This window comes from Drosophila willistoni, unplaced genomic scaffold, assembly GCF_018902025.1.
Source record: "Drosophila willistoni isolate 14030-0811.24 unplaced genomic scaffold, UCI_dwil_1.1 Seg485, whole genome shotgun sequence".
Lineage (NCBI taxonomy): Eukaryota > Metazoa > Arthropoda > Insecta > Diptera > Drosophilidae > Drosophila > Drosophila willistoni.
The window spans coordinates 805,773-877,861 of record NW_025814416.1 but is presented as its reverse complement, the minus strand read 5'-3'; the positions used below and the strand labels follow the sequence as shown (position 1 = coordinate 877,861).

At 40.0% G+C, this 72,089-nt stretch overlaps 2 protein-coding genes across 2 annotated transcripts; one reads left to right on the top strand and one right to left on the bottom strand.

Moving 5' to 3' along the window:
- Positions 1-50,699: 50,699 nt before the first annotated feature.
- On the top strand, positions 50,700-52,180 carry LOC124461435 (protein ALP1-like). The gene is made up of 2 exons (XM_047012952.1): positions 50,700-50,819; positions 51,286-52,180. Exons 1-2 carry the CDS (start codon positions 50,701-50,703, stop codon positions 52,163-52,165), a joined length of 999 nt encoding a protein of 332 aa, XP_046868908.1. The 5' UTR covers position 50,700; the 3' UTR covers positions 52,166-52,180.
- Positions 52,181-53,158: 978 nt separating this feature from the next.
- Positions 53,159-54,037, bottom strand: LOC6649968. The gene is made up of 2 exons (XM_047012950.1): positions 53,831-54,037; positions 53,159-53,754 (listed from the first exon to the last, which is right to left on the bottom strand). The coding sequence occupies exons 1-2, from the start codon at positions 53,949-53,951 to the stop codon at positions 53,276-53,278; spliced, it is 600 nt and encodes a 199-aa protein (XP_046868906.1). The 5' UTR covers positions 53,952-54,037; the 3' UTR covers positions 53,159-53,275.
- Between the last annotated feature and the right edge of the window lie 18,052 nt (positions 54,038-72,089).

Genomic DNA, 72,089 nt, shown 5'->3' with positions numbered 1-72,089 from the left:
AAACCTATAGCTGTTCACGCAGCGTGCTTACTAAAGCTCTTGGGCCAACGTGACAATTCGATAAATGGAGATGACGGACATAGCTTCGAACAAAGTGCGAGCGTTTTGATAAAATGAGCGAAAATTTCGCATCGTATGCAATAGGAGCGTTTACAAGTCGCCCCCCAACTCCCAACAACGAAAATGAGCACCACGAACCAGTGTACTCGTATACAGTGTACAAAGGGAGTCAAACCTTGAAGTTTCTGACACACTTTGGGGCTCTTACGAACCCTTTCAATATCTTCTCGAAATCTTTAGAGTTACTAAGAAACTATGGGTCTTTTAACTAAATTGCGTCAACTAATTCATTAACATCAAAACCTCGTGATACTACGTCGGCTGGGTTTTGTTTTGTTGGCACATGACGCCAAACTACGTTCTCTGAACACTCTTGAATTTCAGCCACCCTGTTCGAAACGAACGTTGCCAGTGTCGATAGATGTGACTGTCCCTAATGTAGAGTTATCTCCGAATCCGACCAAAGGAATGCCCGCTTAATTGGTACCTTCATGATATTACTGATTCGGTGACAGAGATCTGCGAGAAGGTGAGCGGCACACAGCTCAAGTCTAGGCAATGTTTTTGACTTGAGGGGCGGTACTTTAGATTTTGACGTTAGCAATGAAGTGCTGAAACCTTCCGTTTTGACTCGAACGTAGATATTACATCCATATGCTCTCATTGAGGCATTAGCAAATTCATGAATCTTTATCGGTGATTGAGGTTCTGTATGGACGAATCGTGGAATTTTTATTTTCTTTATATTTACTATGGATGATTTTAATTCGTTCCATGCTGTCTCTAAATTCATTGGAATTGATTTTATGATTATGATTTTATACCATACACCCATAGGGTGAAATGGTATATTAAAGTCGCCAAAAATTGATCAGGATCAACAACCGAGTCGATCTAGCCATGTCCGTCTGTCCGTCCGCCCGTCTGTATGAACACGCAGATCTCGGACACTATAAGAGCTAGAGCCACCAAATTTGGTATGTAGACTCGTGTTGTATGTAAATATATAGAGTTAATTGGAATTTTGGCCACGCCCCCTTACGCCCCCAGAATTTACATAAAACTGTTTTTCTTAAAAAGTATAGCAGATAGAGCCATCAAATTTGGTTTATATACTCGTTTAGTTAGCGCGCAGAAAATAATTGTTCCAACTTTTTGCCACGCCCCCTTCGCCCACGGAATTTACTAAAAACAGATTTTGTATTTCCGCCCACGAAAATTAAACAAATCTGATTTGTAGTGATAAAGGGACGTTGACGATACTATGCAAGTTAACAAACAATCTAGCGAACTGCCCCTGCTCTAAGTCTTAGAAGAATCTGTGCAGCTGCAACGTCGATGTGACGAATTCCACATAAGCATAAATACGCTGACACAGCGTCTGAGCAAGAGCTCATAGCATGACCATACGCCTTACATATTTACTTCTTTTGTATTTAGCTTTAGATTCATATTCCCACTTATGTATTTAGCTTTAGATTCATATTCCAATTTATGTACTTAGGTTTAGTTCTCTTTTATTTCCTTCAATATATTCAGTTTTTGTATAACCCTTTAACAATAAAGAAGCATAACTCCGGCACTTAGCCGAAACGTAATTTATCATATCTAATATATTGCTGATCCACAAGGACGGTGATTCAGATACATAATCGTATCTCATCCTAATCAACATAAATCAATCCATAAACTGGACCCCACCAACGGCAACCCCTAACAGGAACCAGTGGACATATTCAACATTATAACTGGCGCCCAACCGCAGTTGGATTACCATCTAAAAATCCACACCCCACCAACATGTAAGTGACTGTTCGGAAAAAATAAAAACAAATTATAATGTATAAATTTGAAACCAAACAAATATAAAAACAATAATAAAAAAAATAATAATAAAAGTGGCAGCATAAAGTGATCTTGTGAATAATTTGCATTAGATTTGTAACTAATTTGCTTTGAATTTATTTGCATTGAATTTAATTGTGAGTTTGAATGTGTGCGGTCATATTGTTAGATTGAATTCGCTAGGACACTGTGTTAAACAACTGCCAATGAGTTGGTCCTATAGGAACATTAAAAAAGAATCTGATAGCGACGAAGATATTATAGTACAATCTAGGCCTCAGGCACTCGATCAAACAGAAGTGGATCCACAAACGTTAAAAGTTATAATAGAGAGCGCAGTCAGCACCGCGCTTAACGCACAAGAACAACGCATAAGAGGCGAGATACACGCCGAACTCGAACATCTGAGAAACCAAGTGAACTCATTTAGAATTGAAGCGCCCCAAGTACAGGTGCACGAAAGCGTAACAATTGACCCCACCATTAGATGTGAGGTTAGACTCGACGCTGCGAAATCAGTGCCGAATTTTAATGGTGACCATGAAGAATATGTGTCTTGGAGACAATCAGCCATAGAGGCATATCAAGCCTACAAGGGATACTATGGGAGTGAAACACATTACCAGGCAGTGATCATTTTAAAAAATAAAGTTTGTGGTGCCGCACGCGCGGTGCTTACCTCACATAACACTGTGCTAAATTTCGATGCAATCATTGCTAGACTTGATTGCACATACGCCGATAAAACGTCTCTGCGCGTTCTTAGACATCAATTAGAAATGGTCAGACAAGGAGACCTAGAATTAATGCAGTACTATGATGAGGTTGAGAAAAAACTCACTCTTATTACCAATAAAATTGCCATGACGCATGAGGAGCAAGCAGCCGTCATTCTTAATACAGAAATTAGGAGCGATGCTCTGCACGCCTTCATGGCAGGCCTGAGGAGGCCTTTTAAGCCACTATTTATACCAGCACAGCCCAAAGATTTGTCTTCGGCTTTAGCACTGGCTCGCGAGGCTGAGAATAGCATAGAAAGGAGCATGTTCGCTGCTACGTTTGCTAAAGCAATTCAAGATAGGAGCCACCCAGGGGAAAATAACAAGCAAGGGAATCGCTCAATGCCCAGACAGGGAAAACATTTTGAGAAAAACCCCCATTTTACAGGAAAAGAAGTCCAAAACAGACCCCAACAGGGTGAGCAGAGACCAACATCAAACAGTAAACAACTTCGAGCACAAGACCAAGCATAACCGATGGATGTTGATCCATCAGTTTCCAAACTGAGACAGCAGACTGCTTGGGGTAATACCCGCGGTAGCGCCACTTACGGCGATTCTCAAAAGAGACAGAACGCATCAGAGCGTATGACTGCACAGAGTCGCCAGAATGTTAACAACATTTCTCAAAAAGACTCGGCCCAAGACCAACAATACGCGCGTATAGCAGAGGACGCCGTCGCAGAGGCTAGCGATGAGAACGACTCCATACCGGACAATGATTTGCTAAATTTTTTAGAGAACGCTCCCAACTGCCGTTCGTCGCGCGACAGTTGGCTGGTAGAACACCAAAAATTCTAATCGACACTGGGGCGGCAAAGAATTATGTAAAACCCGTAAAGGAGTTAAGAAACATAACACTTGTCGACACCCCATTTACTGTGAACTCCATACATGGGTCCAGAAAAATTAAAGAAAAATGCTTCATGAGAATTTTCGGAAAGAATGCCCCGTTTTTCATTTTAGATACCCTTGATACTTTTGATGCCATAATAGGCTTCGATTTGCTAACGCAAGCAGGGGTAACCCTAAACTTACACAGCGGTACTATTACATATGGCAGTACGGCGGAAGCACTGCAACACCATACTTGCAATAGCGTTAATTTCACACGCATTGATGACATAATAGTTCCTGATAGCGTAAGAGAGGAATTTAAAAGGTAATACTGAACAGGATCGGCGCATTTTCGACCTCTAACGAGGCATTGCCATATAACATTTCAGTTATTGCCACAATTCACACAATAGACAACCAAGAAGTGTACTCCAAGTTTTACCCATACCCTATGGGTGTAGCCGATTTTGTTAATAACGAAATCGCTCAATTGTTAAAAAACGGCATTATAAGACCATCTCGGTCTGCGTACAACAGTCCTGCATGGGTTGTTGACAAAAAAAAGCTTGGACTTAAACGGTAACAAAAACAAACGACTCGTTATTGACTTTCGAAAGTTAAACGAGCGAACCATTGCCGACCAGTACCCAATGCCAAGCATTCGAATGATTCTAGCGAATCTTGGAAAGGCAAAATTTTTCACGACTCTGGACTTAAAATCTGGATACCATCAAATCTATCTAGCTGAAAAGGATCGCGCGAAAACGGCGTTCTCAGTAAACGGAGGGAAATACGAATTCTGTCGCTTACCTTTTGGTTTGAAAAATGCCGGAAGCATATTTCAGAGAGCAATCGATGATGTTGTAAGGGAACAAATCGGGAAAATATGCTACGTCTACGTAGATGACGTGTTAATATTTTCTGAAAATGAAGCCGAGCATGTCAAACACATTGACACTGTGCTCCAGCTGCTCTGCAACGCTAACATGAGAGTTTCGAAAGAAAAGACAAAATTTTTTAAAGAAAGCGTCGAATATTTGGGTTTTATCGTCTCTAGTGACGGAACAAAAACTGACCCCGAAAAGGTCAAGGCAATTCAGGAGTACCCCGAGCCAAAGAGCCTCTATGCACTAAGATCGTTTTTGGGCCTTGCTAGTTATTACAGGGTGTTTATTAAGGATTTTGCATCAATCGCAAGACCTTTAACCGACATACTGAAAGGCGAAAATTGAAAAGCAGGCAAGCACATGTCCAAAAAGGTCCCAATCGACTTTGATGAATTGCAACGTCACACTTTTGACCGCTTAAGAAACATTCTGGCATCCGAGGATGTCATACTCATGTACCCGAACTTTCAAAAACCTTTCGCCCTCACAACCGACGCTTCTGCCGACCTGATTGGAGTAGTGTTGTCCCAGGGCGGGAGGCCAATAACAATGATATCCCGAATATTAAAGCAAAGTGAATCACTTTACGCCACTAATGAAAGGCAATTGTTGGCAATCGTGTGGGCTCTTGGAAAACTACAGAACTACCTGTATGGAACCAGAGAGTTGCACATTTTTACAGATCACCAACCGCTCACATTTTCCGTGTCACAAAAAAACACAAATGCGAGAATTAAAAAGTGGATTGATTGAAGAACGTAACGCTCAAATTCATTACAAGCCAGGGAAAGAAAACCTAGTTGCAGATGCCTTATCAAGGCAAAATGTAAATGCCCTACAAGATGAAATTCAATCATGTGCTGCCACCGTCCACAATGAGCTTTCCTTGACCTACACAATCGAGACAACAGACAAGCCTGATAATCTCTTTAGAAACCAAGTAATCCTAGAAGAAGCGCGCTACAACTTGCATCGGAGACTAATTCTGTTCGGCAGCAAAACTCGCCATGTGATACAATTCACAGACAAGAACGATCTCCTTGAATCCTTAAAGCTTGTAGTGAACCGTGATGTTGTAAATGCATTCCATTGCGATCTTCCTACATTAGCCGCCTTTCAACATGAATTAGTGCGACTTTTCCCCACAACAAAGTTTTGGCATTGCAAGAACATGGTTACTGATATAACCAACAAAGATGATCAGATTCAGATAGTTAATACCGAACATAATCGCGCACATAGAGCAGCGCAAGAAAATATCAAACAAATACTCCGGGACTATTACTTTCCAAAAATGGCCAAAAAAACAACAAACAACAAAAAAACAAGAACTTGGGCAAACACCTATTCCGTCTTATACCGGCGAAATGCTGCATATCGATATATTCTCCACTGACCACAAGCTATTCTTGACCTGCGTGGACAAGTTTTCCAAATTTGCTGTTGTACAACCATTATTATCCCGAACAATAACGGATATTACTATCCCCATATTGCAATTCCTCAATATTTTTCCAAAAATAAAGACAATTTATTGTGATAACGAAGCATCGAAGCATAGACGTAGTAAACGCATCTCCATTGCATAGCTGGTCGAATTGACAAGTGGAACGATTCCACAGTACATTGCTAGAGATAGCCAGATGCATGAAAATTGATAAACAACTTAATGATACGACACAGATTATAGTAAGAGTAGCAAAAGAATATAATAAAACAATTCATTCGGTTACGGAAGAAAAGCCAATAGACGTTATCCATGCACAACACACTGTTTTGGGGGAAAATATTAAAGACAGAATAAACAAAGCACAACAAGATCAACTCAACAGATGCAACCCAGATTGGCAAAATAGGGTATTTGACGTAGGCGACAAAGTATTTATTAAGAACAATAAAAGGTTGGGAAACAAATTATCCCCGTTGTGTTCTGAGGGACGCGTACAAGCAGACCTGGGAACTTCTGTACTTATTAAGGGGAGGGTGGTCCATAAGGACAATTTGAAGTAATTTTGATCAAGTTCTTTATTTGCTATATCAAACCACAAAGTCACTATAGTCATTGTTCACATTCCCCACAGGTTAATCACCATAATACTGTCAGTCCTAGCCGCAGCAGGGGCACGCATTACCGACTACTCCAATGCAAATTACATTCCCATGCTAGACGGCAATGTTTTAATATGGGAGCAACGCAGCTACCTAAGACATTCGACGAACCTGACTGAATTCACGAAAATCATAGACGATACGATAAAACTGGCTGAATTATTTCCCTTGACGAACATGCGAAAATTTATAGAAGTAGACATAAAACATGTTAAAAATCTTTTGTCCGCGTTAATGATACACCACAGGATAGCAAGAAGTCTAGATATTTTGGGCACAGCGCTAAAGGTTGTGGCAGAACACCTGATGCGGCAGATTTGGAAAGATAACAATAGACAAATAATTGACACAGAAACTCAAAGGCAAATTAATATACTTACAAATACTGTTAATAAAATAATACAGTCCAGAAGTGGTGAAATTACCGATATCCCACACTTATACGAAACTTTACTAGCAAGAAATAGAATGCTAATTACAGAAATTACAAGACCTTATGCTTACTGTCACACTTGCCAAATCTAATATAATAAACCCAGCCATTTTTGATCAAGAAAATTTAAAATCTATTTTTACCGAACAGTTCACAACAGTCTCCATAGTTAATTTAATGGCTGTGTCCAACATTAAAATATTTCAGTCCGATACATATAACCACCATACATATAATTATAGATTACGATAGAATTAAACTTTTATGTAAGAAGGTCATTATTTTCCCTGTGATACATGGGGACACCATACTACAGATACACGACAACATAGTGGCAGAATGCGCCGACAGAGTGAAGGCGGTCACAAAATGCGTTACCAACAATCACGCAACATTTTGCAAACTGGCTAAGCATGACACATGCGCTCGCGGACTACATTCAGGCAATCTGATATATGTCGCACGCAGCCCAGTCACCTGGAGCCCATTGCAAGGGTTGACGAGGGGATAATTATTGTCAACACGCGTGCGAGTATCAGCGTAGATGATGGCCCTACGTTACACGTCAACGGAACCCATCTTATAACGTTTGAGAAAAGCGCTACGATAAACGGGACCATGTACCTCAACCACAACAAGGTCGTAAGCAAGGTTCCTGGCATCCCAGCTTCCCCTTTACTATATATAACGGGACACGATCATGTGTTAAGTCTACCTCTGCTACAGCGAATGAATGAACTTAACCTAAACGCCATCCAGGAGTTGAATGATGATATGATATCCAACGGATCGCCCAAGGTTTGGTTCGCGATCGGAGTACTTGTAAGCTTCTTGCTCTGTAGCCTCGTCGTAGCTGGTTACTGCAGGTACCAGAGGAAGTCAGCTGCTAAACTGCAAAAATTCGTCCAAGAGTCATGCATCACCGAGGACGGCAATGAACTTAGAAGGGGAGAAGTTCACAAACAATCTAGCGAACTGCCCCTGCACTAAGCCTTAGAAGAATCTGTGCAGCTGAAACGTCGATGTGACGAATTCCACATAAGCATTCCACATAAGCATAAATACGCTGACACAGCGTCTGGCCAAGAGCTCATAGCATGACCATACGCCTTACATATTTACTTCTTATGTATTTAGCTTTAGATTCATATTCCCACTTATGTATTTAGCTTTAGATTCATATTCCAATTTATGTACTTAGGTTAAGTTCTCTTTTATTTCCTTCAATATATTCAGTTTTTGTATAACCCTTTAAAAATAAAGAAGCATAACTCCGGCACTTAGCCGAAACATAATTTATCATATCTAATATATTGCTGATCCACAAGGACGGTGATTCAGATACCTAATCGTATCTCATCGTAATCAACATAAATCAATCCATAAGTTGGATCCCACCAACGGCAACACCTAACAGGAACCACATTCAATATTATAACTTGCACAGTACGTTCAAGTGGCCCCTACGACACCAGGACAAAGCCTGTTACGCGCGAGCCCAAGCAGATAACTGCCCACCCCCCACCCGACCGACCGAGGGGTGCAGCCGTATAACGCACGGCACGAATCACGTGGACAAATACACAATAGAAAAAACAGACAAGCAAATAATACTATAGCTACTATATCTATTAACTAAATGGGATAGGATAGATGTTTTAATCATATTAATAGAAAACTCTGAGCCGATTACAGGGAATAGAAGGTTGTAATCAGAGCAGAGGACCCTAAAAGGTTCATGCATGGCATAAATAGAAGAACAACGACTAAGGGATAAAGGTATCAAAGGATGTCTACTCCGTCTACATGGTACCGACAGATTTACCTGAGCAAATAACTCAGGCGAGTCGATATCACCAATTAGTAGCTTGTGCATAAAAATAACACCAAGCATAATTCTACGGCTAGTAAGGGAAGGGAGGTTAATCAAGAGAAGTCTACTAGAATACGAAAGCAAATTGACATTGGGATCCCAGCTTAAGCCACGAAGAGCAAATAGCAAGAACTGCTTTTGAACGGATTCAAGTCTAATCTGGTGCGACTCATATTGAGGTGACCAATACAAGATCCATACTCTAAAATAGGACGGACAAGCGAAGTAAAAAGAACTTTAGTTGTATAGGGGTCATCAAATTCTTTGACCATCTTTCAAGGAAACCCAGGACACTCGTGGCCTTTGCGACCGTGGTGGAAATATGGGTGTTAAAATTTAACTTATGGTCCATAAGTATGCCCAAATTATTCATATTATTTAGACGTTCTAAAGGACAATTGTTTAGAAAATAAGTGACCAGTTGAGGAGAGTTACGAAAAAAAAGTTATTACCTTGCATTTGGTAGTGTTAAGACTTAGTAGATTAAACTTAAATGAATCTTTATCTTTAAAAGTAGGAAAAAGCTTGACGTCGTCAGCATACAGAGGCACACACGAATGAACAATGACTAATGCAACATCGTTAATAAATAATGTGAAAAGCAGAGGGCCAAGATGACTACCTTGAGGTACCCCAGAAGTCACAGGAATGGAATCGGAAAAAGGAGACTTAAAAAGTACCTTCTGTTTTCTATTTGTTAAATATTCTCGAACCCAAGAAAGGAAAACGGGTGAAAACCCAATGTCGTTTTGTTTAAAAAGTAATAGGGTATAATTAACAGAATCATAAGGTTTGCTGAAGTCAGTGTATATGCCATCAGTTTGTTTACCATTTTTGAACCCCTTGATAATTATTGATGTAAATTCTCAAAGGGTATTGGTTGTAGATATATTTTTCACAAAACCTATGTTAGGATGACGAAATAATAGAGCTGCGAAAATGTTCCAATTGAGAATTTATAATTTTCTCTGTTCGCGCCACCGGGTGAACAGCAGAGAGTGAGGGGTAGGGTTTTTTCCAAAACCGAATTCGGTCATACTGAGGAGGGTGACGAAGGGTTCTCCTGTAAATCGCCATATTCAATCCAGTACGAACATCTAACCCGAACACCCGTTCTTTCATTGCTTTCGATAATATACCTGTTTTCAACCCGAAACATTCTCGTGTGTGTCGGGACATCTAACATGTAACATAAATAGAAATAAACCAGAATTAATCTTAAACGAAGTTCTCGCGCGTTTTAATTGCATTACTCACTCACCAGACCCCTGCAGAAATTGGCACCCGCCAATCACTTCAGGCTTATTCGGGTCCTTCCGCCCCTCCACAAACATTGGTCCTTCGAGCCGGATATCCTTCCGCTATTCCAGCTTGCATCGGCGGAATTCCTGATAAGTACAACATTTCTTATTATATCCCATTACAAACTTACAAAAGTGTGAGGTTTCCCGCTCTTCCATAGCGACCTACACACTTCTGTATACTTGTATGTACATACCTGACCTGTTCCAAGGGTTACATGGTATTTCCCGATCATTTTTGTGTTTAGGAAGTGCATTTTTTTTTTCATTCTTCGAAATTCTGATTGTCCAAAAGTCCAATTGCATAGCAATACATATGTATGTATATACACACATATACATACATACATACATACATGTAAAAACAGCTGTTTTCTAACCTGCAAGTAAAGGTGTTTAATAATCGAGAATGAATTTATAAAGTACCACTTACCTTTACTTAAAGTGTAAAGTACACTTCACGGGCTGATCATTAGTCCATCGGCATAAATTATTTATGTCAAATAATTTTTACATCCATACATACATACATATGTACATACAATTTAATTTTTGCCGCGGTAACCACTCTCATATGTACATACATACATACATATGTCCACATACAATTTGAATTCACCCACACAAAATTAATTGCAGCCACTCCGATTGGCTTTCCGCAATTTAATAATTCGAAACCTACATAATTAAAGCAGGAAATCGTGATTTTCGTTAAACAATTTACAATTAATTAAATTCACAAAACATAAAATACGGCAGAACAGCTGACTCCCGATCAGTGCTGACACTCAAGTCTCATCAGTGCTGACACTTGAGCCAAGCCGTGACTCGGTCACGACATCCATATTTTCCTTCGTGATTTTCGTATTGTGCAAAAATATTTCAATCGACTGATTGAATTTAATTCGCAAACTATTTTCTAAAGAAAAATAAAAACCTTTTATTTATATGGAATTAATATTTTTGCTTGGCTTGGTGCATTTTGATCTTTTCCTCACAGATCCATGAAATTGATCTTGTCCGTTTAATGAATTAATTCCAAGTTTTTTTTTCCCTTCGTTGAAAAGTTATCGGCACTCCCAATCCTACTGATCTCAATTTTTCCATATTTTTAAATACTCTTATAAATTTTAACATTTTTCCACATTGTATAAATTTTAATATCCAAGTGATTATATATCCTTATAATTATTCCCACAACTGCGAGGAAAATTATAAATCCTTCTAATTTCATTTATGCGATCTTTGCTTATTCACTGTGGTCATTAAAAAGAGGAGACATTTCTCCTTCCCACTCCTCCTCTATCCTTAAATTATACAGTCCACTTACAGCTTCGTTTCGATCTCCTCGCTTGAGAGCTCTAAGTCCACGTTTGTTGCCATTCGATTCGTAATAGCCCAGAGGACACTCTACGATGTCTCTTTCCGACTTTGTTGCCGTGTGCGAGGCATTAACGGCGTTCGAGACTCGCGAGACCCAGGCTTTAGCTGACGATGTGCCACTCGTCTCTATTAAAATACACTTAGACCAGCTTAAGTCACTTTGGGCAAAAGTCGAGGCAGAGTTTTCACGATGCTATAAAGCCTTGACGGCTCAAAAGAACGACGATAGTCCGAAGCACATAGCTACAATTAAAGCTAAACATGATTATTGTTATATGGTATATGTGCGAGGCGGGACTTTGTTTGGAGAGCGAATCGAGCAGTTGTCCACAAAAATGGCTCCCCCACCAGTCAGGCTCTCCGTCGATTCCACCCATCAAAGCCACACAGTTCCCCCGTGCGAAGTCGAAATCTTTAACGGAGACAGCCTGGCTTGGCCTACATTCCGTGATTTGTTTACCGCGATTTTTATCCATAATCCAAGCCTAACACAAGTGGAGAAACTTTACCACTTAAGTTGCAAAACTCGCGGTGAAGCCAGAGCCATTGTTTCTAGGTCACCCTTGACCAATGAAGGGTTCCAGTCCGCGTGGGATAACCTCACTGCGCGATACGAAAATAATCGATTATTGATTATGAGCCAAGCCAAGCAGCTTCTACAGATCCCAGCTGTAACACAAGAGTCTGGCAAAGCGTTGAGAGAATTGCAGACCTCAATTCAAGGTTGCTTAACCGGTCTTGAGCTTTCCGGAGCTCGTACAGACAATTGGGATATCCTTCTCATAGCAATCTGTACGAGCAAAATGCCCAAATCCACCCTTCTGTTGTGGGAACAGTCCGTTCCAAATAAGACCGCCGTCTCATCCTGGGACGACCTTAATCGATTCCTAACTGAACGCCACCGTGTACTAGAGGCCACAGATGTCCTTCAACCAAGCTCTAGCGGTCAGACCTTTCCATCCGTAAGCCGAAAACCTACGGCACGAGCTCAGGCCTTTTCCGCTCAAGTACAAGAGAGCTCAGCACCTGATGCTTGTATAATTTCGAATCCTGCGTCCTCCGATTCTTCCAGCAGCCCTCATGTAAACGTGGGAAGTTACTTCGCCTCCACTCGCAACACTGGCCTCCTGGGTACTGCAAGGGTAACTATTCATCATCGTGGCCAGCAGTTTGAAATCCGCGCTTTGATTGATATGGGATCCGAAGCGTCCTTTATTTCCCAAAGAATGTTTGAATTGATTAATCCTCCAAGCTGCAAAGTATCAACTAGCATTCGCGGCATTGGGCAATGCGATGCTGGTAGCGGCGACAAAGTGTGCCGCTTACAGATTTCTCCTCCTGACGAACCGCTGCGACGGTTCCAAGCAGTCGCCGTGGTGCTGCCTAGTGTAGCTGAAGCACTTCCGTCCCGCGCCGTCCCGAATAAGGTGAAGCAGGATTCGCTTGACCTTCCGCTCGCTGATCCGCAATTTCACCAAAGAGCTCCTGTGGATTTGGTGCTTGGAGCCGAGCTCCTTCCCACTATCCTTGGGGAACGAATCATCAAGAATGTTGGTGATTCCTTCGTGGGGATCGAGACGATGTTCGGATGGGTTCTCTGTGGATCCGTTACTGGAAAATCCAGAAGGTCTCGGTCCACCTCCTCCAGCAGGCCGAAGATGTCTCTAAGGACAGCAGCACCATCCGATTTAGAACGCAGTTCTAATTGCTTCAGGTGCCGCGTTTGTCAAGGGGCACACGCGCTCCGTCAGTGCCGACAGTTTCGAGGACTACGAGCTGACGACAGGCTACGGGTAGTCTTGAGCAACGGATACTGCCCGAACTGTTTGGCTCATGAGCATTCCAATGGTTCCTGCAGGAGCACAGCAGGATGCCATCGATGTGGCAAGCAACACCACACGCTCTTGCACATCGACAGCTCTGTCGCCTACATCCAACCCAAAGAGCAAAGACCCGAAAGGCACCCGCCTTTCATTCAGACTTCTATCCAGAGGTCATCAGCCATCGTGCCGCCTACTCCATCTGCATCCAAAGTTCCCCCTCCATCTCCACCCGTGTCTTGGCGATCCAGAACGCTGCCATCCCCCATCCTTAGACATGTCCAGCGAGGCAATTGCAACTTGTTGCAAGGGGGGCGGTATGTTCACGCCACCGGGTGAACAGCAGAGAGTGAGGGGTAGGGTTTTTTCCAAAACCGAATTCGGTCATACTGAGGAGGGTGACGAAGGGTTCTCCTGTAAATCGCCATATTCAATCCAGTACGAACATCTAACCCGAACACCCGTTCTTTCATTGCTTTCGATAATATACCTGTTTTCAACCCGAAACATTCTCGTGTGTGTCGGGACATCTAACATGTAACATAAATAGAAATAAACCAGAATTAATCTTAAACGAAGTTCTCGCGCGTTTTAATTGCATTACTCACTCACCAGACCCCTGCAGAAATTGGCACCCGCCAATCACTTCAGGCTTATTCGGGTCCTTCCGCCCCTCCACAAACATTGGTCCTTCGAGCCGGATATCCTTCCGCTATTCCAGCTTGCATCGGCGGAATTCCTGATAAGTACAACATTTCTTATTATATCCCATTACAAACTTACAAAAGTGTGAGGTTTCCCGCTCTTCCATAGCGACCTACACACTTCTGTATACTTGTATGTACATACCTGACCTGTTCCAAGGGTTACATGGTATTTCCCGATCATTTTTGTGTTTAGGAAGTGCATTTTTTTTTTCATTCTTCGAAATTCTGATTGTCCAAAAGTCCAATTGCATAGCAATACATATGTATGTATATACACACATATACATACATACATACATACATGTAAAAACAGCTGTTTTCTAACCTGCAAGTAAAGGTGTTTAATAATCGAGAATGAATTTATAAAGTACCACTTACCTTTACTTAAAGTGTAAAGTACACTTCACGGGCTGATCATTAGTCCATCGGCATAAATTATTTATGTCAAATAATTTTTACATCCATACATACATACATATGTACATACAATTTAATTTTTGCCGCGGTAACCACTCTCATATGTACATACATACATACATATGTCCACATACAATTTGAATTCACCCACACAAAATTAATTGCAGCCACTCCGATTGGCTTTCCGCAATTTAATAATTCGAAACCTACATAATTAAAGCAGGAAATCGTGATTTTCGTTAAACAATTTACAATTAATTAAATTCACAAAACATAAAATACGGCAGAACAGCTGACTCCCGATCAGTGCTGACACTCAAGTCTCATCAGTGCTGACACTTGAGCCAAGCCGTGACTCGGTCACGACATCCATATTTTCCTTCGTGATTTTCGTATTGTGCAAAAATATTTCAATCGACTGATTGAATTTAATTCGCAAACTATTTTCTAAAGAAAAATAAAAACCTTTTATTTATATGGAATTAATATTTTTGCTTGGCTTGGTGCATTTTGATCTTTTCCTCACAGATCCATGAAATTGATCTTGTCCGTTTAATGAATTAATTCCAAGTTTTTTTTTCCCTTCGTTGAAAAGTTATCGGCACTCCCAATCCTACTGATCTCAATTTTTCCATATTTTTAAATACTCTTATAAATTTTAACATTTTTCCACATTGTATAAATTTTAATATCCAAGTGATTATATATCCTTATAATTATTCCCACAACTGCGAGGAAAATTATAAATCCTTCTAATTTCATTTATGCGATCTTTGCTTATTCACTGTGGTCATTAAAAAGAGGAGACATTTCTCCTTCCCACTCCTCCTCTATCCTTAAATTATACAGTCCACTTACAGCTTCGTTTCGATCTCCTCGCTTGAGAGCTCTAAGTCCACGTTTGTTGCCATTCGATTCGTAATAGCCCAGAGGACACTCTACGATGTCTCTTTCCGACTTTGTTGCCGTGTGCGAGGCATTAACGGCGTTCGAGACTCGCGAGACCCAGGCTTTAGCTGACGATGTGCCACTCGTCTCTATTAAAATACACTTAGACCAGCTTAAGTCACTTTGGGCAAAAGTCGAGGCAGAGTTTTCACGATGCTATAAAGCCTTGACGGCTCAAAAGAACGACGATAGTCCGAAGCACATAGCTACAATTAAAGCTAAACATGATTATTGTTATATGGTATATGTGCGAGGCGGGACTTTGTTTGGAGAGCGAATCGAGCAGTTGTCCACAAAAATGGCTCCCCCACCAGTCAGGCTCTCCGTCGATTCCACCCATCAAAGCCACACAGTTCCCCCGTGCGAAGTCGAAATCTTTAACGGAGACAGCCTGGCTTGGCCTACATTCCGTGATTTGTTTACCGCGATTTTTATCCATAATCCAAGCCTAACACAAGTGGAGAAACTTTACCACTTAAGTTGCAAAACTCGCGGTGAAGCCAGAGCCATTGTTTCTAGGTCACCCTTGACCAATGAAGGGTTCCAGTCCGCGTGGGATAACCTCACTGCGCGATACGAAAATAATCGATTATTGATTATGAGCCAAGCCAAGCAGCTTCTACAGATCCCAGCTGTAACACAAGAGTCTGGCAAAGCGTTGAGAGAATTGCAGACCTCAATTCAAGGTTGCTTAACCGGTCTTGAGCTTTCCGGAGCTCGTACAGACAATTGGGATATCCTTCTCATAGCAATCTGTACGAGCAAAATGCCCAAATCCACCCTTCTGTTGTGGGAACAGTCCGTTCCAAATAAGACCGCCGTCTCATCCTGGGACGACCTTAATCGATTCCTAACTGAACGCCACCGTGTACTAGAGGCCACAGATGTCCTTCAACCAAGCTCTAGCGGTCAGACCTTTCCATCCGTAAGCCGAAAACCTACGGCACGAGCTCAGGCCTTTTCCGCTCAAGTACAAGAGAGCTCAGCACCTGATGCTTGTATAATTTCGAATCCTGCGTCCTCCGATTCTTCCAGCAGCCCTCATGTAAACGTGGGAAGTTACTTCGCCTCCACTCGCAACACTGGCCTCCTGGGTACTGCAAGGGTAACTATTCATCATCGTGGCCAGCAGTTTGAAATCCGCGCTTTGATTGATATGGGATCCGAAGCGTCCTTTATTTCCCAAAGAATGTTTGAATTGATTAATCCTCCAAGCTGCAAAGTATCAACTAGCATTCGCGGCATTGGGCAATGCGATGCTGGTAGCGGCGACAAAGTGTGCCGCTTACAGATTTCTCCTCCTGACGAACCGCTGCGACGGTTCCAAGCAGTCGCCGTGGTGCTGCCTAGTGTAGCTGAAGCACTTCCGTCCCGCGCCGTCCCGAATAAGGTGAAGCAGGATTCGCTTGACCTTCCGCTCGCTGATCCGCAATTTCACCAAAGAGCTCCTGTGGATTTGGTGCTTGGAGCCGAGCTCCTTCCCACTATCCTTGGGGAACGAATCATCAAGAATGTTGGTGATTCCTTCGTGGGGATCGAGACGATGTTCGGATGGGTTCTCTGTGGATCCGTTACTGGAAAATCCAGAAGGTCTCGGTCCACCTCCTCCAGCAGGCCGAAGATGTCTCTAAGGACAGCAGCACCATCCGATTTAGAACGCAGTTCTAATTGCTTCAGGTGCCGCGTTTGTCAAGGGGCACACGCGCTCCGTCAGTGCCGACAGTTTCGAGGACTACGAGCTGACGACAGGCTACGGGTAGTCTTGAGCAACGGATACTGCCCGAACTGTTTGGCTCATGAGCATTCCAATGGTTCCTGCAGGAGCACAGCAGGATGCCATCGATGTGGCAAGCAACACCACACGCTCTTGCACATCGACAGCTCTGTCGCCTACATCCAACCCAAAGAGCAAAGACCCGAAAGGCACCCGCCTTTCATTCAGACTTCTATCCAGAGGTCATCAGCCATCGTGCCGCCTACTCCATCTGCATCCAAAGTTCCCCCTCCATCTCCACCCGTGTCTTGGCGATCCAGAACGCTGCCATCCCCCATCCTTAGACATGTCCAGCGAGGCAATTGCAACTTGTTGCAAGGGGGGCGGTATGTTCACGCCACCGGGTGAACAGCAGAGAGTGAGGGGTAGGGTTTTTTCCAAAACCGAATTCGGTCATACTGAGGAGGGTGACGAAGGGTTCTCCTGTAAATCGCCATATTCAATCCAGTACGAACATCTAACCCGAACACCCGTTCTTTCATTGCTTTCGATAATATACCTGTTTTCAACCCGAAACATTCTCGTGTGTGTCGGGACATCTAACATGTAACATAAATAGAAATAAACCAGAATTAATCTTAAACGAAGTTCTCGCGCGTTTTAATTGCATTACTCACTCACAAGACCCCTGCAGAAATTGGCACCCGCCAATCACTTCAGGCTTATTCGGGTCCTTCCGCCCCTCCACAAACATTCTCAAAAGCTTTCGGAATAGCGGACAATTTTGAGATACCCCTATAGTTAGAGGCTTCGGACTTTTTGCCATTTTTATACAGAGGAATAATATACGACTCCTTCCAAATAGATGGAAAAGAGGAAGATTCGACAGACAATAGAAACAATTTTAAAATGGGTTTACATAATGCGTTTGCACAGAACCTGAGTACACATCCAGGAAGACCGTCTGGCCCCGGAGAATAAACAGGTTTAACTAATTTAAGTTCGCTAAGAATAGAACTTTCATCAATCACTGGATTGAAAATGCAATTAGTTTTTTTTAAATGATAAGGATACGGACTTGCTCGATATTCCGTTGAGGAATAAGTTGTTTTGAAAAAACTCGCAAACATATCGGCAATTGCCTGATCAGTGCTCGCTTTTTTATTTTGAAAAGACAAAAAAGATGGGTGCACAGAGGTCTTACGTTTAAAATTAACAAAATTATAAAATTGTTTAGGGTCAGAAGAAAACTGAAGCTTTCACCGCTGAAGATAATTCTTATAGCATTGTGTATTAAGCATCATGAATTTTGAACGAGCGACTGTATACAGAGCATAATCTGATGAACGACGTGTTTTTTGAAACTTCTTATAATATCGTGTCTTCACATTTTTCAAATTGGATAGCTCGCGAGAGAACCATGAAGGTTTGTTAAGCCGCTCCAGCCTACCAAGAGGCACACAAATATCAAAGAGTGAATTCGGAGTATCATAGAAAAAACGAACAGCTGAGTTCATATCTCTACAATCGTACAGATAAGACCAATCGGTAGTAATAATGTTTTCATTAAGGGTGGCAAAGTCAGTCTTACGAAAGCACCTAGTTAGAGGTAACTCATTTGAACCAAGTAATGGTGAAAGCAGTTCAATTTCTAAATTTAATGTAGGATGAAATTTGTCTTCGGGAAGAGCAAATAGTTTGATCCTAGAAACATCACAATAAGAAGAATCCAATACAAAAATAAAATCTAACGATTTTCTATTAGAATTTAAGACAGGATTGACTTGGGATAAAGATAAGCCTAGAAGGCCATCAATAAAGTCATGTGACAAAGAGGGCAACAACGTGGTAGATTCATCTGTTAGTGACCATGCTAAAGCGGGTAAATTAAAATCACCTACAACTATGAGCATGTCTTGACTCGAAACTAAAGAGGAGACAAACTGAATTGCCTCTAAATGATTTAAATATACCACCATGTCTGACAATGGTGGAATATAGGAACAAGTAATGAAAGCATTAAAAGATTTAAAATTTACTTTAACACCGACAAACTCAATCTCCTGGGCACTAGAAAATTGAATCATTTCAGATGATAAAGCAGCATCAACAGCTATCAGAACGCCACCACCTATGCGAGAAATCCGGTCACGTCTGAAAATAGAAAAGTTTGTGGAAAAAACCGATGCATCAGCAATATCAGGTTTTAGCCACGTCTCTGTGAAAGCTAGAATGTTATGCTTAAAAGAAAGACTATCTACATAGAGATTAGGAAGTTTAGATTTCAGTCCTCTAACGTTCTGGTAACCCAGGTTAAGGGACGAAGCTAGTTTTTTGACACACCAGCAGATGCTGATGTGGCAGGAATAGTATTAGTTGTTGTTGTAGGCAAGCGAATCGGTTGCCGATTTTCTTTTTTACAGTATATTTCTTAACTATTATATGTTTAGGCCAGAAATCTTCTCGACATATAGTGTCGAAGATATTGGCAGAAACACTAATTTTAAAGGACGAAATGTCCCGAGAATAAGAAAATTTAAACTTCTCCACCGCAATATTCGAGACGTTAACTTTCTTCCGAATATAGGCTATTACATCATCAGATGTGACAACAGGGTCTAGCCTAGAAACAAATATATGTTTCTTTGGTGGTATGCCAACGAGAGGCCGCGGTCCCGAAGCGTCAGCCGCAGCAGTAACGTTGGACAAGTCACCCACTGCAGCAGTCAACTTGTTTACGGTGCCCTCGATGCTTTTAGAACTATCGGTAATTTCCATTGGAATGGGTAATTAATTATCTGTATTTTAGCTTAAGCGTCTTCGTCGACTACTGGTTAGTTGACGTTAATAAATAAATAAATAAATAATCGAGCTCTTCCCACTTACGCTTTGTTTGTGAATCCAGCTTGATCATAACTAAGTGAATTAAAATTTGCATTTAAAATCACTTTTTCGTCTCAAATCGACAAAAGACAGCCATATTTGACAGAGACAGTGTCAACTAGACCCCTCAACGCTGCAGCTGATGGATGTACCATCTTTAGGAAGGCTGAACAGCGCGGAAATATTTTCCATGAAAATGAAGCAGTAATAACCTTGAGAATTAACCTGTCATTATGAACAATGGTTTCGAACAACGTGATACAATTTTTAAACTCTGAGTACTTCCCACTGAACTACGGCAGTTGTAAATTCGGTAGACGAGATCGTACGACGAGACGTACGTTCCTCATGGAACACATTTGGTATCTGTTGATAATTTGGGATTATTATCGTATCTAATAATTTGGCAACAATATGTACTTGTAGTCTGGCCACACTAATTTTTCAGTTCAGTTAGTTGTTCTCTTTCATCGTACCATTCGGTTCACCATATAATAGTCTCAATATTTTTTTGTATTTCCTTTTGTAATTAAATTAAACTTTTTGATAAAATGGTTGTCTGCTCAAAAAATAATTGCATAGTTGCCACTAATGCGGTTGACTCCCATGATTATATTCTTTGTTGGTTGTGTGACAATGCGGTTCACTTTAAGGATTCATGATAGTTTTGACACTTTAAGGGCAGGTTTTAATAAACTCCAAGCGGAGTTTACTGTGGTGGAGACTCAGTTCAGAAGTTTATCGCCTATGAATGAGTCTCCGAAAATTAAAAGGACCAGTCCTTGGGGTGTTTCTGTATCTGTAGATCCGCCAGCGTCTCTTATCGTCCCCGACCACTCCTAATGTACAGCAATTGATATCGTTTAAGAGCCCGGTTGTGAATGCTATTAGTAATGAATTACCGGTATCACCTGGGAATGATCTCTTAAAAACGATGCCTATTGTAGTGTTTGATGTGTCTGGGCAATTACCCATTCCAATGGAAATTGCCGATAGTTCTAAAAGTATCGAGGGCACCGTAAACAAGTTGACTGCTGCAGTGGGTGACTTGTCCAATGTTACTGCTGCGGCTGACGTTTCGGGACCGCGGCCTCTCGTTGGCATACCACCAAAGAAACATATATTTGTTTCTAGGCTAGACCCTGTTGTCACATCTGATGATGTAATAGCCTATATTCGGAAGAAAGTTAACGTCTCGAATATTGCGGTGGAGAAGTTTAAATTTTCTTATTCTCGGGACATTTCGTCCTTTAAAATTAGTGTTTCTGCTAATATCTTCGACACTATATGTCGAGAAGATTTTTGGCCGAAACATATAATAGTTAAGGAATGTACTGTAAAAAAGAAAAATCGGCAACCGATTCGCTTGCCTACAACAACAACTAATACTATTCCTGCCACATCAGCATCTGCTGGTGTGTCAAAAAACTAGCTTCGTCCCTTAACCTGGGTTACCAGAACGTTAGAGGACTGAAATCTAAACTTCCTAATCTCTATGTAGATAGTCTTTCTTTTGAGCATAACATTCTAGCTTTCACAGAGACGTGGCTAAAACCTGATATTGCTGATGCATCGGTTTTTTCCACAAACTTTTCTATTTTCAGACGTGACCGGATTTCTCGCATAGGTGGTGGCGTTCTGATAGCTGTTGATGCTGCTTTATCATCTGAAATGATTCAATTTTCTAGTACCCAGGAGATTGAGTTTGTCGGTGTTAAAGTAAATTTTAAATCTTTGAATGCTTTCATTACTTGTTCCTATATTTCACCATTGTCAGACATGGTGGTATATTTAAATCATTTAGAGGCAATTCAGTTTGTCTCCTCTTTAGTTTCGAGTCAAGACATGCTCATAGTTGTAGGTGATTTTAATTTACCCGCTTTAGCATGGTCACTAACAGATGAATCTACCAGATTGCTGCCCTCTTTGTCACATGACTTTATTGATGGCCTTCTAGGCTTATCTTTATCCCAAGTCAATCCTGTCTTAAATTCTAATGGAAAATCGTCAGATCTTATTTTTGTATTGGATTCTTCTTATTGTGAGGTTTCTAGTATCGAACCATTTGTTCTTCCAGAAGACAAATTTCATCCTACATTAAATTTAAAATTAATTTGCCCTTGCTTTCACCATTACTTGGTTCAAATGAGTTATCTCTAACTAGGTGCTTTCGTAAGACTGACTTTGCCAGCCTTAATGAAAACATTGCTACTACCGATTGGTCTTATCTGTACAATTGTAGTGATATGAACTCGGCTGTTCGTTTTTTCTATGATACTCTGAATTCACTCTTTGATATTTGTGTGCCTCTTGGTAGGCTGGAGCGGCTTAACAACCATGGTTCTCTCGCGAGCTATCCAATTTGAAAAATGTGAAGACACGACTCTGTACACAAATATCAAAATTCATGATGCTTAATAATTATCTTCAATGCTATAAGAATTATCTTCAGCGGTGAAAGCTTCAGTTTTCTTCTGACCCTAAACAATTTTATAATTTTGTTAATTTTAAACGTAAGACCTCTGTGCACCCATCTTTTTTGTCTTTTCAAAATAAAAAAGCGAGCACTGATCAGGCAATTGCCGATATGTTTGCGAGTTTTTTCAAAACAACTTATTCCTCAACGGAATATCGAGCAAGTCCGTATCCTTATCATTTAAAAAAGACTAATTGCATTTTCAATCCAGTGATTGATGAAAGTTCTATTCTTAGCGAACTTAAATTAGTTAAACCTGTTTATTCTCCGGGGCCAGACGGTCTTCCTGGATGTGTACTCAGGTTCTGTGCAAACGCATTATGTAAACCCATTTTAAAATTGTTTCTATTGTCTGTCGAATCTTCCTCTTTTCCATCTATTTGGAAGGAGTCGTATATTATTCCTCTGTATAAAAATGGCAAAAAGTCCGAAGCCTCTAACTATAGGGGTATCTCAAAATTGTCCGCTATTCCGAAAGCTTTTGAGAAAATTATAACTTCTCAATTGCAACATTTTTGCAGCTCTATTATTTCGCCATCCTAACATGGGTTTGTGAAACGTAGATCTACAACCACTAACCTTTTACAATTTACATCAATAATTATCAAGGGGTTCAAAAATGGTAAACAAACTGATGTCATATACACTGACTTCAGCAAAGCCTTTGATTCCGTTAATCATACCCTATTACTTTGAGCTGAGCGACATTGGGTTTCCACCCGATCCATCAGTCCTTTAGAACGTCTAAATAATATGAATAATTTGGGCGTACTTATGGACAATAAGTTAAATTTTAACACCCATATTTCCACCACGGTCGCAAAGGCCGTGAGTGTCCTGGGTTTCATTAAAAGATGGTCAAAGAAATTTGATGACCCCTATACAACTAAAGTTCTTTTTGCTTCGTTTGTCCGTCCTATTTTAGAGTATGGATCTTGCATTTGGTCACCTCAATATGAGTCGCACCAGATTAGACTTGAATCCGTTCAAAAGCAGTTCTTGCTATTTGCTCTTCGTGGCTTAAGCTGGGATCGCAATGTCAATTTGCCTTCGTATTCTAGTAGACTTCTCTTGATTAACCTTCCGTCCCTAACTAACCGTAGAATTATGCTTGGTGTCATTTTTATGCACAAGCTCCTAATTGGTGATATCGACTCGCCTGAGTTATTAGCTCAGATGAATCTGTCGGTACCATGTAGACGGAGTAGACATCCTTTGATACCTTTATCCCTTAGTCGTTGTTCTTCTAACTATGCTATGCATGAACCTGTTAGGGTCCTCTGCTCTGATTACAACCTTCTATTCCCTGTAATCGGCTCAGAGTTTTCTATTAATATGCTTAAAACATCTATCCTATCCCATTCAGTTAATAGATACCTATAGTATTATTTGTTTGTCTGTCTTTTCTATGGTGTATTTTGTCCACGCGATTCGTGCCGTGCGTTATACGGCTGCACCCCTCGGTCGGTCGGGTGGGAGGTGGGCAGTTATCTGCTTGGGCTCGCGCGTAACAAAAAAAAAAAAAAAAAATAAATAAATATATATATTTTTTTTTTTTTTTTGATATTAAGTTACTTCTGAACAGAAGATTTCTTTGGCCTCCCTGTGTATAACAGGTTAACGCCACAGCGTATTCGTGATGATGAGTTTCGTATTTTGGTTTTTGTTATAAATAAATTAGCTATTTAATTTAATTTATTTATGTGTGGATTAGATTGTTAGAGTTCTATGTTGGCAGCCTTAGTAAATTGTGTTATCGATTTGTAGTTGGCGATAGGCTCTTGCGCGAGTAATTGATATATATAAATAAATATATATAAGTTAACAATTAACACTTAATATAGGATATTTTATAAGTTTATAATCTACCCTCGCTATCGCGTGCTCTATAAGTTAAGTAGCAGCCCTCGCAATTGCGACATTGCATAAATTGTATCAGCGCGCTATAGCTGCAATGGTCAGCGACGGTAAACGGACACTTTTGTTTTGCTGCAAGAGTTTCCGTTATCGCCGAAGATTTGCTGAGTCGGCTTGCCGACCATGACATTGTGGCGTGATGCGAATTTTGGCTTAGCTTAAGTGGAATATTCCATGTTTTAAGAAATCAAGTTTGAATACAGCGCTCTTCCAGTAAGTCGCTTAAATAAATATTCACTCCGGCACTTAGCCGTAAAATAATTTGTTTTATTGTCTGAGCCCAAGGCCAGCAATAAGAGGCTCAGTTTGCCTCTCAACCTAATCTTCACTTTTAACAGGACTGGAGTCTTGTAATTGGCGCCCAACTAGTGGTCGGACTCCACAACCACTAACAACCAAACAGCAGCACAGGAGCTGCAACAAGCAACAACAATTAAGACAGCAGCGAGGGAGCTGCGAGTGACCAACCTAATAAAGAAATTTTTTTTTTGTGTTAGTTGAATCCTGTAAGTGGATACTCTAGCCAAAATTTTTTCTTATACAAAAGTCTTAATTTTTTGTAAAAATTAGTTTAGTACTTGTGAGTGTTTAATATTGCAACAGATCATAATTAATAACAATAATCTGAACCAGGTTTCTGAAACTCGTGAGAGTGACTGCCTTGAGAATTCCAGTTAAAACAATTTATCATCCAGATCGTTAATAAAATTACTTTGTGTTACTTTCTATGTGTCTAAAATTGTGCTATATCAATACATACAGTTCTCGTGGTTCAGAGCTACGACGTAATTCGACCCGTTTTGCTTTTCGCGGCCACTGGCCTGCGAATGTTCAGCCAATATAGAACACCTCGCAAGCACTTTAGCGACTCAGATTCCGACTGTGACATTCGCATCGAAGCCTCGGCTACAAGACCTCTCCCTGCAGTTTCTCCCCATTAGGTAAAATGGATCCAGATCAGCTTAGGGAAATAATAAGGTCGGCTGTCAGCGATGCTTTAGCTGAACAGGCCGCTGCAAACGAGCAGAGGGAGCGAGCATTGACTCAAAGAATTAATGAGTTGGCTCAACAAATAGCAGCAGCAAACGCTGCCGCCCCACAAATAGCAGCAGCTAACGTTGCCGCCCCACAAGTAGTAGCATATGCTACTATAGAATTTAGAAACGACATTCGCTGTGACGAGCCACTAGAACAGGAAAATATTAAGCAGGTACTCTGGGAGTACTACTTTCCAAAGATGGCAAGAATGGCCAATGAAATAGTACAAAATTGCAAAACATGTGCTAGGGCTAAATATGATAGACACCCCAAAAAACAAGAAAAGATCAGAAACGCTCAGACGATGCTCAGAGCTAGGGAGAACGCAAAGCGGCAGAATAGGGTCTTCGACGTTGGTGATAGAGTTTTGGTCAAGTCCAACCGACGGCTCGGAGACAAACTCACCCCTTTATGTGATGAGAAGGCAGTGGAAGCAGACCTGGGGACCGAGGTCCTCATTAGAGGGAGGGTGGTCCACAAGGACAACCTAAAGTGACTTGTTTTTCTTTTACACCTTTTTTTAAGCCACTAGGCAAACTCATATAAGTTAGATATAGTTATTCAACTTACCTCTAGCCACTTGGCATAGTTTAGAGCAGGCTAGGTTTACTGAAATGCAATTAATAAATGCCAATAATAAACAAGTAGAAATAAACACTAGAGTTCAGGACCAGCTTAACCAATTAACAATCACTGTCAACAGAATTCTCAGGATAGCCAAAAACTCATGAGTTGACACTAGCCATTTATTTGAAACACTACTGTCTAGAAACAGGATGCTAATGATGGAGTTGCAAAATTTAATGCTTGCTATTACTCTGGCAAAGGCCAACATTGTTAGCCCAAACATTTTGGACCACACAGATTTGAAATCAATTTGGCTAGAGGAACCCACCAACACTCCCATAGGAAATCTTATGTCCGTTGCGTCCGTAAAAGTTCTTCAATCCATTAACACCATACACTTTATAATTGAATTCCCCAAGATTAAAAGAGCTTGCAGAAAGATCACGATTTATCCTGTTATCCACAAGAACTTCATAGTGCGATTGTTTGACAACGTCATAGCCGAATGCGATGGAGAAACCCACACACTGAAGAGTTGCGCCGCTTAACCTGGAGCCACATTTTGTCGTCTGGCTTTGGAAAGTTCATGTGCCAAAGAGCTCCATGCAGGTGGCACGGCACACTGCGAAATCCAGCCGAGCGGTTGCTCTCCAGGTTTTGAGATAATCACCCATGTAGATGAAGGATGACATCATCCTCAATAATGGGTCCGCAAGGATTCAGGTGGACAACGGCACTGAGATCCAGGTACGAGGCACGCATCGCATCACGTTCGGAGACCGAGTCGCAATTAACGGGACTCTGTTTTACAATCACAACAACGTGCGCAATAGAGTCCTGAGTATTGCCAATTCTCCCTTGCTGAACATCACTGCCACACGCCGAATGAACGTAATCTGGAGGTGGTACAGCAATTCGAAAAAAACGCCGGAACTGATCAGGCCTATCGTGTGGCATTCATCATTGGAGCCATATGCTGTGCTTTGATCTGCATTGGCCTCACTATTTGTCGACTCATCGGTGCAAAGAAGTCTGCAATGCAGTTACGAGAAGTCGTCGCCGGGATTGGGTCGGCCGAGGACGGCCTTATACTTGAAGGGAGAGTAGTTAACAATTAACACTTAATATAGGATATTTTATAAGTTTATAATCTACCCTCGCTATCGCGTGCTCTATAAGTTAAGTAGCAGCCCTCGCAATTGCGACATTGCATAAATTGTATCAGCGCGCTATAGCTGCAATGGTCAGCGACGGTAAACGGACACTTTTGTTTTGCTGCAAGAGTTTCCGTTATCGCCGAAGATTTGCTGAGTCGGCTTGCCGACCATGACATTGTGGCGTGATGCGAATTTTGGCTTAGCTTAAGTGGAATATTCTATGTTTTAAGAAATCAAGTTTGAATACAGCGCTCTTCCAGTAAGTCGCTTAAATAAATATTCACTCCGGCACTTAGCCGTAAAATAATTTGTTTTATTGTCTGAGCCCAAGGCCAGCAATAAGAGGCTCAGTTTGCCTCTCAACCTAATGTTCACCCTTAACAGGACTGGAGTATTGTAATTTATATATACTCTACTGCGAAACTTTGTTCTGGAATTATTTGGAGTGGGTCATTTCGCATTTCTTTATAATTTTAATAGGTTATGGGCCCAGAACATTGTTAAGAGTAATATTGATATTTGAATTTAATTTGGATTACTGTGTGTGATCGGGCAACAAATTAAAGTGACAATGAGTGTTCAAGGTTATTCTGCCATCGAAAAGTTGGACGAAAAGTTTCGGTACAAATGAAAAGCATATTGGTGCAAAGTGAATCGTGTGTGGAAGAATCGTGAATAGAGAAAGTGACACTCAAGAACAAAAGAGTCATTTTGATGCGCTAGATGAAAAAGCATTAGCGAGCATTTTGCTTGGTGTGAAACCGTCGCAAATTAGCTTTATCAAGAATTGTGTTTCTGGTAAAGAAGCTTGGAACAAGCTAGCTAGTTTATATCAACCACGTGGGCCGACAAGAAAAATTAGCTTGTTTAAACAGTTACTTCGGTTACGGGCATCAGAATGTGTAGATATACAAGAGTACATAAAAGAATTCTCAGACCTAACGGAAAAGTTAAACGAAATAGACATGCACATTCCCGAAGATATATGTACTAACAATTGTGTTGCTGTCGGGGTAGAACAGTTCGTACGAAAACTTCGTCGTCGCGATCAAAACGCGAGAAGTATTGTCATCTCTCTCTGATTTAAAAATCAAACTTCTTGGTGAAAGAGAGAGACAGCGAATGAATTTCGATGAAAGCGAAAACGGTGCAAATCATGTGTATGTGTCGAAAACGAATAGAAAAGAGCAGAAGAAGTCATACGTGAAGAATGATGCAAAGAAAAACAAAAAATGTTTTAAGTGTGGACAGTTGGACCACTTTATTGCTGATTGCAAAGTTATTACTTTATTGCTGATTGCAAAGAAAATGACAAAGGAAAACGAAATTTTGCGATTTTGTCCAGTGTACAGTGTAAACAAAAGTTTCAAGATTCGACTTGGTGTGTGGACAGTGGTGCAACTGTTCACATGTGTAGTGACAAAAATTTGTTTACAGATTTTAAAGAACACAGAGAAAAGGTTCTACTCGCGGGAGAGAACTCGTCGCATTCAGAAGGTATTGGTACTGTGTGTATCAACATAGGAAAATTCAGTGTTGACCTATTGAACGTTTTGTACGTGAAAGAATTGCAGACAAATTTCATCTCTGTGTCAAAAGCAACTGAGAAAGGCTTTGAAGTGACATTTAAAAATGGTTGGACAATAATAAAAGATAAACAAAAGATTGAGATATTTGGTTTGTTTGGCGATGGTTTGTTTATTATTGAATTTAAAGTGAAAGAAAGTCTGTACTTTGGTGTGCATAATAGTGATGTTTTGAAATGGCACAGTCGATTTGGCCATTTGAACTTTGCAAGTATGCAAAAAATGCCGAAAAATGAAATGGTGCATGGCGTAAAGATCAAAGAAAATAATCTAGCAGGAAAAATTGAAGCCTGCACTACGTGCGCGAAATGTAAAATATCTGTAAAGAAATTTCCCAAAGTATCGGAAAATAGATCGAATGTGTTGTTGGGCTTAGTGCATACGCATATATGCGGTCCTATGGAAACTATATCGGCCGGTGGTGAGCGATATTTTGTGACATTTTTTGACGATTGTTCGCGATTTGTTTTTGTATATTGCCCGAAGACGCGTGACCAATTGTTAGATTGCTTTAAAGACTTTGTTAGATTCGCGGAGAGGCAAACAGGCCAAAAGTAAAAAGAAATTCGTAGCGACAACGGGCGCGAATATTTAAGTCGTAACTTCAAATATTTCTACATACACCCCACAGCAGAACGGGGTAGCTGAGCGCATGAATCGGACATTGCACTATGGGAAAAAATTACGATATCTTGGCATTAATCAAATTTTTTTGTTGTCTCAAATCGCCCAACAAATATTTTTTCCCAATTCTAAATTCATTATGTTGAAATAAGTCTCTCTCAACTCAATGCATGCATGATCACACACATACGAATATATATATGTAACTTTGTATACTCTCTCTCGAGATGCGTTAAAGAGAACAATGACTCGATGAGAGACAAATCGAAGTTAGTCGCGAATAAACTGCACAACCAACCACACGCATTCTGTTTTATTATAACAATAGGTTATGGACCCAGGCAACGTGCCTATGTGGTTGCTGTGGTAATTTCTAGAAGAAATTAGATTTCGCGCTGTGTTCTAGACGGTTTTTTCACAAAGTATATATAAACGAGTATAATGTCGGCGTTATATCAGATTGATAAACTCGAGGACAGTAATTATGACTCGTGGTGCATCCAGATGAAAAGTGTGCTGGTGCATGCGGATTTGTGGAATGTGGCGTCAGGCGTATTGGCAAGGCCAACTACGGGGGAGAACACCGGATGGACGACGCTGGATCAGAAGGCATTGGCAATGATCACCTTGAGCGTCAAGACTTCACAGTTGGGACATGTGAAGCACTGTGCAAGTGCACATGAGGCTTGGAAGAAGCTTCAGGAAGCTCATCAACCCAGAGGACCCGTTAGAAAAGTAGCTCTTTTCAAGAAATTGCTAAGTAAACGCATACAGGAGGGTCAAAGCATATCAAGTTATTTGTCGGATTTCAGGGAAATCTTGGACAAGCTTGCTGGCGTTGGAATTGAAATATTGGACGAGCTTGTAACGATTATTTTGCTATCCAGTCTTCCAGACGAATTCGACAATTTCGTTGTCGCCATAGAGACGCGCGACAGTTTGCCGAGTTTCGACATGTTATGCATAAAGCTGAGAGAAGAAGGAGAACGCAAAAGAGAGAGCGAAAAACCGATCGAGAGCGCAAAAGCGTTTACAGTGGTGGAAAAGCAATCGATGCAGAGAGACAATTGGAAGAAAAAGCAAAAAGTTTTGAACTGTTTTGCGTGTGGCGGCAAAGGCCATTTTAAAGCGAATTGTCCCAGTGTTAACGGTCGGAAGGTTGCATCGAACCCGAACAAGGCAGTACAGTCATCGTTAGGTTTGCTGAACGCGTTGGACGCGAAATGTGTTGAACGATCGAACTGGTGTCTGGACAGTGGCGCCACCAGCCATATGTGTTGTAACAGAGATTTGTTTTCAACATTTGTGAAACATTCGGAGAAAATTGTTTTGGCTGATAATAACTTTCTTCAGGCTGAAGGAAAGGGCGAGATAAAGCTCAACATGGTTTCACGTATACTTACATTAAAGAATGTATTGTATGTACCCAAAATGAGAGGTAATTTCGTGTCGGTGAGCAAAGCAGTTGAACATGGAAGCATCGTTGAATTTGGACAAAAGTATGCACGAGTGATCCAAAAAGGTGAATGCATTCTGAAAGCGGACAAAGTTGGCCGTTTGTATATTTTTGGAACAGCACCGAGCGAATGCTATGCCATTGAACAGTCTTACGAAGATTTGTGGCATAAAAGGTACGGACATCTCAACTATGGCAGTTTGGCTGAAATTGCACGAAAGGATTTGGCCCGTGGCATGGGAACGTTTGACTCAACGTCGTTGGAACCCTGCAAGATCTGCATGGTAAGCAAGATCACAGTACAGCCATTTCCAGATTCGACCAAGAACAGAGCTAAGGAAATCTTGGAGCTGGTGCATTCAGATGTTTGCGGTCCGTTTGATACAAAAAGCCTTGGAGGCAGCAGATACTTTTTGACATTTATCGATGACAGGTCACGTCGCATATTTGTATATTTCCTGAAGGGAAAGGATGAAGTATTTGGAAAGTTTGTCGAGTTTAAAAACATGGCAGAGCGGCAAACTGGAAAGAAGCTAAAGTGCATTCGGAGCGACAATGGTCGCGAGTACGTCAATAAATCGTTTGACGAGTTTCTCAAGGGCAATGGAATATTGCGGCAGCTCACGGTACCATACACGCCGCAGCAGAACGGTGTAGCAGAGAGAGTTAACAGAACTCTTGTGGAGATGTCAAGATGCTTGCTCATCCAGTCTGGTCTACATCAATCTCTTTGGGCTGAGGCAGTTTATACAGCTGCTTATCTGCGGAATAGGTCACCAACTCGAGCCCTGGTTAACATGACTCCAATGGAAGCATGGAATGGTAAGAAACCATCAATAAGTCATTTAAAAGTTTTTGGGTCTATTGCAGTGGCACTGGACAAAGGACATCATAAGGGCAAGTTTGATCCAAAGGGCAAAGAATACCGAATGGTTGGTTATTCTCGAAATGCGAAAGGGTATCGGTTGTACGACGCCGAAACCAGGCAAGTTGTTGAGAAGCGAGACGTTTTGTTCGACGAGCGTTTCGGCAATGGCGATTCGAATGGTGATATCGTCAAGTTTGATTTTCCATATGCGGATGATCAGGATTCAGGATCTGTTGATGCAGCAGATGACTTGAGCAGTACAGACGACTCTGATGCAGAGGTCAGCGAGAAGGGCAGCAGTAGCGAAGATTTCGACATGGCAGTTGAACGAGAAGTGGCAGAACCTGTGGTTGAACAAAGTGTTGGACCCGGCAGGCCGAAGCTGATTCGAACTGGAAGGCCTGGCAGACCAAAGAAGCAGTTCAACATTTTAAGCGCATTGATTACAAGTGAGGTGATCATACCAGAGACCTATGAGGAGGCGCTTAGTAGTCCGTTTGCTTCGCATTGGCGTGAGGCTATGCAAAAGGAGTATGATTCCTTGATGTCAAATCACACTTGGCAGCTTAGTACGCTACCGGAAGGGTATAAACCTGTTGGCTGCAAGTGGGTCTACAGTGTAAAGCGTGATGCAAAGGGAGAAGTCGAGCGTTTTAAGGCGAGACTAGTAGCAAAAGGATGTTCACAGCGCTATGGAGTGAACTACAATGAAACATACTCGCCTGTATGTCGCTTGGAGAGTGTTCGATTCATCTTGGCCCTAGCAGCGCAGTTAAAATTGTATCTACACCAGATGGATGTATGCACGGCTTACTTAAACAGTGATTTGGGCGATACCGTATACATGAGGCAGCCCGAAGGATACGCAACTGAAGACAAAAGTAAGGTACTTCTGTTGAAAAAGGCGTTATATGGACTCAAACAGTCTGGACGGGAGTGGAACTCCAAACTCGATAGTGTTTTGCGAGCTAATGGGTTCATACCTTGCGACAATGAACCATGTCTATACAAACAGCAAGCAAAAGGTAATCTATCACTAATCCTTGTCTATGTAGACGATCTTCTTATAGGATGCCAGGAGAAATCGGATCTTGACAGGATTAAGTCAGCTATAATGGCAGCGTTTGAATGTGTTGACAAGGGACCTGTGCGTTTGTTCCTTGGCATGGAGGTTCACCGTGAAGGCGAATTGGGCGAAATATCATTGGGTCATTCACAGTACATCAAGGATCTACTGGAGCGATATGGCTATGCTCAGTGCAGACCAGCTGCAACACCGTTAGAAGCAGGGTATCAGGTAGCCTGCGATAAAATGGAGTGTAAAAGGGTTGATGCAACTCTTTATCAGTCAATGATAGGCGAGCTAATGTGGCTTGCGTTGACTACTAGACCAGATATACTTCACTCAGTATCGAAGTTGGCTCAACGTAACAAGGACCCCCATAATGAACACCTTGCAGCCATAAAGCATGTTTTACGATATTTGGCTTCGACAGTTGGCTTCAAGATTCATTACAAGCAGTCGGATGCGGCGTTTACTGGTTTCGTGGACGCAGATTGGGCAGGCGATAGGATTGATCGCAAGTCTTATACAGGATATGTATATTTTCTGGCTGGCGGACCGATATCATGGAAATCGGAGAAGCAGCGAAGTGTTGCTCTTAGCAGCACCGAAGCAGAGTACATGGCGTTATCAACAGCGTGCAAAGAAGCCATTGTATTGCGTCGATTAATCATCGAGATTGGTTGCGGAGAGGAAGATACATCTACCGTTTTGTATGGCGATAACCTCAGCGCGCAGCAATTGGCTAAGAACCCGGTACATCATTCAAGGACGAAGCACGTGGACATTAGATATCATTTTGTTAGACAAGTAGTTAATGATGGTCAGGTTGTTTTAAAGTATAAGTCTACTAATGAAATGATAGCTGATATCCTAACCAAGAATCTTGCGAAGAAGAAGCATGTAGAGTTTACGAATTTGTTAAGTATAAGATAGATTTGTGGACATACTTGCATTGAGGAAGGGTGTTGAAATAAGTCTCTCTCAACTCAATGCATGCATGATCACACACATACGAATATATATATGTAACTTTGTATACTCTCTCTCGAGATGCGTTAAAGAGAACAATGACTCGATGAGAGACAAATCGAAGTTAGTCGCGAATAAACTGCACAACCAACCACACGCATTCTGTTTTATTATAACAATACATTAAATAGAATCAAAATATTTTTTTTTAATTTTTGTTGACTACCCCTATTATTTGATAATTTTACAAAGTCAGCTGATTTAGAGTTGCATTGCAGCGTGAAAAAGCGCGCCAAATAGATCGCAACTTTTCAGCTGTATTAAATTTGTTTGTTAATCGCATAAATTAAAAGTTACTATGGAAAAAGTTAATAAAGGTATGTATAATAAGTGTCCGAAGTGATTTTGTATACTTCTGTGTTTTTGTGTAACTGTGCAATGTGTTGTTCATTCGTATTTTTAGCTTAACCCTAACAAATATGTTTGTGTTCTGTGGAGTATTACTTTCACAGTCCTCGCTAGGCCTCGGCAGTTTTACTTAAGGGTAATTAACTAAACCTTATACTATAAGGTCCAATTAATAACTTTTCCCCGTTTTTGCGCCTTTTCCTGAAAATTGACATGTTGTAGGTGCGCTTAAGTTTAGACGCTCAGTGCTGCTCGAAATTTGGAGCTGCAACAACCGCCAAGAAGACGCTGTAATATCGTTTATTGCCGAATCTTTTAACAACAATGTGAATGAAGATCTTCAAAAAATTATCCAAAAAGAAGTCGAGAAATTTATTCACTACATAAAAAAATGTTTGTTGAAATGCAATCGAATATTAGATCGATTTAAAGTTAAACATTCTACTTGGCTTGATGGCAATGTTGTAATTACTTTTGGTGAGCACGAGACGTCTCCAAATAAAGCTGGACGTAAATGTTTAAATTATGAAAATGCAGGATGTCGTTTAAAAAGAAAGTTAGCATCAGAGGTTGCGTCAAAGGAAAATTACGAAACTCCACTCTTAATACACGCTGCTTCGATTTCGGCAAGGAAATCGAATAAAAAAGATGTTGCTTTCTTATTAAACAAAACTACGGGTGATGAAGGACTTAACATTAGCGATGTTAGAAAAAAACTTGAAGCAAATCCGCTGAACCCAATCAGCCCGGAAAGAGCGTTGGCGTTCCTCATAGAAAATGGGTTGACGAAACAGCAATACATAAACATCAAATTGTTGAATAAACAGCATGGATCTGATATTTATCCTCCGTATCCAGAAGTTGCGAAAGCCAAGCTAAAATGCGGACCATCCGGAATCCGTATTTCCGAAACAAAAGCGGAAGTTTCTTTACAACACTTACTGGATCATACTACGGACCGTATTTTTACTATGCAAGAGGAGGTTCTCGAGACTTTATCGGACATATCGTATTGTAAATTAATAGTTAGCTATGGATTTGATGGTTCAACAGGCCAAAGCTGCTACAAACAAAAATTCAAATTGGAGAACCTACTTCTCTGGACCATTCTTTGTTTGTAACAACAATCATTCCGTTGAAACTCATTGATGAATTGAAAGGAGTAATATGGATTAATAGGACACCCCAGTCTGTTAGATTCTGTCGGCCATTAAAACTGGAATTTGCCAAGGAAAGCTCGGAAAGCTTATTCTTAATGAAAAATCCAATTTGGTCAATCAGATTACAAATCTTGAAGATCACTTGTATATTTACAAAAACAAAATAGTGCATACCAAATACGATATGCATTGCACGCTTATTGATGGCAAAGTCTTAAACATTTTGACTGGCACCAACTCATGCCAGTCCTGTTCTTTGTGTGGAGCCAAGCCGACTCAATTATTGCATACAAAAAATATTAATTCGTCAATATTTAATCTTAAAAGCGAGAATTTACAATATGGAATTAGCCCACTTCATGCGTGGATTAGATTTTTTGAATTTGTTTTAAATGTATCCTATAGAATTCATATAAAAAAGTGGCACGTCAAAGGTATGGACAAAGAGCTTGTACAGTTACGCAAGCATCACATTCAAGAAAACTTGTGGTCAGAATTAGGTCTTAATGTAAGTAAGCCAAAACAGAACGGCAGTGGCAGTAGCAATGATGGCAATACTGCTAGGAGGACTTTTTGTAATACCAAACTGTTTTCAGGTATTTTAAAAATTAATTATGAAATTATAAAGAATTTTTATATAATATTAATTGCAATATCTTCCGAATTTAAGATTAATGTCGAAAAATTCAAAGACTTCTGCGCCCACACTTTCGAGCTTTACATGAAATTGTATGATTGGTACCGAATGTCACCGACAGTACACAAAGTATTGGTACACGGACACCAAATAATGAATAAATGCATAGTTCCTGTCGGAGTGCTTGGAGAGAACGCATCTGAGGCCAGAAATAAAATATACAAGAATGACAGAAGATCTCATGCAAGAAAATGCAGTAGATTGGATAACATAACCGATGTTTTTAACAGAGCATTAGACTCGTCGGATCCTCTATTATCCAGCCTCTGCCTAAATGAACGCCAAAAATTAAATAAAAAATGAATATTCCGAATGAAGTTGTTGCGCTACTTGAATCTCCCGATCATATTTTGAAAAATCATGAAGGTGATTCAAGTGACGAATGGACAGAAGATAAGGATATTGCATATGATATTGAATTAGAAGAAGAATGTGACTAATTTTAGTTATAAATAAAAAACATGTTACTAAAATATTTTTGTTGTAATATTAATATAAGAAACATAATATAAAAACAACAAAAAATTAAAAGAAGTGTCAAATTCTTACTAACGGCAAAAAATATCAAGTGCAATTCTTCATATTTAGATTTATTTATTGATTAGATTTTGCTTACACACTTGGTAAAGGAAAAAAATTATAGGGGTCAAATCAGGGTCATATTGAAAAAACAAAAAAAATCCGAAATTAAATTAAAGTCTGACGAACATCCAAAAAAAATTCATGTCTCTAGCTCATTATTTTGAATTAATGCCAAAAAAATTGGATTTTTTCCCATAGTGCATTGGTTGAAATGGCCAGAAGTATGTTGGTACATTCTGGAGTCAATAAGATACTGTGGGCTGAAGCGGTGAAAACAGCGGCGTATTTACGAAACAGGTCCGACACGCAATCCTTGGTAAATATGACGCCTTATGAAGCTTGGTTTGGTAGAAGACCAAAAGTTTCCCACCTCAGAATCTTTGGAGCTAAGGCTACCGCTCTGAAGAAGACTCACAATAAGAAGTTCGCTGCTAAAGGGGAGGAATATTTAATGATTGGGTATTCATTGACAGCAAAAGCTTATCGTTTATATAGCCCGGAGAAGAAAATGCTGATTGAGAGCAGAGATGTAATCTTCTTTATTTATTTATTTATTTATTTATTTACGTCAACTAACACAGCAGTCGACGAAAAAGCTTAAGCTAAAGACAGATAGTAATTAAATGAAGAAGGTAGCTTAGCTTTATACACAACTAAACATCCCCGGCCCGGTGGAGGTGTTTTATTTGCACAAGGTGCCAGCTATGCCCCGATTCACAGCCAATGTGGCCAGGGATGAGTTGCAGCCAATCCAAGTCCAGAATATTTTCATTGGTTTCGCTGTAGATGATTAAAAAGTATAGCGCGAAGAGAAGTGACAGAAAGATGAGGAGAGATAAGGTGAGAAAGGTTGTTAAAAGATTGGCAAAGAACACGAAGAGGTTCGTGAAGAGAGTAGTTAGTCAGACATCTACTAAGGTGAATAGGAAAAAAGTTTCTGGTCCGACGTGAGGGAACACAAAAATACAGCGTATCTAGTAAATTGGTAGAAATGACTTCGCCGTTGACTAGTTTATGGAGAAAGAGAATGCCAAAAACTAGCCTACGGTTATAAAGTGAAGGAAGATTAATAAGAAGAAGTCTGTCAGAATAAGAAGGTAGGCGAAGACCCGGGTCCCAATTTAGACCGCGTAGCGCAAACTTAAGGAATTGCTTCTGTACCGATTCAATACCACGCTGGTGAACATCATATTGCGGGTTCCACACTGGCGAGCAATATTCTAGAGTAGGGCGAACTAACGAAGTGTATAAAACCTTTGTTACATAGGGATCATCAAATTCTTTGGCCCAACGTTTAATGAAGCCGAGAAGGCTGCTTGCTCTGTTGACAATTGAAGAAATATGAACATTAAATGAAAGTTTAGGGTCAAACATAACGCCTAAGTCTTTGAATGATGGAACACAATCTAACAGAACAGACTTAATAGAGTAATGAGCTAGGAGCGGAGACAAACGACTGAAAGTCATAAAAGAACACTTAGAGGCATTAAGGTGTAATTTATTAACGTGGCACCAATCACAGAACGCATCGAGATCTGATTGCAAGTACTGTTGGAAAGAAGGATCATTATAGGAATAACAAATCTTGACGTCATCCGCAAACATGAGCACGCGTGAATGCGCCAAGGCCAAAGGCAAATCATTTATAAACAATGTAAATAATAGTGGGCCCAGATGACTGCCTTGGGGTACACCTGACGTAACTCGAACAGTTTTAGATATCGAGGAACGAAAAGACACCTTTTGGGTTCTGCCAATAAGATACGACTTTAACCAACCCAATAATTTTGGTGAAAAACCCATGATGTTAAGTTTCGCGAGAAGCAAAGAATGATCAACCGTATCAAAAGCCTTACTGAAGTCAGTATAAATAACATCAGTTTGACACTTTTTACGGAAGCCATGGTGTACAAGGGTAGTCAATTCTAAAAGGTTGGTAAGCGACGAACGACCTTTCATGAAACCATGCTGACAAGGAGAAATAGTGGATCTGGATAGATGTTGAAGAGAAGACGTAATAATTTTCTCAAACAGTTTAGGTATTGCCGAAAGTTTGGCAATGCCACGGTAGTTGGAAACATCCGATTTGCTACCCTTTTTAAAAAGCGGAATAATAAATGACTCCTTCCAAATATCAGGAAATCTACAAGTCTCACTCGATATAAAGAATAACCGAGCTAAAGGCTTAGATAGGGAAATAGAACACATTTTAAGGATGCAACTAGGTATATCATCAGGCCCGGGAACGAAGGAAGACTTCATAGATGACAAGCTAGAGAGAATACAGTCTTCAGTAATACTGGGAAAAAACATACAATTTAAATGTGGGATTGAAAAGGGATAGGGTGTGGGATCCGAAACAGTAGTAGAATATGTCGACTGAAAAAATTTAGCAAACAGATCTGCAATATCTAAATCATTATTAGCAGACTGGTCGTTAAGTCTGAAGGTGGAAGGTAGGACACTAGAGCGTCTTTTGGAATTGACAAAGTTGTAAAATCTTTTGGGGTTATTATAAAATTCAGCCTTACAGCGAACGAGATAATTGTTGTAGCATTGAGTATTTAAGAGACAAAATTGAGATTTGGATATACAATAATTTGCATAGTCAAGTCGCGAACCAGTTTTTTTAAATCTTTTAAAATATCTCGATTTAATGTTACGAAGATTAGAGAGCCTACGTGTGAACCAGACTGGCGAGCTGGAGACGGTAGAGACATTCAAATAAGGAACGCATTTATCAATTAGAGAATTAAGAGCAGAATAGAAAAACTTCACTGCACAATCTATATCGCAGCACTTAAATAGAAACGACCAATCAAAAGAGAAAATAAGGCTGTTAAGAAGATTGAAATTTGTTTTACGAAAACATCTACGACGAGAATTTGAGATGTTTTTAAATAAATTAGTAACGGAATTGTAAGAAATAGTAACTTCAATGGTAGGATGATAAGGATCTTCAGGTTTCACTAGTGGCTGTGTTTGCGATACAGCACTAACAGTGGGATCAGAGACAAAAACAAGATCAAGGATTCTTTTAGAACAGTTAAGGAAAGAATTAAACTGATATAGTGGACATTCAAGTAGGCTATCAAGAAAAACATGTTGAGATGAAGGAATTAAGAAAGATAGATTATCATCAACAAGCCAAGAAATATTAGGCAAGTTAAAATCACCTAAAACTATAAGAACATCACGATCTTTAAGACGACCAAAAATAGTTCGTAAAGCATCAGCATGGTGCACGTAGATCATGATATCAGAAGCTGGAGGAATATAAGAACAAGAGATATATAGGCTAAAGTTAGAACATGTAACTTCGACGCAAATAAACTCAACACCTAAGGGGAGATCAATCGGCACCACACTTGAAGACAGATTCGAGTTTACAGCAATGAGTACTCCACCGCCACGACGACCATTATGTCATTCTTGGAGAATGACATAACTGGATCTAGCAGTGAAGAGGGAGACATGGAGTTGTTTAAATACTATTTGCCGAGTAACCTAACGCCGATCGGTTCTGAAGACTGTGACCAAGAGGGTAACAGAGTAAATGAACTGAATCCAAATGAGCAAGAAAGAGATAACGATGCGAGCGACAACTATGAGAGCGCGGCCAGCGATCAGTTTGAAGCTGATGAAGAAAACGAGATTGGTCAACAGCCCCAAGGAGATGAAGACGAAATCAACGAGAAGTCTGAAGGGGACTCAGAAGCTGAAATTGGTGGAAGACGAGGACCAGGGCGTTCAAAAGTTATAAGAACGGGTAAACCAGGTAGACCTCGAAAGCAGTATAATATGTTGAATATGCTAAATGTAGAAAAGGTAAAAGTTCCATTAGGAGTTAACGAAGCCATTAATGGCGAAATGGGCAGCGAATGGATAGCATCAATGCAAAAGGAGATAGATGCACTGAAGGCAAACAATACTTGGGAATTGGTAGAATTACCTGAGGGTAAGAAAGCTATTGGCTGTAAGTGGGTTTTTGCGATTAAAGCAGACAAAAATGGTTTTGTCGAAAATTTTAAGTCCAGGTTAGTCGCTAAGGGTTGTGCGCAACAGTATGGTATTGATTATTTTGAAACTTTTTCACAAGTAGTAAGGTACTCATCAATAAGATTGATACTAGCTCTAGCAGTAGAGTATAAACTTTATCTCCATTAACTAGACGTATCGTCGGCATATTTGAATAGTGACTTGTCAGAGGAAGTTTATATGAAGCAGCCTAATCGATTTGTTAGCGAAGCCTATCCAGAGAGAGTTTTAAAATTGAAGAAATCGCTTTATGGCTTGAAGGAGAGTGGTAGAGAATGGAATACCAGACTAGATGAAGTGCTCAGAGAGATAAATTTTAGACCATGCATTAGTGAACCATGTGTTTATGTACGTAATGAGAGAGGTAGGCTTAATATCATTGCAGTTTACGTCGATGACCTGCTGGTGGCCAGTTCCAGTAAAGATGACTTAATGGACATCAAACGATCGGTCGGGAATAAATTCGACATATTAGATGGCGGTCAATTGAATCACTTCTTAGGCATAGAAGTCGAGCGAGAGACGGAGACTGGTAATATTGCTATTGGACATCAACAATACATTGAAGAAATGTTACGCACGTGGGGAATGTCTGATTGCAAGGCGATGTCTACACCTCTGGAAGCAGGATATCAAGTCAAATGTGAAGACGCTTCCTGCATACCTACTGACGAGAAGAAATGCCAGTCGCTTGTGGGGTCATTGATGTCTTTGGCCGTAACAACCAGGCCAGATATTTTACATTCAGTTGTAAAGTTAGCGCAGATGAATTTGAGACCTCATACAGAACACGAAGTGGCGGCAAAAAGAGTGCTGCGCTACCTAAAGGGCACAGCTGGCATGAAGCTTCACTATGAGCTGACTGGAACCCAAATCAACGGGTACGTGGATGCTGATTGGGCAAACGACACCATAGACCGAAAGTCATATACTGGATATGTTTTTATGTATGCTGGCAGCGCAATATCATGGGAGTCCAAAAAGCAAAGTCTGGTGGCTTTAAGTAGTACTGAAGCGGAGTACATTGCGTTATCCACGGCGGCAAGAGAAGCGGTGTACTTGAAGTCGTTTTTGAACGAGATGGGTTTTAACGATGTTCAAACTGTTTTATTGTATTGCGATAATCAAGGTGCCCAATGTTTAACTAAAAATTCAACTCTGCATAATAGAAGCAAACACATTAAAATAAAGTATCATCATGTCAGAGAGCTTTATAAGAAAAAAGAAATAGATGTTAAGTATATCTCTAGTAACGACATGATCTCTGACGGATTGACTAAGAATTTGCAAAAATGTGAACATATGAAATGTATCAATGATATGAATTGTCATTGGTACTTAAGCGTACAAGTAATTTGTTGGTAATTTGGGATTATTATCGTATCTAATAATTTGGCAACAATATGTACTTGTAGTCTGGACACACAAATTTTTCAGTTCAGTTAGTTGTTCTCTTTCATCGTACCATTCGGTTCACCATATAATAGTCTCAATAAATATATATATATACTCTACTGCAAAACTTTGTTCTAGAATTATTTGGAGTGGGTCATTTCTCATTTCTTTATAATTTTAATAGGGTTAATTCATTAATTTAATTATTCTGAAATATAATATTATTGGATTAATTGGCTAAACTATTTTTAAAAACAATTGACGCCTCCTAGATTCCATGATTTCCTTTATATACGAAATACTTTTGTAAATAAAATCAGCTCATATTTTAAATTCAAAAAACGAAGATTGTGTGATTTTCCCTTTCTCTCGAGTCCTTATTTACTAACTAAAGGGGTATTTAAAAATTGTCTGAAGTCCGAAAGCTTTTGAGAAAATCATAACTTCGCAATTGCAACATTTTTGCAGCTCTATTATTTCGCCATCCTAACATGGGTTTGTGAAACGTAGATCTACAACCACTAACCTATTAGAATTTATCTCTATAATTTACCTCAAGGGGTTCAAAAATGCTAAACAAACTGATGTCATATACACTGAATTCAGCAAAGCCTTTGATTCTGTTAATCATACCATATTACTTTCTAAAATGAAGGACATTGGGTTTCCACCTCTTTTCCTTTCTTTGGTTCAAGAATATTTAACAACCACATATTAAAGATCTTCCATCAGTCATTATTTATTCGCACCCGATCATTGAGTTTGACTTTGTTCGATGCGGTCCTATGTATTGAGTGAATGAGCTGTATCGGTTTGAATTGAACCCTCACGAACGCTCACAAAAGTATTGCTAGTAGTTCATTATGTATGACCGCATATTTTCCTTCAACTTGATTGAGCGGAACGAATCTTTTGCTCACGCAAATGGGAGTTACCGAAGATTTTTGTTTTGTTCGAAGGATTTATCGTCTGATTGCTCTCAATCACACTTTTCGACTGTGTGTGATTGACTGAGTATACGAATTATTTATCGAATTTTTGTCATCGCCAACACAAAAAATATAAGTTCTTGGAAAAAATGGAGGAAATTTATTTCCAAGTTCGTAACAGAGCAAATCGCAAAATGGAATTTTACTCCGTCCACCAAACGCAAACGACGCAGTGCGATTTGGTCGATATTGTCGGAAATAATAAGGTCTGCCGCACTTGCTGTGCTGTTCTGAAATTCACGGCGAATCAGACATCCAATTTGGCTAGGCATGGCTGTTGCATAGTTAAACTTGTTCCTTATAACTGTAATAGTTATAATTATTAAATAATACAACTTTTAAACACATTGTTTTTTAATTCAATGCATGTAAACATGTTGTAACATAGGTGTTGAGCGGAATGATTTGATTTTTTGAAGTTTGATTGATCATTCTCAATCATACTCGTTGCAGTTCTCTGATTATCGTTGTAGCGTTGTTTTCAGTTCGAGTGCTTAACTTTTTTTTTCTAAATCAGCCATTGTGGTAACGCCAATTTTTGGCATTAGGGCTCTGCGAGTATAATTACCAAAAAGAAAACTATCAGCTTGGAGACAAATTTAGATAGTCTGCGTCGGATTCAAAGCTCGAGCAAATCTGCACAGCATCGCCATTAAAGGCGAAGCAGCTAGCGCTGATATAACTGCTGCAGAACAACACCGGACAGACTTAAAAAAATAATTTCATAAATGTGGCTATGATCCGAAACAAGTTTTTAATGTTGACGAGGCTGGTTTATTTTGGCAAGCAAGGATAGACTGACCCTTCTTCTTGGTGGTAATGCAAATGGTGATTTCAAATTCAAACTTTTACTCATTTACCAGTCAGAAAATCCAAGAGCTCTGAAAGGGTGTTCTAAGTATCTGCTTCCTGTCCACTGGCGCGCAAACAAAAATGCATGGATAACAGCAGCACTATTTCAAAACTGGGTTTCGACATGTGCCATTCCAGAAATTAAAGCTTATTGCGAAAAGGAAAACCTAAACTTTAAGGCTTTGGTCATAATAGACAACGCTCCTGGTCACCCAGTTTATGTTGATGAGTGAAATTTGTATTTGCCGCCTAATACCACAGCAGTTATTCAGCCAATGAATCAGGGAGTAATATCGACATTTAAAAGTTATTACCTTCAACGAACATTTAATCTTCTTTTAAGTGAGACTGATGGAAGATGGTACACAGAAGTTGATGGTACACCAGCTGTCTGCCGTGAAATTTCTAGTTTGGCTCGAGAGGCTAGTTTTGAAGGTATGCAGGAGACTGACATAAAAGAATTGCTAACCTCGCACAATCAAGAATTCTCCAATGAAGAACTTCTGAAACTGGATCTACCAGTTGTTAATGAAGAGGACGACAGTGACGGTACTTACTTAACCTCTAAACAAATTTCAAAAGCAATGAAGATTTTTATAAAAAACGATCCTGACAATGACAGAAGTTTTAAGGTATCCCAGGCGGTAGCTGCAAACATCAATTGCTACCAAGAAATTTATTTAAATTTTAAAACAAAAGCTGTTCAGCAAACTCTGGACAAATTTTTGGTGAACGAAGCCACCAAAAACTCATAAAGATAAACTAATTGAATAGGCTATTTTAATTTAATGGACAGAGTTTTTTCTTTTTAATGAATGAATGCAATAACATTTCTGTTCTTAAATGTTAATTTTTTTCAATTTTCTTTTTAAAAATTAGTATTTTCATAGCCTTGGAACCTATCTTTGATCTTTCCATGATTAATTAACTTTGCGTCGTTTCAGTTTGCGTCGTGTTTTTTTGAAACGTAACCCCGATGACAAGCCAGGTTTTGGTGTAAATGTTTCCAACCTAACTATTTAAATTTTGACACGCCCACTTCAACCCCCGTAAATTAAATAAAACTGCTTTTCTCGGAAACTAACAAAGCTAAAGTCACCAAATTTAGTATGTATACTGGCTTAGTATGCGCGCAGAATATACAAATTTAGTATGTATATTGGCTTAGTATGCGCGCAGAATATATATATTTGAATGTGTTGCCACGCCCACTTCCGTCTTCATAATTTAGAAAAAAACGATTGGTTCTTGCAATTTTTTGAGCATCGCATGGATCATGGATGGATTAAATTTGGCAGACTAATTAATCTTATCTATTTCTACCGAACTTCTGAATTTTTTTTTAAATCGGGCCAGGAACTTGCAAAATATGCGTATGAACGTATTTTGTTCAACCATTTCTGCCTATGCTGGGTTGTAGTTTAATTTTTAATTTAATTTTTACTGATGTAGAGGTGTTAAACAAATGCAAACTGTGCCAAATTGAGAAATAATGGTCTAAAAGTCGAACATTTTATTGAGGCAAATAATATTCAAAACATTTATCCCTGCAATTTTACTGTACATATTTTCAAAGTCATCTTATTTTTATATTTAGTTTGTCCGCTTGGCAATTTCACAAGGTGTGATAAATAAATGTTTTACAACATGGATAATAAAAACAGGCAGAATAAATCAAAAATAATCATTTTGAAATAAAGTTTGCTTTATGACGCATATGTATACCATTATGTATCCTGCAAAAACAGAGAAATCTAATTCATCTACATATTGTCACTCATCGAAGTCGGTGGTGTTTTTTTTGCGCTCTCGCTTAATTTTTGTCTTTCAATCTTTCGTGAAGCTAATTTATAATATTCAATTTAAATTCATTGCCTTACTAATTCTTAATAAATCGCTATACTCATCGCGAAGTTTGCGTTAAATTTACAAACATTTATATAAATTTATTATCAAAACTTTAACAAACGCAAATATAATTTTGTTGTTGCGCTGCTTAGTTTTTGATTTCGTTCTATTTTTTGCTCCCACCCGCGCTCTCAATTTACAGTTCATAGTTTGTTTTTGTTTGTGTTGGTGTTGGTGCTCTCTATTCTTTTGTTCTCTTTTGATCGCGCTCGCGGCCGTTAACTTCGCGCTGGTGACAAGTTTTTGTTGTTGTGTGTTTTATTACAGATAAGCACAAATATTCTCTCTTTTTGTTTTCTCTTTCTAATTTGCATATTGCAGTTAGCTTTTGCCTTGCTTTGTATACGTCTCTATTAACATATATATACATTTTTCCCATTTTATTTACATATTGATTTATAATTTGTTTTTGTATAAATCAATTATTTAATAATGTCTGTCTGTTGCAAATATAATTGCAATAATCCCAGCAAGACCAGTGAAGACTTTCTTTACTGTTGGCTGTGTGACAATGTAATGCACTTTAAATGTGCTGGTTACACAGTCAAGGTGCGGGATAGTATTGCACAGGGAGGCGGCCTTAAAGGGGCTGTGATTCGTTTTATGAAACGCACTGGGGATGCATTTAAAACCCTGTCAGCTGGCGTTCATAAGCTCCAAGAAGAGCTTTTGGCGATGGAGGTTCGATTCAGAAGTTCTAAACTTTTGATTGAATCTCCGACGCGAAAGAGGGCCATGTTTCAGGGCGCGTCCCTCAGTCCGTCGGCACATTCGCCTCTACCAGTTCCATCTTTCGACATTGACTCTATGTCACCAAATGCACAGCAGCTGATATCGTTTAGGAGTCCGGCTTTGGCAGGTGTGGAGTCTCTTCCCATTTCCCCTGGAGACAGTATCCCACCTACTAACACGATATCGGTTGTAGTTTCCGAACCGTCCGGGCAAACATCCGTTTCCAGGAATATTGCCAATAAAGTAGTTACAAGAGGAGCTTGTAAAGTGCTGGCTGCTTCAGCTGCTGCTGCGTCTGCTGTAGCCGCTACTGCTGTGCTTAGTATTCCTAGTTCCCTTGTTGTAGTTCCACCCAAAAAGCAAATTTTTATTTCGAGGCTTGATCCCAATACTACTTCTGAAGAAGTCATAGCCTACACCCAGGGCAAAGTTCAAGCGCCAAACATTGCTGTGGAAAAGTTCCGTTTTTCATATACTCGGGACATTTCGTCCTTTAAATTAGGTGTCTCCCCAGATCTTTTTGGCCAAATATGTCATAAAGATTTTTGGCCGGAACACCTTGTTGTAAAAGAGTATACAATAAAAAAGAAGAATCGGCCTCCGATTAGCTTGCTACCTGCCTCTATGAATAACGTTCCTTCCGGCTCTGCACCTGTTGGCGAGTCAAAAAACTAATTTCGTCCCTAACTCTGGCCTATCAGAAGGTACGGGGACTAAAGACTAAACTGTCTAAACTCTATGTAGATAGTCTAGCTTTTGACTTTCATATTCTTGCCTTTACTGAGACTTGGCTGAAGCCTGATATTGCCAATGCTTCAATTTTCCCCTCAAAATATTTAATTTATAGACATGATCGGACTATCCGTAATGGTGGTGGCGTTTTGATTGCTGTTGACTCGGCGTTCTTGTCTGAAATTGTCCAGTCCTCCAATCAGGAGACTGAATTTGTTTGTGTTAAAATTTCGTTTAATTCTTTTTCTGCCTTTATTACTTGTTCGTATATTCCACCACAGTCCGACTTGGCAGTATACACTCACCATTTGGAAGCTATTCAACTTATTTCCTCATATCTCTCTGACAAAGACTTGCTCGTTGTTCTGGGAGATTTTAATTTACCTGAGATTGCCTGAACCCTTTCATTTGACTCTTTATTACTGTTGCCCTCCTTGTCACATTGTTTCATAGATGGTCTGCTTGAGTTGTCCCTAACTCAAATAAATCCTGTCCGGAATAGTCGTAACATATCACTAGATCTGGTATTTGTGTTGGATTCTTCCAACTGCGATGTTTCCAGGACTGATCCCTTAGTTATCCCCGAAGACAACTTTCATCCAACTCTGGATATAACCATTGACCTTCCTTTTGGTGTTATGTCTCGACATAATAACTCGATGCCTCCAACCCGATGTTCTCGCAAGACAAACTTTACTAAACTTAAAAAACTCTTGTTAACTAATGATTGGACATATCTGTATACTTGCACGGATATGGACTCTGCCATTTCTGTCTTCTATAAAACTCTTGAGTCGTTCTTTGATGTTTGTGTCCCGCGTGTGACTCTAGGATGGTCTGATAGACCTCCTTGGTTCTCACGTGAGTTATGTAACTTGAAGAACGTAAAATCGAGATGTTGTAAAAGATTTAAAAAATCCGGTAAAGCATCGGATTTTTCCCTATATGTAGTTGCTCGATCAAATTTTATGGTGCTGAATTCACATTGCTATAAGGATTATCTTCAGCGATGTAAACTCAGGTTTTCTCGCGATCCTAAGCAATTTTATAAATTTGTAAATGTTAAACGTAAGACATCAGTGCACCCGTCTTACTTATCTTTAGAAAACAATAAAGCTGACAATGATCAGGCAATTGCCGACATGTTTGCTGATTTTTTCAAAACAACTTATTCCTCTTCGATTTATCAAGCAAATCCTCCTTATCCTCATCACTTGCAATCGTCTAATTGCATTTTAGACCCTGTGATTGATGAAAGTTCGGTTCTTAGCGTGCTCAGTTCCGTCAAACCAATATATGCACCTGGCCCTGATGGAATACCAGGCTGCGTATTAAGGTTTTGCGCGGAGGCCCTATGTAAGCCAATACTTACTTATACAAGTTGTTTACACTGTCCGTCACATCTTCCGCCTTCCCGCCTATCTGGAAGGAATCATATATTATTCCTCTTCATAAAAAGGGGAAGTCCAATTATAGGGGTATTTCTAAATTGTCTGCCATACCCAAAGCATTTGAGAACATAATAACATCTCAATTGCAGCATTTTTATAGCTCAATCATTTCGTCATCCCAACATGGGTTTAAAAAACGTAGATCGACAACTACTAACCTATTTGAATTTACATCTCACTCAATCAAAGGGGTTTAAGACTGCCGTACAAACTGACGTCATTTATACTGACTTCAGCAAGGCCTTTGACTCTGTTAATCATACTCTGCTTTTATATAAATTAAACGCACTTGGCATCCCCAGTCTTTTGCTAGATTCGATTCTTCAATATCTTTCTAAGCGTACACAAAAGGTCCTCTTTAAGTCTTCATTTTCTAAGACCATCCAAGTGACCTCTGGAGTACCTCAGGGTAGTCATTTGGGTCCATTGCTATTCACTCTTTTTATAAATGATCTTCCATTGGTAGTGTCACATTCTCGGGTGCTTATGTACGCGGATGATGTCAAGCTTTACCTCTTTTATGTCTTTTTATAGATGCACTCCATACTTAGCAACTTATTATCTTAACGACACTGCCTTAGAGCGGTTAGATATTATCAATGATTTAGGTGTTCTTATGGACCATAAATTAACTTTTAATCCTCATATTTCTGCTACAGTTAGTAAAGCTATGAATGTTCTTGGGTTTGTGAAACGATGGTCAAAAGAGTTTGACGATCCGAACACAACCTAAATTCTGTATACTTCTTTAATCCGTCCTATCTTAGAGTACGGATCTTGCATATGGTCACCTCAATATGAGACGCACCAAAGTAAAATTGAATCTGTTCAAAAGCAATTTCTGCTTTTCGCTCTTCGCGGTCTAAATTGGGATCGCAATGTCAATTTGCCATCATACTCCAGTAGGCTTCTTTTAATTAATCTTCCTTCTTTAATTAATCGTAGAGTAATGCTTGGTGCTATCTTTATTCATAAACTTTTAATAGGTGAAATAGACTCTCCTGAGCTATTGAACCAGTTAAACCTATCTGAAATTTTATTCCTCTATCCTTAAAACACTGTAGTTCTAACTATTCTTTGCATGAACCTTTTCGAGTCCTATGTTCTGACTACAATCATCTGAATCCCGTAATCAGATCAGAAGCCTCTCTTTCCCTTGTGAAAACTTCTATTTTAGCACATTTAGCTCGTAATTAGCTGTAGTTAATCATATTTTTAATTGTTTGTCCGTTTTATTTGTATTTGTCCACGCGATCGTGCCGTCCGATATGCGGCTGCGCCCCACGGGCGGTCGGGCGGGAGGTGGACAGCGCTCTGCTTGGGCTCGCGCGAAGAAACAGGCTGTGGTGTCGTATGGGCCCACTTGAACGTACTTCGCATTGTACGCGTCAACGTCCAGACAATAATTCAAAGTGCTTGTTTTAAGTAAAAAACTAAAGTCACCAAAATATACATATGTATGTAACAGGCAGAAGAAAGCTTCTCCGACCCTCATAAAGTGAATAAATTCTTGAGCAGGATCAACAGACGAGTCGATATAGCCACGTCCGTCTATCCGTCTGTGCGAGTGCGTTTTACTCAGCCATCTTAAAAGCTATCGGTCTGAAATTTTTGTTCTGTGCTTTTTATTACTTGGGGTAAATCAAGTATGAAAATCTCTAGGATAGGATCACTATATCATACAGAAACATGCGAAAAGTACAGTAAGGCTGATGTCAGAGTGGACGCGATAAGCGATGCGATGCTACAAGCGATAATTATCGCAGCGATCTGCAAAGCGATGGCTTGGCAGAGTGAAAGCTTTCAGCAAAGCGAGAAACCTAGCGAGGGTTCTAATTTTAGTCTCACAATCAGTTGCAATCATCGTCGTCATGGATTCAGACGAAGAATTTTTTGCGTCAGCAGCAGTTATAAACGTTGTAATGAAAAAAACCACCGGGATCCATCCACTGAATAGAAACCGTTTAAAAGGAGAGTTTAATAGTTTGTATAAAAATTTAAGGCAGTATCCTGACAAATTTTTCAATTATACTCGAATGTCGATCAATACATTCGATTATATTTTGACGAAGATTCATTCAAAACTGGAAAAGTGTTGGACAAATTTTGTTGTTAATCCCATAACGCCATGTGAAAAACTTATTCTAACTTTGAGGTAACTATGTAATTATATATTTATTTTTTTTTTTGCAACAAAAATGTTTGATTTTTTTAATTGTTTTCGGAATAAACAATTTCATACTTAATTTTATTTTTTTATTTTTTTTGGGAAAATTCTTTTCCTCATCTGTGTCACACAGCTCAGCCAAATTGTGGGATAATTCTGTGTCCAGCGAATCTTCACACTCTGGAACACAGAAACTTTTATTGGAGCAGCTGGCCTCCAAATTTCCACACGTTTGTCTGGGCTTCATTTGGTCTTTTAAAAATAGAAGGGACTCAAAATGAGGCCAGGAGGTATAGATGCCAGCATCAGGTGCACAGTCTCCTGACTTTTCTGTTGGCATTTTTTTATACTCATTTCGAAATTGGTCCCGAAGATTTTTCTATTTTTTTTTCAAACAGTCTCCTGAAGGTTAATCAAAAAATTTAATTATGTAAATAAAATTAACCAATTGCAGATATTTAGCAACGGGGGCTTCGTTTACTTCATTGTCGTATTCATTTAAAATTGGAAGGACTACAGTCTCCGTTATTGTAAAGAAAACAGTCAAGGCACTTTGGGAGGAGTCGCAGCCAAAGCACATGCCACAGCCATCAAAAGAAATGATTACCGATATAGCTGATGACTTTTGGAAATTGTGGAACTTCCCAAATTGTGCTGGGGCTATTGACGGAAAACACATTCGTATTCAGTGTCCACCTCATTCTGGATCCATATTCTACAATTACAAAAAATTTTTTTCTGTTCTTCAAGGAGTGGCTGATTCAAACTGCAAATTCATTGCAATTGAAGTTGGAGGATATGGAAAACAAAGTGATGGTGGCACTTTTAATGCATCACAGTTTTATCGTCAACTTAAATCTCGTCAATTTATGCCTCCAGATACTAATTTGCCTGGATCAAGTATTAAAGTGCACTACGTTTTTGTAGGCGATGAAGCATATCCGCTATTGGAAACTCTGTTAAGGCCATACTCAAGCCGCACTATTAATGCTGAAAGAGAGTATTTCAACAAGCGACTCTCCCGAGCTCGCAGGTGCATTGAATGTGCTTTTGGAATTATGACTTCCAAATGGCGTTTGCTCTGGAAGCCAATTGAAACCGATCCAGATTTCGTCGACATTATTGTAAAGGCAATTTGTATTCTGCATAATGCAATTATTGACCTTGAGGGAAGTCCCAAAGTCAATCAAGACACACACACACAAGCAATGAAAATAATGGAAGTGAAGAGTTATTTCACCCAACAAGTTACAGATCTGGACAACTTGTTCGTGATGCCTTTTGCAGTTTTATGTGTACAAATAGGCCTTGATATTAAAAATCCACAAATATAATATAAGCAAAACTTACTTGGTACTTGGAGACTTTTCTCAATCTCTTTCCAATTCTTTTCAACCACCAGCCGATTGTGGTAATTTTTACATTTTTGGTCCCACAAAACAGAACGACAAAAAATTTCCGTTATTAAGTCCTCAACATTTATGTTCGCACTCGAACTCATTTTAGCATTTGCTTCGTTGGACTGTTTAATTGCATTTGAAAGCAAATACATACACAAAAATATAAAGTGTTTGCATCAAACTGTTATTAAAGCTTGAGTTGCGCAAAAACATTTTTCAACCAAAAACCAACTATTTTTATACCCTTGCAGAGGGTATTATAAAATTGGTCAGATGTTTGTAACGCACAGAAGGAGACGTTTCCGACCCCATAAAGTATATATATTCTTGATCAGCATGAGAAGCTGAGTTGATATAGCCATGTCCGTCTGTCCGTCCGTCCGTCTGTCTGTGCGAATGCGTTTTACTCAGCCGTCTTAAGAGCTTTAACTCAATGCGGGCAAAAAAAAATTTCAAAAAATTTAAAAAAATTAAATTTATTGGCAAAAAACAGTGATGGGAAAATATCTACATACACCGAAATCCCTCCTCTTAATAACGTAAAAAAACAATGATTTTTTGTATTTTTCAAGACTTTTTCGACAAATTGCTTCTTTGTCTTCCTTATTGCTCAGAGTTTTATAAACAGGATCTAATCCACGAAAAAATCGGCTAATGCTTAATGCCCGTTTCAGAGTATCCTTAAAAAAGTCCTTCAAAAAACAAAACTAGGCTGAAAAGGACGAAATTCATCGAAAAATGTCCCTTAAGGAATAGAGAACTGATGTTTAGTTTGTATATTGATGAATTAAGATGCATTAAAAGAATTTTGAACATAATAGAATGTTATTGCCAAAGACTGCAAGAGTATATGTATAAACTTCGGCATAGCCTATGTTAACTTCTTTAATATTTTTTAGTGCAAAACTACAAAAAAAAAAGATTGCATTTACACTTTTTTGATATTTTAATAGTTTAAAGGCTAGACGCTGGTTCAAAGTCTTCCGGAAGCTCTTTGCCGAGCTGTACACAAAAAAAAAAAAAAACAGGAAACGCATCAATATTTTATTTCACAGTAATAATATATGTATCACTAACTTTAGGTAATATACAACTGCCGACACATATAACAAAGATGCTTATTGCGAAGTCGTTTAACAGAAATTTCATCATCCACAATAGTGAGATAAATTTAGTAATTCTTTGACTCAATTTTGTGTCGATAAATATAGGAAGTACGGGCAATACCTGATTAACAAAAATTTTGTTACGGCATTGCGGACGCAATAAAGTTAACTCAAGCATTATTATCCCAACATATAGCAGATTATTTGTTTTTATATATAGTGATAATGCAAACGCAATTCCCGAAGAAAGAAATATATGCATCCTGTTTTCAAAAATAATATTTGTAAAACAAAATTGTAAAGGCAACTTTTTCTTCGGTGTTGCATCAAAAAATTCATTAAGTGAGTATTTTCCGCCTGGCACATTTGGTTCAACTTCTGGATCCGAATACCGGACTATTTCAGGAGCGTTACCATCTAAAAATAAACAAAAAATTGATACTGATGATGTAGAGTTGTACCAAACCAATAAAGTTTGTTGGCCCCATTTTACCAGTTTTGCCGTTCAATTTTTCAAGACGAGTTTTAGCCCCATCTAATATCCTTTTTCGACGTAGCTGCCGGCGTACATCAGCCAATGGTTGGTCGACAAGCTTTCCTGGAGCTGCATTCATTTCTGTTAGAAACGTGCCCTGTATACAACTGACAATTTGGAGATCTATTTGAAAACATATGTGGATATAACATAGATATTATTTTCGATGTATTGTCAAAGATTATCGATATTTTCTTTATTCAACTTTCAGCTAATACCCGATTCCCGAATGCAACCGACCACCATCTCTTTGGGTGATGGTGCATAATACCCGATTCCCACTAGAGTTCATTATCCCTTTCGAGTAACGGTGAATGTGTAATATTGATTTCCACTGGCACCCCACACCATCTTTTTACAGCCGACACGACAGACCAGCTGCAATCGTTTTAACAAAAAACGTTAATATTTTAGCTGTAGTTAGTAATTCATAAAATTTTACATATTTTAGGACTTTAAATAACCATTCTTGATACATTTATCTGGTCCATGCCCATGTATAAACTTGTATATGTACATACATGTATGTTAGATTAATTTAATGTTTATTATAATAGCTATTTAATAGGTTCATTCGTTAATATAGAGTAAAATATATATGATGCATGTAATAGTTTTAAGTCGACTTTTTACACAACTTTGACACAACTTCATACTTCGGCTGACGACCAACGAAAGAGACTACTAACTAAGAGCCGATTACCCAAACAACACTTGCTTCCGAGCCAGGCTACCCAGCAAACAGTGCAGAATGGTGCGTTGCCAGCTATCTGGTATCTCTATCTCTTACATATATGTATGTATCAGTTGTGCTACTCACTTCAGCGGCACTTTCATTTTGGCAGCGTTTACCTGTAACCGGCAAACATTTGTTCTTATTGTCGTGTGCCCGCTATTTCCAATTAAATTTTGTTTTCTCAAAACGAATGAAACTCATGGTAATTCTAAAAAAAAATAAACAAATTTCTATATCTTCAACAATATATTAGTAGAGCTCTATAAATGCAGGTAAAATTCATTGATATATGTACATTGACTACTGTTGGTGTTTAGATTATATAAAATAAGATAACATTAAGACAATTATAATATAGAACAAATGGAAATGTATGTCAATATAAGTATGTAACCCGATTATAGATATCGGTGGCTCATCAGTCATAAGTAGATCTGATATGGTCAGCAGTTAACAATAAAGACCTAGTTAATTAAGCTGTTATGTTTAGCTATTATCAATAAAGACGTATTTTGCTGACCTAACACTATGTCGAACTATGCACTGGTGAGCTCTCTATTTTTACTATAAAATAAAAGCATTATTCTTAGTAAGATCTGATACCAAGTCTGTTCTGTTAGATTGTGTACCATCGCTCAAAGACTTAGGCGTTATGTTTGACCCAAAACTTTTATTTAACGTTCATATTTCTTCAATTGTCAATAGAGCATGCAGCCAAAGAATTTGATGATCCCTATGTAACAAAGGTTTTATACACTTCGTTAGTTCGCCCTACTCTCGAATATTGCTCGCCAGTGTGGAACCCGCAATATGATGTTCACCAGCGTAGTATTGAATCGGTACAGAAGCAATAATTTACTAGATACGCTATATTTTTGTGTTCCCTCACGTCAGACCAGAAATTTTTTCCTATTCACCTTAGTAGATGTCTGACTAACAACTCTCTTCGCGGACCTTTTCGTGTTCTTTGCCAATCTTTTAACAACCTTTCTCACCTAATTTCTCCTCATCTTTCTGTCACTTCTCTTCGCGCTATACTTTTTAATCATCTACAGCGAAACGAATGAAAATTTTTTAGACTTGGATTGGCTGCAAAAAATTGCTATGCAAATAAAACACTTCCACCGGGTCGTGGATGTTTAGTTTTGTATATAGCTAAGCTATCTTTTTAATTAATTACTATCTGTCTTTAGCTTAAGCTTTTTCGTCGACTGCTGTGTTAGTTGACGTAAATAAATAAATAAAAAAAAAAGAATAGGTATATTGGAAATAAGAATTAACTATTGTTAAAACACTTATCAAAAGGCGACTTCGATTTATTTCTTATTCTTATTTGTGCTACACTTGACCAATTTTAGGAACGAGTCGGAGCGTTCCCTGTCTTTGACAAAATAAATAAACTCCCATCGGGTCAAGTACTAGTACAAATAAGCAATTACATAAGAATATAAAAAAACATGGAGGAGTTTTATAAGCAGCAGACAGAACGAGGAGAGGCAATTCAGGCCTTCATTCGGAACATTTTTGAATCATTGCAAGCCTTAAAAAATGTACGCGTCAATATGGAATCCTCAGATGCTGTCATAATGTTTCATATGACAAGAAAATTGGATAGATTCAACCACGCACTATAAGAACAATCTCTTTCCAACACAAAGGATCTACAAGAAAAAAAGGACTTCCTATCCTTCTTGGAACTGCGCTTCCTAACATTAGCGGCGATTGGGAAACCAAGAAACGAAAAGCGCAGCATTGAAAAACCAAATCCAAGGAAGACATGCTCAACAGCATCTGGGACAAACAGTGCCTTGTGTGCTTTCTGCGAAAGAGCAAAGCACAAACTCTTCCAATGTGAAAAGTTCAAAATCAAATCCGCAGCAGAGCGGCTTAATTGGGTGCAGAGACACAAATTGTGTGTCAATTGCTTCAAGCCGGACCATATGGCAAAAAATTGCTCTTGGAGGGGATGCTTTAAGTACGATAAAAAACATAACACAATGTTGCATTTAGAAACAGGCAACCAAATTGCTACATCTGCTTCTGCAGCTTCTTCATATGGAATTGGCAGAAAATACACCCTGTTGGCAACGGCCAAGGTAGTGGTAAAAGGGATCAATGAAAGGAAAAGAGAATTTCGAGCACTTCTCGATAGCGGCTCACAAGTAAATCTCGTCTCAGAGAGACTGGTAAAGAAATTATCGTTAAAAATTAGCGAGACTCATGTGCACATAAATGGAGTGGGTGGTCAACCACAGATAAGCAAGGCGCGAGTAAGCTTGGCTGTAAGGTCAAGATACAACAAGTTCGCAATGCTGTTGAGGCATTTGTATTGCCACACATAATAGGTGACCCACCCACAGAACAAATAACGCAGAAAGTCACATTACCAGACAACATTCAATTAGCGGACCCAACATTTGAGAAACCAGGAAAAATTGATATGCTGTTTGGATAAACCCTGCCGATCAATTCAATCAGATGATTGTGACTAAAACTTTATCGTTTAAAAACGGTAACTTATGGAACCACATCAGTCCCATATTTAGCGACGAAGTGTCGGGAATATTTGGCACTGAAAAACATGGAAAAATTGTCGTCTGGAGCATTAGCATTAAAAATGACTTTTATGTTGATGATTGTCTCACAGGAGCAGACAGTTTACCAGAAGCCCTGCAAATAAGACAAGAGCTTCTAGAAATCTTGAGACCTAAGGGTTTATACTTACGAAAATGGTGTTCAAATAGCAGTCACCTTCTAAAGGAAATTCCAAAAGAAGATACGATTGCTGACATCAATCTCGGTAACACACTGGAACAAACAAGTGTAAAAACATTGGGAATTATGTGGAAAGGCTCTAAGACATACAAAAGGAATAACCAGACGAGTGGTGCTATCTGTAGTCGGTAAAATCTTCGTTCCCCTAGGACTGTTCGCACCGGTAGTGGTAAGAGCGAAAATGTTTCTTCAACATGTTGCTAACGAACGAATTGAGATGGATGGTGACCTACCGCCGTATTTGGAGAAGCAATGGGAAGCCTACTGAGAGGATGTATAGGCACTAAACCACATGAAAATTCCAAGGCATATTTTTGATGGCAAGGTCCCCACTACAAAGGAACTGCATACATTTGTTGATGTATCAGAAAAGGCGTATGGAGCGGTAGTTTATGTCCGATCAACCTATAAAAATGGACAAATTACGGTCAGATTGTTGTGCGCCAAGTCGAGAGTGGCTCCCCTTGAAAAGCAGACACTGCCCCGGCTGGAACTATGTGCAGCTGTACTTGGAACTAAACTCACGGATAGAGTCCGACAGGATCTCCAATTAATTGACAGTAGTACTCTTGGATTAATTCACGGGCGTCAAATTTCCACACGTTTGTGGCTAATCGGTTGACCAAAATACATGCAGTGTCACATCCAAGGCAATGGCGTCATGTGTCATCAGCGCTCAACGCAGCTGATGTTCTGTCTCGAGGCATATCAGCAGCCCAGCTTAGCACACATACATTATGGTTGTATGGACCATTATTTTTGCATGGACCACAACGTGGCTGGCCAGCACCATTTAAGCCTACAGAGCACACGATGGATACCGCTAAGAAGAAAACCAAGGTATTGAGCATGGTGACTGCCACTGCAAACAACAAGAATGAATGGATATACGGTAGGTCACAGAAATTCGTTTTACCGGCTACAGCGATTAGTGGCGTAAGTGCTACGGTTTTGTCACAAGCTGAACAGGACACCAACGGCTCAGTTAGAATTGGAAGAGTTGGACCAAGCACGTAGAGTAATCATCAAGCAAATTCAAGAAACAGGACTTGCATATGAATTACGGCACTTAAAGAAACGCCCTGATCAACCGCTAGATCGCAAAAGCACGGTGGCAACATTGTCACTAATACTGGATGAACATTCAATCACGAGCAGCAACTCCGCAACAACAAGCACCAGTATCAACGGAAACAAGGAATCCATATCTCTTGCCGTATAATGATCCAGTGGTAAAAATGATACTACGGAAACTTCATGAAGAGAATCTTCATTGTGGACATGAGGCACTACGCGGAATAGCTCGGCAACAGTACCACATCATTAAGGTGAAACCGATGGTCCGGAATGTGATCCAGGGCTGCGTAGTATGCACCAAGTACCGGCCTCAGTTCTTTAAACAAGTCATGGGCGACTTACCTGAGCATCGGGTATCTCAGAATAGACCCTTTCTCAATGCCGGAGTAGACTATTGTGGACCATTCTGGATCCACCATAAGGTTCGAGGAAAACGTACCGATAAAGCTTACATTGCAGGATTTGTATGCTTTGCAACCAAGGCAGTACACTTGGAGTTGGTTGGAGACCTGTCCACCTCCTCATTTGTGGGCGAGGAAGATGCCAGACATTATACTGCGATAATGCAACAAACTTTGCTGGAGCATACATCCAACTCAGAAACGGCAGCAGGTAGTATCAAGGAATTTTGCAATCAAAAAGGAGTGCAATTTAAGTTCATACCACCACGGTCTCCACATTTCGGAGGATTGTGGGAAGCTGCGGTAAAGTCCGCTAAGCATTTACTGTAGAAAAACGTATCGACTGCAAACTTAACGTTTGCAATGTTGAAGCAGTGCTGAACTCTCGTCCGTTAATCCCAAACTCCGACGATCCCAACGACTTCACAGCTCCACCACCAGGCCAGCTATTGATCGGAGTAGCCCAACCAGATGCAGAGCCAGTAACACAGCGATCGATTCCAGAACAATGGAAATTAGTGCAACGGCTTAAGCATTCATTCTGTACACAAATGGAAAAAACCATATAACAATGTCAAAGAAGTCATGATGGTAATTCTAAAGGAGGATAATGTGCCAATCTTGCAGTGGCCAATTGGACGAATTGTTAAATTATATCCAGGCCTGGATGGGTACGTCCGCGTGGTAGACTTTAAAACAGCCAGAGGCACTTACAAGCGGGCTATCCATAAATTGGCACCCTTGCTTAGAGAGACGGCGATAAAACGTAAAATCGACTCAGATGACACAGAATCGAATTCCCAAGAAGACCCTGGTATCGAGGACCCCGCAGAACCAGAGACAAAAAGACGTTTGTCGGTCGGTCTGCCACCACTGGCAATGACGAACTGCCTAATGCTGTTGTTACTTCCTATAGCATTTGCTCAAAGAACTAATATAACTCGATTCAACCCCAAACCAGGCATATACTATGAATGTATTGGCACAGGAAGGATGGCAACGTCTGACTGGACTATTGTGGCATTTTACAATCTCGAACCATATTGGGCCGACTTGTAGACATTTTCAGACGGAGTAGTAAAGGTTGGAGAAATATGCGTGTTAATGAAGGTTCCAGAGGCATGCGGAGACACTTCGAGCATGTCGCCTTTAGACGACGATCGCCTTTAGATATAATTGGGAACATTGCGAACGGCTTATTTGGTGTGCTGGACTACTTATTGAACTTGCTGCAAAATCAGACATCTGTAATTGACTCAACGATATATATCATTAAGCGAGACGAAGCCACGATTGAAAATCAGATGAAACTAATGGAACAACAAATAAACGACATAACCAAGGTCGAGGACAATGCGGTAATGCGGATAACAGTTATTGCAGTTATAATTCAAAACGAAATTTTCGGAGTATTTACAGATGCCCATCATAGCAAAATAAAGCCGTTACCACTATCACCAGGCCAGCTTCGTGGACATCTGAACGAACTTAAGAGACATCTTCCGTTTGGTTTGGACATCTGAACCAACTTAAGAGACATCTTTCGTTTGGTCTTGCAATGAAGGCTTAATGAAGGCACAAGGCACAATCGCAAACAATCATGTGATATTTAGGGTGACGTTTTCATTAGTGGCAACATAGGCAGTGCAACTGAATAACCTGGTACCCATTCCAGCAATTGGAACTCATGGGATTGTAATCATGAACATTAAAATTCCCATCATTGCTGTCAACAAGGAACAGAATCAATACTTTGGGCTCTCAAGAGCCGAGTTGGAACAATGCCATCAGCTCAACAACGAGCAATATACTTGTTTTGATAAACAAACGACGTTTACGGCTAATAGCAACTGTGAGTTCCAGATATTCAAAACCACAAAATCATCAACTTGTCAAATACAACACACAAACAGGTCATTCGTGTGGTACGACATATATCACAAAAATCAGTGGATTTTTGCCACCACCAGACCAATTGAACTCGCAGTGGCCTGTGACGATAATATACAAGGTGTCACTATCAAGAAGACTGGATTGTTAACTCTATACCCGACGTGTACAGTATAGTATGTATATTCATACAAATAATCATTCAGTACAATGAGCTCAAATTGTAACACCCTGTTGCAAGTCTAAACAATTAAACATATACGCATTAAAATATAATTGTGCACTTGAATATGTTTATATATATACATTGATGTATGTACATAAACATATTCACATAAATCTACAGCTAAGCATGATCATATATGTATGTACATTTGTATATGCACATACATATATTCACATAAGCAATGTATGCACAAGCGTAACATGAGCTAGAGCCAGGCCAGCGTGTGAACGCTGACCAAGCACTTTGATGCATGCGCTCCAACAATATGTATGTATGTATGTACTGACACTCTCCCTCTCTTTTGTAGCTGTCGCATAAGTCGCAGCATAAGAATATATATGTAAACTTAGCTTAAGCAAAATAATAATTTGGAATAAAGAATCAATCTGAAAACTAGAATCAACTGACACTGACGTGTCCGTCTTCAATATCATTTCTTCTCAAATGGAACCCGGTCATTACAACAGCAAGGAGTACTGCTATACGAATAACAGATCACAGTATAGCTACGACAGACACAATGAACTTGTCATACATATGTCCGATTTGGCAACTTCAGCATTGGCCCAACAAAAGTAGCACCAACAACAACACAATTTACGAAGATGCAGCTAAGCTACGACGAACTAAGCAACATTCAAGGAAAACTGGAAACTAAGCAAAACTGGAAGTTACCAGAAGATCCCAGCCAGCCGGCTCACCATGTTATCGTCTCCTACGTAGCGCTAACAATACCATTGGTTCTTGTGATGGTATATGGAATAAGGAGATGCTCACAAGCCCCAAGACACAATGCTCCAGAGCAGACAACCGTGAGGATCGTCAATCCCATACCGACTCCTGCTGCATTAAGCCCAGCCCCCAGAAATTTGCGGTCAACGTTGGATAATGTTGAACAGGTGTTCAACGGCCGGGAGTATGTTGGTGTTTAAATTATATAAAATAAGATAATATTAAGACAATTATAATATAGAACAAATGGAAATGTATGTCAATATAAGTATGTAACCCGATTATAGATAGCGATGGTTCATCAGTCATAAGTAGATCTGATATGGTCAGCAGTTAACAATAAAGACCTAGTTAATTAAGCTGTTATGTTTAGCTATTATCAATAAAGACGTATTTTGCTGACCTAACACTATGTCGAACTATCCACTGGTGAGCTCTCTATTTTTACTATAAAAGAAAAGCATTATTCTTAGTAAGATCAGATACCAATTGTAGCTACATCGGGTGTGCATCGCTGTGTCTTTGGCCCCCATCTCTACCTTTGTAATCTCACTCCGAAGTCCACCCAATTTATATGTTGGTTGCGACAACTTTTAGTCAGTGGTTTATGTGCTAGTTCCTATTTACATATAAATAAATAAACATGTAATAAATTTAAGAAATACTAACATCTCTCATTGAACAACTACCCTACCAAAACCAACTATGTTCGAAAAAATGAAATCATTCGAAGTTCTGTGGCACCAAATTATTTTTAAAGCGAATTGGATTCCGCGCGGAATCGTAACTGTAGCACGTTCATGTACGGACGTTCGATGCCCTTAAAAATGTCATACAAAACCGATCTTTAACAAATCAAACTCTGCATACTGCTCAGATTGGGCGGAAAATTTTGACACCTTGCAAAATTTTTTAAAATTTTCTTTCGTTCTGTTTGTCTTATTGCCATTCATTGTTTACATTTTCGCTGTGAATGGCACATGTTTTTTGCAGTGTTGCCTTCGCAAAATATCGATAAACCAAAATATCCAACCTCCGTAGGAAAGTCACTTATGGATGGTGAAATGGATGGTAAATTTACGTCAAAGCAAAACCCTATGCACCATCCCTCAACTAGCTGGTTCACCATTTAAAGCAGCGGTCGGTATAAATATTTCTATATGTTTTTTCTGACAAGCACGAGCCGAAGTGTTTTTCCTGACAATAATTATTTGTTTCTTGACATGCACGAGCCGAAGTGTATTCGAGCTGTCGCTGCCGATCTAACACGAGTGGTTACAAAAAGGCAGCGATGCGTCAGAGCTAGGCCCTAGCCCAGGGAATGGGCTGTACCGACCACTGATCTAAAAAAACGTTACTATATCAGACGGTTCAATTTAAATGTAAGTACGGGATGGGTTTTTAACGGGTACTCGTGGTTTACGCTGAGTACTGACTGTAAAATCTAATTTCTGGTTGGATGCAAGCGGTTGTGGTTTAGGCCGCTCAACCCAAAAAAAATTATTAAATATGGCAACGCAACTTGTTGAGAAATTTCACCACACTGATCCTCTTCTTTTAAAGAATTTGCAACAGCAATTACAAAAACGAAAGTGGAAGTGCAGAGAGCTATAAGTGCTTATGATGATCGAGCTTAGTGTGGAAAAAGTTTAGGAACGTGGAATATGATGGCAAAATGTTTGGCTCTGTATGCTGTTCCAAATGCAAACTTGTTTTTGCTTTTAATACAAAAGACGGCACGTTGTTTCATTTAATCAGGTAAAGTTTAATTTTGCATCGAAAAATTTGAACTTGCCAAAAGCAAAAGACTTGGTGCCATAAGGTGTAACTGTGGATAAGTCTAAGTTAATTATGTTATATTCGTCAATGCTAAATTTGTTAATAGGATCTGGTTTTTGTAATACATTAAAGCTGTTTTATACATTGGGGCAACGTATGGAACGCGCGACTGCTAAGACCTGGTTGTATCCCGTAAAAAGATAACTCGAAACGTGATGATAGCATACTACAATAAGATAAAGTTGTTATGGCTGGGGTGTCTTGCGTTTAGGTGTTTACCGATAAGTCGGGGAATTCTATATAGTGTTGGGTAACGGCGGCCAGAAGGTAGGGTAATTTTCCCCTCAACCGGTTAAGGGAGCGCTAATGAGAAGATCGGGCTTTTTAAATCTGAGAGAGAGGATTTCGGAGTCGGGACTATTCCTGGTCGAAGAGTTTTTCGAGAGTGGTTGGTTAGGGCGAGAGCCGAGAAAGAAAAAATTAAAAGGAGGAAATACAAAAAAACGTAATGTGAAAATTAAAAAAAATGTAATACAGTGAATCATTCCAAGAGGGAAGCCAAATCCGGGGTATATGCCCATGCGGGATTGGATATAGGTGTAAGTGAATCTTTCATATTCAGAGACGGCCCAGGGTAGTTAGTCCTAATCTTTTTCTCACCTTTGGGATTCCCCGTACAGGCCAACCAAATCGGCAAATCGTCGGAGGCCAGGCCAGAGAAAATTACAAATTAAAAGAGAAGGGGGACGTCCAGTCAACTAATAGGCTATGCAGATGATGTCGCACTAGTCGTTGTTTAAAAAGAGATTCAGCCAGCAGAGGCTGCAGCATACATGGCCATCACAAAGATAGTAAAATGGCTCGGCTCGGTGGGATTTAGATTAGCGGCACAAAAACAGAGGGCGTTCTAGTTTCAAGCAGAAAACTTGTTGAGACAGCACAAATTACCGTTGAGGGGACTACGGTCCAGTTCAAAAGAGCTATCCGATATCTTGGCGTTTGGATAGACACTCGACTAAGCTTTCGAAAACACCTAGCGAACATCCAGGAGAAGGCATCCGTATGCGTGCGTTCGTTGTAAAGGATACTTTTAAACACTAGGGGCCCAAAACAGGAGACGATAAAGCTGCTGATGACAGTACACAGCTCCATTGTTCTTTATGCGGCTCAGATCTGGAAATCAGCTTTGTTAGTAGAAAGCTAAGATCTTCTATGTACTGCTGTACCAGAAGAGACGGTTTTCGGTAAACGGCCGCTGCTCATGCGATCGCCACCGTCAGCGACTACATCGGCAAGCAGCCTACCTCAAAGGGCTGCAGAGGTTGGGTTAGTGCCAGACAGTCCATGTTTGGCACCGAATGGCCCAAATCTTCAAGTGGTTTCGCACATTCCAGAGCTCGATGAATTGGGATCACTAATATGGCAGATGGACAACACCTTTAACCAAGGCATCTCGGCGGATGATAAGCCACGAAAGACAGCTCGGCACCTGGACATGGGCATTAAACAAGCCATTGTGCGAATGAAGGAGCAGCAGGAACTGCGAAAAAGGCATGATGGCAACTGGCCCTCTCTTCATGTAGTTTTTGCCAGAACTCGCAAGGCATTAAAACGGCCCATACATTCCAGCAAACGTGAGTGCTTGCTTGAGCTGTGCGACTCAGCAGATAAGGACCCCTGGGTCAAGGCCTATAAGATTGTAGTGAAACGAGTGTATGCAAATAAAAAAACTGCACCAACAAATCTGGAGCAACTGCGTGATATAGTAGAATCACAGTTTCCATCTAGAAGTGATGCCCTTACGAGCTGAAAACCTATGCAGACCTAGCCTAGATTTACCATCAAGACACAGGCCAATTTGCCTAAAAGACACCAAAGGCAAAGTCCTGGAATCAATCATATGTGCGAGGCTAGAGTCAGCCATCAGGTTAGGCGGCGGTTTATCTCCGAATCAATACGGCTTTAGAAAAAGTAAGTCTACAACTGATGCCATTTCAAGAGTGGTTGATATTGGTTCAAAAGCAATTAAAAGTGACAGATGGAAAGGATGTGCAAAAAAATATTGCCTGATGGTCAACTTCGACATAATGAACACGTTTAACACTGCCAATTAAGGAACTATTCTTAACGCATTGCAAAACATTCATGCCATCACCTGGATCTACTTCCGAAGGAGGCAGCTGTAGTATATATCCGATGCTGGAAGCGTGCTGCATACCATATCTGGCGGGGTTCCCCTAGTATCCGTTCTGGGCCCCATGCTATGGAATATAATGTATGATGTCGTCATGAGGCTAACACTCGGTCATAGCTGTCAACTAATAGGCTATGCAGATGATGTCGCACTAGTCGTTGTTAAAAAAGAGATTCAGCCAGCAGAGACTGCAGCATACATGGCCATCACAAAGATAGTAGAATGGCTCGGCTCCGTGGGATTTAGATTAGCGGCACAAAAACAGAGGCCGTTCTAGTTTCAAGCAGAAAACTTGTTGAGACAGCACAAATTACCGTTGAGGGGACTACGGTCCAGTTCAAAAGAGCTATCCGATATCTTGGCGTTTGGATAGACACTCGACTAAGCTTTCGAAAACACCTAGCGAACATCTAGGAGAAGGCATCCGTATGCGTGCGTTCGTTGTCAAGGATACTTTTAAACACTAGGGGCCCAAAACAGGAGACGATAAAGCTGCTGATGACAGTACACAGCTCCATTGTTCTTTATGCGGCTCAGATCTGGAAATCGGCTTTGTTAGTAGAAAGCTAAGATCTTCTATGTACTGCTGTACCAGAAGAGACGATTTTCGGTAAACGGCCGCTGCTCATGCGATCGCCACCGTCAGCGACTACATCGGCAAGCAGCGTACCTCAAACGGCTGCAGAGGTTGGGTTAATGCCAGACAGTCCATGTCCGAATGGCCCAAATCTTCAAGTGGTCTCGCACATTCCAGAGCTGGATGAACTGAGATGGACAACACCTTTAACCAAGGCATCTCGGCGGATGATAAGCCACGAAAGCCAGTCCGGCACGTGAAAATGGGCATTAAACAAGCCATTACGCGAATGAAGGAGCTGCAGGAACTGCTCCGGCATAATAACGACAAAAGCACACAAATTACGCCAGCGGCTCTAAGCCAACTAGGCCTACAATGGGGAGTGATCATGACTCCGCCAAGCGCCGCAGAGAAGACATAATGCCTAGTCGAAATACTCCCACAAAAAAACAACGAGGAGCGACGATTCCCAGAGAAAAAATAATGCGGGAACAAACATTAACCCCACGGCAGGTAGGCAATGAGCGCGATCCAGAACGAATTACCCATGAACGGCAACAATCACGTACAGACGAGCGACCAAAAAACCGCCAGTGAAGAAGGTTTTCCCTAGGCACCAGGATGAGATGGTGTTTAAGGACGAGCTAGCGTCTAAAATTTCGAGCCAGTTTGGCGTCCAAATTACTACTTTCGCATACGCTGGTACACAGCGGGCGACCATCAGCGTTCAGGCAGCCCTAGCCAAAGATATCCTCAATGTGGGCAGAATCAAGGCGGGCTTGCTTTAGGGCAAGACGGTGTTATTAACGGGCGCGAAAAAGGAATGATGGCAACTGGCCCTCTCTTCATGTAGTTTTTGGCAGAGCTCGCAAGGCATTAAAACGGGCCATACATTCCAGCAAACGTGAGTGCTTTCTTGAACTGTGCGACTCAGCAGATAAGGACCCCTGGGGCAAGGCCTATAAGATTGTAGTGAAACGATTGTATGCAAATAAAAAAACTGCACCAACAAATCTAGAGCAGCTGCGTGATAAAGTAGAATCACTGTTTCCATCTAGAAGTGATGCCCTTACATGCAGAAAACCTATGCAGATCTAGCCTAAGAGCATTTGGATGTGCATTCAGTTGCAGAATACTTTACATACTAAATTCCAGAGACGTTCCTAATGCATTACTTTTATAATGAATAAAAAATAATATTGCTATTGAAATTTTTTTTCAATGGCATTAAAAAAAGTAGTTCCAATAAAATTTATTTTTTTTAGCATTGAAATAAATATTTTTAATGCAATTTTTTTCATCGGCATTGAACAAAATCAATGCTAATGAAAATCAATTTCATTGTCAAAAAATTAAGAAAAAATAAAGAAAAAAAATTAAAAAATTGACAAAAAACTAGGAAAGACGGAAAAGAAAAGAAATAATTTTAATTTTCATCATTTTTTCCCAATTTTTTGTTAATTATCCTTAATTTTTGCTTAATTTTTCTTAGCTTGTTCTTGTATTTTACCAATTTTTTTTATTTTTAATTTTTCAAATTTAAAAAAAAATTGTTTTTTTTCCTGATTTAAATTTTTTTACTTATAATGACGGAAAATAAATGAGAAAAACAAGAAAATTAAGAAAAAAAGTAGTACATTTTTTTTTGTCTATTAAAATTCAAATCAGGAAAAAAACAATCTTTTTTTTACATATGAAAAATTAAAAAATAAAAGTTTTCAATGACAATGAAAAAAATTTCATTAGCATTTTGTTTTTTTTTTCAATGCTAATGAAAAAGTAATGCCACAACTCTGCTGAGTACCTATTTTAGATTTTAGGCTAGTAATATTTAGATCATTTGAATGTTGTCGTTCCGTATGTATCACGGAGCCCCCGTGATGATTCTCGACATTGCTGGTACTTCCATTACTCCATGGTATGGCACCGTAAGTCCAGATGGGCTCCAGTACGGGGTTGCACAGAAGGAATTTATACTCCAGATGTAGAGCAAGCATTGATGATCCAATGTAAGCTACTCGCTTTCAGTTTAAGCTGTGATTTTTTTGCTTCGATGTGATTGCGCCAAGTTAGCCTTCTGTCTAGGTGGATGCCAAGGTAAGTGACATCATCGGCTTGAGGAACTGGTACGTTGTTTGGCATTAGAGCTGGACAGTTTCTTCTGTTAAGCGTAAAAATAACATGTTTGCACTTCTGCTCGTTGATCCGGATACGCCAGGTTGTTAGTTCTTCCTCTACCACCTTGAGGTGTTCCTCTAATTTTGCAGAGGCTTGTATTGGACATTTGGATCTGCTGAGGATTGCCGTGTCATCAGCAAAAGTGGACGTTATAAGTCCTGAACTCGTTGGTATGTCTGCAGTGACCAGCAGGTAGAGCAATGGGCTGAGTACACAGCCTTGCGGTACAACAGCTTTTATTTCAAAGTCAGCCGAGTAAAGGTAAGATTCCATGAGATTGTGGAGGCACTGTGGGAGTTTTTGCCGGACTTTGAACATCAGACCTACCAGCCAAACTCTATCGAAAGCCTGGACAACATCAAGAAAAACAGAAGCACAGTATTCTCTTAGTTTAAATAATGTTCGTATTCCGAATGTTATGCGATTGATTTGTGCAATTGTACCATGTTCTTCGCGGAAGCCGAAGTGCGAAGGGATTGTGTTCTCCGATGCCAGAAATGAGTTTAGTCGGATCTGCAGGACCTTTTCAAAAAGACATGGCAGCAAACTAATTGTACTATAGGATGATGGCTGGGTTTTTTCCTTTCCCACTTTAGGAATCATGATGATAGTGGACCTTTTCCACGCTCTTGGGAAGTAGCCGATTATTATTAAACCGTTAAAGAGTTTGCAGATGTATTGTATGATGTTAGGGAGTCCTAGGATAATTTTCGGTGCATTTAGGTCATGACCAAGGGATTTTTTCGGGTTTAAATGGTTGTTAAGAACTGCAGACATCTAATCCGATTGGAGTTCCGAGTACTCACTATCCGTTAATGTGCTCGCAGTACAAATGAGTTTGATGTTGGCAGTATGCTGCAAGACCATTCACCGTTTGGACTCCTTATCGGTGAACCTGTCTTTGTAGGAGCACTTTAAGTTGGGTGGGATTTCTACAGATGATTTTTAGTGCTGTTAGAACTGAGCTTTTCTATGTATATTCTTTGAGCCCAGCTTTCCTCTTGTCTTAACGCCTTGGAGAGGTTGCGATTGGCAAGTCCTAGGTGAAGTTTTTCTTCTGGTGAGCGAGTAATCTGCCATTCTCTTCTTAGACGTTGTTTTTCCGTTACTAGTTGTTCTATCCGCTAGTTCGTAGGCCTGTCGACAGAGGATTTTTAGTGCTGTTTGGACTGAGCTTTTCTATGTATTTCCTTTGAGCCCAGCTTTCCTCTTGTCTTAACGCCTTGGAGAGGTTGCGATTGGCATGCCTTAGGCGAAGTTTTGCTGCTGGTGAGCGAGTAATCTGCCATTCTCTTCTTAGACGTCGTTTTTCCGTTACTAGTTATTCTATCCGCCGGTTCGTAGGCCTGTCGGCAGGTTAATCGTAAGTAGAGGCGGGTGAAGTAGATACTCTTGCTGAAGCTCCCATCATCGACTCAAGTGCAGAGACGCACATGTCAATGACATCTGCAGCATCCAGTTTCGGTGAACAGTGTGGGCACTCATGTACATTTTAAATTTAAGCCAATTTGTTTTGTTGTTTCTAAGCATATATGGGCGATCAAGTACTTGAGATCTTGTTAATAGTGTGAATAGCACTGGAGAGTGACCGGAAGTTAAGTCTAGCAGTGTCTCCACAGTGATCCGACTACGAGGAATCCTCTTGGTAACTGCAAAATCATTAAGTCAGGCACTTTCTGTGGGTCTGTGGGCCAATAAGTAGGCCTAACCGATGAGATGCAATTCATCTTATTGAGTGGGTTGACTATTGTGTTGTACAACTACTTGCCTTTAGGATTTACCAGGCGAGAAGAGCGAATGTTTGGCGTTATATTCCCCTGCTGAAGCGATTTCCGAGTGTGTTAAAGAAATCGGTAAATTCCTTTTCAGAAATTGAGAAGCGTGGTTGGCAGTACAGGGCTTAGACACTTATAGAAGTAGCTTGTAGGGTTTGTGTTTAAAATCTGTTGAGGAACGAGTGTTTTATTTGATTAGAATACCAGTCCCGTTATGAGATTTTTCGTATGGTTTGTTGTTGGTATTTGAAAACTATTTGTTGATGTTAAATGTGTTTCCGATATCAGCGTCGATTTCACTTGAGTCTAGGAATAGTAGTAGTTAATTTTTGTGCTTTGGGATGCAGTTAGCATTCTAAAAATATAGACGTAGGGAAGCCATTATTAATTATTGATAAGGTTCTGCATAAGCAGGTTATGATTCCCCATCAGTTCCTGCATGCAGTTTTGCATGAACGTCATAAAAGTGTTCATGTTTTGATTAAGTGAGATCAATAGGGCCTCTAAACCACTTGGAGTTTCCTGGGCAAGTTCTGGTGCACTTGGTGGCGGAATCTGTAGATGGTGAGTCGACGGGGTCTCTTTCGCGGGCTCCGTTTGTCCAGTTCGGAGCTCGCTAGCGAAGGATACACTAGGGGTGGTGGTAACAGGCATGTAAGATGGTCTAACAGCCTTGGCAAACAATACCCCCGGTGTAGTTTTGGAAGCGTTGAAGGTGACCTTTGGTGCAGCTGGGGGTTTGCGACCGTTTAGGTGTGATTTAAGATCCTTAAAGACAGGACATCCTCTGTAGTTAGCCGTGTGGTTTCCTCCACAGCTACTGCATAGTCTTAGTGCGACATTATTTCTGTCCTTGGTGCAAATGCCATATTTATGATGTTCGCCGCAGCCAACACACACTGACCTAAGATTGCAATTGTTGGAGGTGTGGTTACGTTCCTGGCAGTTTTTACACAGCGGTGGTTGGCGTCTCTTATGGGGCTCCTCTACGGTGATTCTTCTGTGCAATAGGAGCTGAAGGTTGTAGATTGGGTGCACTGCATTTAGCTTTGACTGCTTTGCATCTGGTTGGAGCTCGATTTTAAAGAGCGGCTGTGGGACTTTATTTCTGTTGTTGATGTTGACAACGGACTTAACCGCAAGCCGTTTCGCGGCCAATGCGTCTGCTATTACTTATGTTGGAACCGATGGCTCAATCCCCTTTAACTCAACTTGAAGCCCGTTACTGCTTTTTAGTTAATAGGTATAGAAGTTGATATTAGCATTACTGCGGTACTTTTCGATCATGCAGAAATCGTCCTCAGTTTGGGTTTGACATTTAATTTCTTTAATGTTACCCCTATTGAGAGGGGTTACAACAAAGTTATTTGCTCCTACTGTTTGTACTGAAATCAGGGCACTGCAGTTTGCTCTACGGATGTATAGAGGGGATAGTCTTTTCGATTTAATTTTTCGTACAGCGCCGGCATGATCGTCTTGCTTATCGGTAAGAATTTTAAAACGATACCAGCTTAGGGGTGATACTCGTTCATTTGGTTTCGTTGTTTTCGGCGTATTGTAACTTTTTTCATTTTGCGGGCTTAGCTTCCGCTTAGATATTTTAATATATCTATCCATTCCAGTTTAAACAGAAGGCGTTGAATTTATTGTTTTGGTTGGCACTGGGTGACTTGGCGTTGTCGGCTTGTGGCAGGCCAATACTTCTGTTACGTTGCAGTTGTTGCGGTCGACATAGTAGTTTTTGTTGCTGTCGTCGACGAGTGGCTTGCATTGTGGCTATTAGTGCTTACGGTAGCATTTAGTGGGGTCGGCGATACCACCGAAAGGTACGCGTTGTTGCATTGGACTAAGAGTCGACGCTCACATTGTTTTTGTAG

What these genes read in the sequence shown, in the direction of transcription:
- LOC124461435 (XM_047012952.1), top strand. Translation starts at nt 50,701, where the DNA reads ATGTCGATCAATACATTCGATTATATTTTGACGAAGATTCATTCAAAA. An exon ending in AAACTTATTCTAACTTTGAG is followed by an intron (nt 50,820 to 51,285) that starts GTAACTATGTAA and finishes AACCAATTGCAG; the next exon opens with ATATTTAGCAACGGGGGCTT.
- LOC6649968 (XM_047012950.1), bottom strand. Translation starts at nt 53,951, where the DNA reads ATGAATGCAGCTCCAGGAAAGCTTGTCGACCAACCATTGGCTGATGTA. An exon ending in AAAATTGAACGGCAAAACTG is followed by an intron (nt 53,755 to 53,830) that starts GTAAAATGGGGC and finishes GTTTATTTTTAG; the next exon opens with ATGGTAACGCTCCTGAAATA.